The following is a 72,089-nucleotide window of genomic DNA, read 5'->3' as shown; positions in this document are numbered from 1 at the left end:
CAACGTTCCATCAGCTTCTGAGAGATTTGAGAACCATTATTCACAATCTGTCCGCCCACTTTATAAAGTAAATATCCAAAGGATCCAGTCATTTCCCGCTGGTCATTAATGGAATGTTTGTCTCAGTCCCTCACTTTGTTCCGGATCATTTCCCCTTAATAGTGAGAGGGATGGAGATTGGAGAATGTGAGCTCATTTGGAAATTGCAATCCCTCCCCAGAACTGGCAAACTCTGGAGAAGCCGCTCTGTAACCCACTCCCATCAGCTCCTTCACACTGCTCACTGAGCCCTGGTGAAACCATAGCCGGGAATCACAGCGAGTCCTTTAACCCCACACTGGTGTCCCACATCAAGCCAGAAGACCGCCCGAGGACTTGGGGAAGGAAGAGGGAGGGTGTGTGTGTGTGTGGTTACAAACCATCTTGCTGCCACCCCTCCTCCACCCCCCCTCAACCCAGCCTTTTCCAGTGGCCAGAACTGGCTGAAGCCATCGCCTCCCCCCTACCGGAAGACCAACAATCCCCCACCCACCTTCCATCTTACAACCAGAGACACCCACCTGGACTTTCCCCCTTTCCCTCCTGTGCCTCCCTGTCCTCTACCCCTCTCCCTCCTCTCCTCTCCTGCATTAAAGGGGGAGGAGGTTACTTCAACCTTTCTCCCCCTCTCACCTCTCCAGGGAGGAATTTATTTTTAAAAAAAAGAACTAATAGATATCATTAAAAAAAAATCAACTCTACAGAATGGATGTCAGTCACCATTAATGATTCATCAAAGAGCACGTGTGTTTAAATATTGACAGAACCACAACAAATTGATGTGTCATTTAAAACCAGTGCCTCTCCTCCCCCAGTCACAACTTATTCCTTTTGTCCACCAACAGTTGTGAGAATATCCATCAGATATTGTCCATGTAAACTGGGACTGACCTTTAACTTTACTGACCGACATGTCTGACTGTCACAGGCAACACGGCCATCATTCTCTTCACTCCTGTGAGGTGAATATTGAGTGCAGCCTGTAATATATAACCATCAGTGACTGTTTGTAATAGCAGATTCTCAATCAATGCTGAGCTCATCAGGATGACAGGACCATGGCTTTCAACCTTAACACATTTTCAACATAAATATTCAAATTACCATCAAATCACTCAGCTGAGGTTTTATCTTTTGTTTATTTTACTAGCTTGCTCTAAAATTGGTGTTATCTGTTATATAACAAGGTATGCAATGAAATACTCATTGAGATCATGTAAATGAGAGGTTATAACCATCAGGAAAAGCTGAAGAGGCTGGGGATCTTGTCTCTAGAAAAGAGGAGACTGAGGGGTGACCAGGTGAAGCTCTTTAAAATTGTGAAAGGGTTTGATCAGATAAACGTGGAGAAGATGTTTCCGCTGCTGGGGAGACCCGAGCTTGGGGACATAAATATCAGATACTCACTAATCAATCCCATCGGGAATTCAGGAGAAATTTCTTTATTCGGGACTGGATCGTATGGAACAGTATGAACCAGTTGGGCTGAATGGCCTGGTTGTGGGCTGTACACACTGTAACTCGATACGTTGGAAGCTCAGGTCCCTGTTTTGGGTCTGAAAACCGGGTGTGTGACCATCGAATGTGTGGAGTGTGTAGTGAGGATGGAGAGGAGCAGAAACAGGGGAATGAGGGAACAGTCTGAGACAGGAGGTTTCCAACATTCACCTCACGCTGCACGAAGACAAATTACATTCCAAACCTGGAATCTGTCAGAGTGAATTATCCCCACCTCACTTCACACCCCAGTTTAAACAAAGATTTCTCCAGCTGACTATTCCCACATTCTGATCATTTCCGGCAAATCACTGAATTGCAATAAGAAAAAGACACATTTTACAGCAGCAAATCAGATTATTCTGTCACTTAAAACATCCCAAATTGCCCTGGAGGCATTCTTCAAACGGTAGATTCAATGTTTGGATATGAGCGGGAGTGAGTTTAACACAGACTCCAGCGCTTTCTCCCACACATTGCTGTCATTTACAGCAGCAACAACTTCACTGACAATTTCCTACATTACTGGAGAAATGGGAATTGACAGATTTGATCCATTCATCTGGTTGGTCAATAAAAAAGTAGAAGAATGAAAAAAGGGAAAACGTCGAGGGGAAGATGAGGAGGAATAAAAGACAGGAAAATGAGAGAAAAGGAATGAAAAGAATGAGAAAGAGAAATAAAGGAATTTAAAAAGGAAACAATCAGTACTGACCCTCTGACAGCACAGCACACCCTCAGCACTGACCCTCTGACAGTGCAGCACTCCCTCAGTACTGACCCTCTGACAGTGCAGCACTCCCTCAGGACTGACCCTCTGACAGTGCAGCACTCCCTCAGGACTGACCCTCTGACAGTGCAGCACTCCCTCAGTACTGACCCGCTGACAGTGCAGCACTCCCTCAGTACTGACCCTCTGACAGTGCAGCACTCCCTCAGTGCTGACCATCTGACAGTGCAGTACTCCCTCAGTACTGACCCTCTGATAGTCATATCCTCAGTGCTCAGCACTGGGATTACTGCTGTTTTTCAGATACATTAATGACTTCGATTTGCAGGTAGGTGGGTCACCATTTTAATATTTGCAGAAGATGGAACACCTATAAGCTCAGTAAACAGTGAGGTCGAGTATAATGGACTTCAAAAGGCTGGTGGAATGGATGGTCACACGGTCAATTTAATTTAAAGCAGAAAAGTGCCTAGTGATACATTTTGGTAGGAATGATGAGAAACATTACAAGCAAATTCCTTCAATTTTAATGAGGGTGCAAGAGCATAGATGAGTGGGTGTTTTTGGATAAATCATTGAAAATTGCAGGACAGTTTTTAAAAATTTTATCATGGGATGTGGGCGTCGCTGGCTGGGCCAGCATTTATTGCCCATCCCTGATTGCCCTTGAGAAGGTGGTGGTGAGCTGCCTTCTTGAACTGCTGCAGTCCAATTGGTGTAGGTACACCCGCAGTGCTGTTAGGGAGGGGGTTCCAGGGTTTTGACCCAGTGACAATGAAGGAACTGAGATATATTTCCAAGTCAGGATGGTGAGTGACTTGGAGGGGAACTTTCAGGTGGTGGTGTTCCCATCTATCTTTGTCTTTCTAGATGGTAGTGGTTGTGGTTTTGGAAGGTTTAAGGAGCCTGGTGAGTTCCTGCAGTGCATCTTGTAGATGGTACACACTGATGCTACTGTGTGTCGGTGGTGGAGGGAGTGAATGTTTGTGGATGGGGTGTCAGTCAAGTGCGCTGCTTTGTTCTGGATGGTGTTGAGTTTCTTGAGTGTTGTGGGAGCTGCACTCATCCAGGCAAGTGGGGAGTTTTCCATCACACTCCTGACTTGTGCCTTGTCGATGGTGGACAGGCTTTGGGGAGTCAGGAGGTGAGTTACTCATCACAGGATTCCTAGCCTCTGATCTGCTCTTGGATCCACAGTATTTATATGGCTAGTCCAGTTCAGTTTCTGGTCAATGGTAGACCCCAGGATGTTGATAGAGGGGGGATTCAGCGATGGCAATGCCATTGAATTTCAAGGAGTGATGTTTGAATTCTGCCTTTTTTGAGATTGTCATTTCCTGGCACTTGTGTGGTGTGAACGTAACTTGTTACTTAACAGCCCAAGCCTGGATGTTTCTAGGTCTTTCTGCGTATTTACATGGGCTGCTTCAGGACTCCCAGGACAACTCCTGGCGATGTAGACTGTCACCATTGTGTGAATCAATATTCATTGAATTTATGAGCTCAGCAATTTGTGCAGTTGAGTCCAGTTTTAATGACACCATGTATGCCCAAACAGATGGTGTTGCCATGGGATCCCCTCTAGGCCCAGCTCTCACAAACATCTTTGTTGGGTTCCATGAGAAATGTGTCTTCGACGGAATGATACCTAACCTCCTACCCCACACATCTTTCCGATATGTGGATGATACGTTAAATAAATGATATTTAACTCTTCAGCTGCATGTAACAATTTCCTTACATGTGGGGCTCCATCCTGAGCTCAAATTCACCTTTGAAATGGAGAAGTCAAATGAACTCCCTTTCTTTGACATATTAGTTGAGAAATCTGCCAGGTGGGTCCTCTACCACGGTCCACCACAAGCCTATCTTCACTGGTCAATACCAGCATTTGGATTCTTACAGTTCCACACACTATAAGGTTGGTCTTATCGGAAACATTGTAAATAGGGCCTGAGCCATTTGCTCACCATGCAAGTTTGATGCTGAAATAGGGACATCAAAGGCATCCTGCAGGGTAATGGCCACCCTGATCAGATCATTTCACACTGTATATCACACAAACTCATGAACGGGTCTAAAGCCATCAATCTGAGCACTGAAAAGTGCCCAGTCTACCTCAGATGATGCAGGAAGGACAAGGTATCTCAAAACTTTGAGTAACAGGTGAAGCTAGCTGTTTCATGCTGCTACTATGCAGTAGTAACACGAGTGGTATTCGCCACTAACAGGAAGCTGCCATCAAGCCAAGAAGTCATCCTGTCTATCACACAAATGAGATGTGGTATATGAATTTCAGTGCCAGTGTGATGCTGGGTATGTAGGCCATACATCCCAAAGACTGGCGCATCGGATCAAACAGCCACTGTTCACAACGGGCAGGGTACAGACCCTACCCAACCAGCCCGGGCTTCGCAAAACTCAAAACACAGTGTCCAACGTTAGATGTGATTCTGTGATTGGACGGCATTTGCTAAATAATCCTCAATGTGCTAAGAATCACACTGACAACCAATTTAAGATTGTTAGTCGAGCACTCAGTGTGGCACATTTGTGTGTACTGGAAGCTACATATATTAATACACGGGGCCCTGTTCTTGCAGACAGAAAGAACATGTACACACATTGCGCCTGTTTCAACTAAACAAAATAAGTGACAGCCATTCACTGGCTCATTCCTCAGGACAAAACCTTCACCAAACAGAATCAAGCTGCATGGTTTAAATTTCAAACAACGCTTGGCAGTTAACTTTCAGTCACCATCATTGAGCATTCTCCATGGCAACACCTCCACCAATCAGAGTCCACTTGCCAACCAATTATCACTTTCTTCTTATAAAGTATAAGTTGATTTCCCCATTTTTTTGGTATTATTCAGAAGTGTCCTGATGAGTACAAGACAAAAACTTTGATATGTCTCTTTTTTCAGCAATACTCATTCCATTGTGTTATTTTGAACTAGAGTCGGGGAGTTACCCTTGGTGTCCTGGTCAATATTCATCCCTCAATCAACATCACTGAAAACGGGTTATCTGGTCATTATCACATTGCTGTGTGTGGGAGCTTGCTGTGCACAAGTTGGCTGCTCTGTGTCCTACATTACAACAGTAACTACACATCATTGGCTGGAAGGCACTATGAGACAGCCAGGGGTCGTGAAAGGCGCCACATGAATGCAAGTGTTTTTTCATTCTCCTTACAGGAGAGAAGCCAATAGAGGTGTTTATAATCAGGAAGAGTTCAGATTGAATAAAAAAAGAGTAACTGTTTCCATTGACTGAAGGGTTGATTATTAGAGGACACAGTTTTAAGCTGATTGGTGTGACAGCCGGAGACAACATAACAAAAACTTTCTCACCCAATAAGTGGTTAGGATCTGGAATGCACTGTCTGATAGGACGATGGATTCAGATTCAATAGTAACCTTCATAAGGGAATTGGAGAAATACTTCAAGGGGTGAAAATAACAGGGAATTGGGGGAATGAAACTAACTGGATTGCTCTTTGAAAGGGATAGCACAGACTCGATGGGCTGAGTGGCCTCCGCTGTGCTGGACTATTGTATAATTCAATAATTCTATGAACCAAAGGATAATCTTTCCTCACAGGCACCAACTTGTTTCTCTTTTCCAATCGGCCGGGTTTGATTCCCTCGGGAAGCGGGGGAGGGGAGGTCACAGAACAGAAAGTGTTCAGTGACAGGTGAAGAGGTTCAATGGAGATTCCGCTGGTGCAAATCGAATCTCATTGAGATTTAATAGAAACACAACGACTGGGGCCAACTGGACTTTGTGAAAATGATTCCTGAGGACTCTCACACTCGGTGATAACTAATAACCGGGAGGGTCACAGAGACAGACATTAGGCATTCGATAGGGACACTGACTGTCAGTCAAGGACACCCCAGATATCACAGAAACACTGGTCGGTGTCATCCTATCATCTTCAGGCTTTGGAATCTCAAACAGAGAATCACCCCCTTCCTGATTTATCTCATCTTCTCTTTTCAAACTCACTCTTTTCAGACACGATGGGCCTTGGAATCTCCACACCAGACACTCCGTGTACCACAGCTCTGTGGTGACACAGTGAGCTTAACAACACGTTAAACAACACACGGAGAAAGCTTTGTCGCAGCCTTTCATTTAAACAAAGTAAATGAATACCAGAATCTTACAGCACAGAAAGAGGCCATTCAGCCCATCGAGCCTCTCTCTACCTCTCTCTCCTCCTTTAAGATGCTCCTTAAAACCTACCTCTTCAATCAAGCTTTCACCATCTGTTCTAACATCTCCTTATGTAGCTCAGTGTCAGATTTTACCCAATAGCGCTCCTGCAAAGCACCTTGGGACGTTAAAGGTGCTACATAAATGCAAGTTGTTGTTGTTGATATTCTACATGAAACAAAAACATTTGTTGAAAAGCGGGAATCTTGAGGGTGAAAGTCCTCAGATTCCTCTTTGAAACAACGAGTTTTTGAGGCTTTTGATTGGAGGGTTTGTACAGGGAGACAAATAGAAAGAATGTCATCATTAGGATGTGAGAGTTTGACAAGAGCTGGAGATTTGAGGAGTGAATTGTAATTACACCGAGGGAGAGAGTTCAGTCCATCGATCGCACTGTCAGATGGAATATGGAGTCAAGGTTCCACTTGACATTTTCCAGATATCTCCAGCAATATCACTTCATCACAACCTCGATAGCTGGAGAATTAACAACTGTTAAATCCCCATCCAATCAGTCCACTTCCTGGGGGAGTCTCTCTGAGTGAGAAACAATTCAGAGGGAGCAGGGGAGGGAGAAGAGAAGGGGGGCAGGGAAGTGAGAGGGATGGGGGAGGGGAAAGGAGCGGGAGGGGAGGGGGAAATGGGGGGGGTGGAGGGGGAGAGGGGGTGAATGGGAAGGTTTGAGGGGGTAAAGCAAGGACAAGGGAGAGGTGGGACAGTAGGGGATGGGAGGTGGTGAGGGGAGGTTTGGATTGAGAGGGTGTTAGGGGAGGAGTGGAGATGAGGGAGAGGGGAGGGGGTGTTAGGGAGGAGGGAGTGTAGCAGGGTAAGTTATTACTGAGGGGCAGTGATGTTACTGTGGTGCTTTAGGGGATAACATTCTAGATTATCATGTTAAACAGCAGCTTAATTATATCTCTGAGGAATTAAGTACAGAGTGTGATCAACTATAAAACTCAACACAAAAATAATCCTACACCAAGGGGAGAAGAGAGCATGTTTTCTGTTTTTTATTCATTCAGGAGATGTGGCCACCACTGGCTAGGCCAGCATTTACTGCCCGCCCCTAATCGTCCTTGATCAGAGGCCAGTTAAGTATCAACCACATTGCTGTGGGTCTGGAGTTACATGTAGGCCAGACCAGGGAAGGACAGCAGACTTCCTCAGACTTTTAATTCCCGATATTTTATTGAATTCAAATGTCACTGTCTGCTGTGTGGGGATTGGAATGCAGGCCCCCAAAGAATTACACTGGAATATAAGTCCAGTGACAATACCACTACTCCACCACCTCCCCTTAAATGTATTTATTCTACAATCCCATGGGTTGTAAGAAATTCAATATTAAAAAAATATATACATAATTTTTATGAACCCACCACGGCAGATGATGGAATTTGAACTCAATAAAAATCTGGAATTAAAAGTCTAATGATGACCATGAAACCATTGTCCATTGTTGTAAAAACCCATCTGGTTCACTAATGCCCTTTAGGGAAGGAAATCTGCTGTCCTTATCTGGTCTGGCCTACATGTGACTCCAGACCCACAGTAATGTGGTTGACTCTGAAATGGCCGAGCAAACTGTTCAGTTGTAACAACTCATTACAAAGACACAAAAAAGGAATGAAACCGGACGGGCCACCCACCATCGACCGGGGCATTAGTAACAACAACGGAATTCTTTACTAACATCTGGGGGCTTGTGCCAAAATTGGGGGTGCTATCTCACAGACTAGTTAAGCAACAGCCTGACAGAGTCATTGCCATGGAATCATACCTTAGTGTAGTGATATTATCACTGGACTTGTATCCAAGGGTAATTCTTTGGGGACTTGTGTTCGAATCCCCCCACAGCAGATGGTGAAATTTGAATTCAATAATGTCACAGATTCTTCCATCACCATCTCTGGGAATGTCCTGTCTCACCAGCAGGACAGGCCCAGCAGAGGTGGCACAGTGCTATACAGTCGGGAGGGAGTTGCCCGGGGAGTCCTCAACACTGACTCTGGACCCCATGAAGCCTCATGGCATCAGGTCAAACATAGGCAAGGAAACCTCCTGATGATTACCACATACCGCCCTCCCTCAGCTGATGAATCAGTGCTCCTCCATGTTGAACACCACTTGGAGCAAGTGCTGAGGGTGGCAAGGGAAGAGAATGTACTCTGGGTGGGGGACTTCAATGCCCATCACCAAGAGTGGCTCAACACCATTACAGACTGAGCTGGCTGAATCCCAAAGGACATAGATACTTGACTGGGTCTGCAGCATGTGGTGAGAGAACCAAGAGGGCAAAGCGTAGTTGACCTCATCCTCACCAACCTGCCTGCTGCAGATGTATCTGCCCATGACAGTATCGGTAGGAGTGACCACTGCACAGTCATTGTGGAGACGAAGTCCCACCTTCACATTGAGGATACCCTCCATTGTGTTGTGTGGCACTACCACCCTGCTAAATGATATATCAAACAGATCTAGCAACACAAGACTGGGCATCCATGAGGTGCTGTGGGCCATCAGCAGCAGCAGAATTGTACTCAAACACAATCTGTAACCTCATCGCCCGGCATATCCCCCACTCTACCATCACCATCAAGCTGGGGGATCAACCCTGGTTCAATGAAGAGTGCAGGAGGGCATGCCAGGAGCAGCACCAGCAACACCTAAAAATGAGGTGTCAACTTGGTGAAGCTATAACACAGGATTACTTGCATGCCAAACAGCATAAGCAGCAAGTGATAGACAGAGCTAAGCAATCCCACAAACAACCATTCAGATCTAAGCTCTGCAGTCCTGCCACATCCAGTCGTGAATGGTGGTGGACAATTAAAACAACTCACTGGAGGAGGAGGATCTACAAATATCCCTATCTTCAATGATGGGGGAGCCCAGCACATCAGTGCAAAAGGTAAGGCTGAAGCATTCGCTACAAGCTTCAGCCTGAGCTGCCAAGTGGATGATCCATCTCAGCCTCCTCCGGAGGTCCACAGCATCACAAATGCCAGTCTTCAGCCAATTCAGTTTCCTCCACATGAAATCAAGAAATGGCTGAAGGCACTGGATACTGCAAAGATTATGGGGTCTGACAATATTCCAGCAATAGTACTGAAGACTTGTGCTCCAGGACTTGCCCCACCCCTAGCCAAGCTGTTCCAGTACAGCTACAACACTGGCATCTACCCAGCTATGTGGAAAATTGCCCAGTTATCTCCTGTACACAAAATGCAGGACAAATCCATCCCAGCCAATTACCGCCCCATCAGTCTACTCTCCATCATCAGTAAAGTAATGGAAGGGGTCATCAACAGTGCTATCAAGTGGCACTTGCTTAGCAATAACCTGCTCACTGATGCCCAGTTTGGGTTCCGCCAGGGTCAATCAGCTCCTGATCTCATTACAGCCTTGGTTCAAACATGGACAAAAGAGCTGAACTCCCGAGGTGAGGTGAGAGTGACTGCCCTTGACATCAAGGCAGCATTTGAACGAGTGTGGCATCAAGGAGCCCTGGCAAAACTGGAATCATGGGAATCAGGGGAAAAACTCTCCGCTGGTTGGAGTCATACCTAGCACAAAGGAAGATGATTGTGGTTGTTGGAGGTCAATCATCTCAGCTCCAGGACATCACTGCAGGAGTTCCTCAGGGCAGTGTCCTCGGCCCAACCATCTTCAGCTGCTTCAACCGTGACCTTCCTTCCAACATAAGGTCAGAAGTGGGGATGTTCGCTGATGATTGCACAATGTTCAGCACCATTCACAACTCCTCAGATATTGAAGCAGTCCATGTCCAAATGCAGCAAGACCTGGACAATATCCAGGTTTGGGCTGACAAGTGGCAAGTAACATTCATACCACACAAGTGTTAGGCAATGACCGTCTCTACAAGAAAGAATCCAACCATTGCCTCTTGATGTCCTCTGGCATTACCATCACTGAATCCCCCACTATCAACATCCTGGGGGGTTACTATTGACCAGAAACTGAACTGGACTAGCCATATAAATACTGTGGCTACAAGAGCAGGTCAGAGGCTGGGAATCTTGTGACGAGAAACTCACCTCCTGACTCCCCAAAGCCTGTCCATCAACTACAAGGCACAAGTCAGGAGTGTGTTGGAATAGTCCCACTTGCCTGGATGAGTGCAGTTCCCACAACACTCAAGAAGCTCGACACCATCCAGGACAAAGCAGCCCCGCTTGATTGGCACCACATCAACAAACATTCACTCCCTCCACCACCGATGCACAGTAGCAGCAGTGTGTACCATCTACAAGATGCACTTCAGGAATTCACCAAGGCTCCTTAGACAGCACCTTCCAAACCCACGACCACTACCATCTAGAAGGGAGCAGATAGATGGGAACACCACCACCTGGAAGTTCCCCTCAAAGCCACACACCATCCTGATTTGGAAATATATCGCCGTTCCTTCAATGTCGCTGGGTCAAAGCCCTGGAACTCCCTCCCTAACAGCACTGTGGGTGTACCTACACCACATGGACTGCAGCGGTTCAAGAAGGCAGCTCACCACAATTTTCTCAAGGGCAACTAGGGATGGGCAATAAATACTGGCCCAACCAGCGAAGCCCACATCCTGTGAAGGATAAAAAATATACACCTTTTCACTCCGAGAGGAGGGGAGCAGACTCTGAGCTGATGAAATTGTCGGCCACACAGGATTTCCTGGAGATGGAGATATGAATCCACAGTCCCTTCAACCCTTAGGGAATGTTCCCAATTCACCCACATTCCCCTCACATCTTGCCTGGGAATTATTCCAGGGTGACTTTCCCCTCCTCGCATCCCGGGATCATTTTTATTTCCTCGTTGCCTTCAGCTGAGAAACAAACTGTCGAGTGAGACACAAAGCCCAGGGGGTGATGTTTAATCTCCTCACTGTTTGAAGAATGGTCAGAACATGAATTTTCCATGAACTGCCTCAGAAATAACCTTGAAAACAGCCGTCATTGAAGAGAGAGATTTCCTGATGGAACCCGATCAGAACAGAAATGAAGAGGGGGGAATAAACAGGCTGATAAAAAGCAGCAAAAAGCCCCAAGTTTAGACATTGTGGTCAGATTGTGAAAAAGGAATCTTAAATCACTACAACTTCAACAGATAAACAGAGTTTCAGAATGGAACAAACACGAGGGCACTCTTTCAGTGTTTGTAATCACTGGGAGTAATATTGACTCCTGAGGAGATGCTGCCCCTCAACACGGATGTTGGGGAGAGATTTGGTGTCAGTTCAGTGGTTCTGTTACTGTGTTAATAATCCACAGAACGTGGTTGACCATTAACTGCCCCCTGAGGGATCCAGTGAAACACTCAGTTGTATCAAACCTTGTACCAGTGGGGTCCAGAAAGCAGCTCAGCAGCACCTTCACGGGGTAATTAGGGATGGGCAATAAATGCCGGCCTTGTCAGTAATACCCTCACCCTGAGAATGAATTTTTATAAACTGTCTCGGGGGATGTTTTATTGTGGATTGTGTTACATCTTCATCAGTCTTTGTGTCTGTGAAACTGTTGAACAAATGAGACAAAGAGAAAGAGAGAAAGGCTTCAGTCAAGAAGCTTCAGAAATAGATATTGTCCCAAACTTCTGATTGGTGTTTCTGATTGAGGGAAAGGAGTGAGACAGGAAATAAAATCTGTGAGTTAAAGATGCCTTAGGAATTCAAACAATAGCTTTTGTTCTGTCCGGTCCCTGGACAAGATACCCCAAATTGTTAACTTCCCGGACAGGACCCCATTTTTGTTAAGCTCCCGGATGAGAAGGAATGAGCTGGCTCCCCTTCTTTATTCAACCCCCTCAGTTGGTTGCAACAAGGTTTTCTTTAAAATGGATCTCTTCCCCCGTGGATCCCTATTCCTAACGCAAATGTACATTTTTTCGAAGCAGCCAATTTAACCAGGCTTTCGCAAGTCAAGGAAAGAGTAATTTTACCAGTTACTAAAAAAACCCGAGTCAAAATAATAAAAATGCAAAACACATACACACAGATCAGAAATGAGGAGTTGAGTCCAAAAGTAAAAGTTAAAAAAGATATACGAATCAGCCTTTGGCTTATCCATGAGGAGTAGATGGTGAAACGTTGCAGCCGTTAAGTTGGGTGAGTCATGCAGAGCTGGCTTTGACAGTTGGTTTGGAGACACTTGGTTCTGCAGGTTAGCTGAGGGAGTTGTCCTGCTTTCTTTTTGACTGTGGCTTTCCTGACTTGCTTCCAGCCAGAGGGAGAGAGGAGAGAGAATTTTGCCTGCAAGCAGCAGGGATGTCTAATGGATGTGCTCCTGCTATGAACTGCATGGCACACACGACACACCAGAACTAGAACACGCAGATCAGGATTGCAGCTGGCTTTTTAACCCATTTCCTTGTGTATTCCTGGAAGGGGAAAAAAAAAAACAAACATGGCCAGGATTTTACAGCCCCGCCATGGAGTGTCTCTCCCTGGCAGATGCATTGAGCCATTTAAATCTCCGCTCAGTTCAGTGGGATCATAGTATTGTGTCGGGCAGGAAGGGTCATAAAACCCTGGTCATGTCTATCGCACAGAATCTGCATTCTTTCAACTCAGAACATTTCTATATTCTGAGATATAAACCAGCAGGAGATGGTTTCTGCTGAGATGTGGTGACCAGTCTCCATTGTCACCGCAACCACAGGAGATTAAAGTTCAGTCTTTTGCTTTGCATCTCACTTTTTCAAACGCCTCTGCCTGAAGTAAGCCTTGACACCTTTATCGGTGCGACATTCCTTGTTCTCTCTGGACGAGTTGTTCAGGTATAATCAGCATAGGAATTTTCCAGAAAGTGGTTAATTAACATTCTCAGTTTTTGCTTGTAGGTCTTTTTTAAAATACACATGTCATACTTGAAAATTTAATATGTCCTTAAATATTATGGGGCTGTGATCTGCTGTCATCACACTTTTCCCTGTATGACACATTACCCAGAATGTCCAGCACAGAAACAGGACATTCGGCCCAACTAGTCCGTGCTGGTGTTCATGCTCCACACAAACCTCCTGCCACCTCCTCTTCATCTCACCCTATCCCCATATCCCTCTATTCCTTCCTCCCTCATGTATTTCTCGAGTTTCTCCAACACCCATTGCCTTCAGTCAGTAGGGATTCTGATGGATTTCAGTCTCTGTGTTGTCTCAGTCATCGACTCACCGACTGCTGAGTTTAATCCATTCTGACAGGTTCTCTCAAAGCTCAGTGCTCTGTTCCTGTCTCAGGAAACTCGAATATTCCCGCTGCACACTGAGGCCTTTCTGCCCTCCAGATTGCAGCTAGCCCTCTCTTTAGAAACACTCTGTGAAACAGTGACTGAGTTAAATATTCCCCATCTGTGTGGAGCTGCTGGACTGGATTTAATACCATTCAGTGTCCAGTTTAGGGGATAATGTAGCCCAGTATCAGTTGTGCCAGCCTGTCCTCCCAGGTGTTATAAAAGATCCCAGGACACTATCCCAAAGAGGATCAGGGAATTCTCCCCACTGTCCTGGAAAATATTTATCCCTCAATCAACGACATCAAATACGATTATCTGCTCATGATCACATTGCTGTTTGTGGGATCTTGCTGTGTGCAAACTGGCTGCTGTGTTTCCTACATTACAGCAGTGAGTACACTTCACAAATACTTCATTGGCTGGAATGTACTTTGGGACATCCTGAGGTGGTGAAAGGTGCTATTGAAATGCAAGGTCTTTCTTTCTTTAGAACAATAATGGAATTAAACTCCTGAACACACATAAATTCCTGTGATGGTCACAACACCGCTCCCCAAATCCTGAGCTCAATCCCAATTATTCCAATCGATTCTGGCACTGATGTCTCAGCAGCTCCATTATAGAATCACAGTACAGAAGGAGGCCATTCAGCCCATTCTTCCTGCCCCGGTGCTAGCCCTTCCACTGGAGGTGTCTACTGGAAATCCTATTTCCAGCCCTGTTCCATTTTCCCTCCCCAACAGAATCTAAGAGCTGGAAAATCTCTCCACAGTTGACAATCTTAACCCTGTTTTCACTCTCAGGCCTTTTCCCCTGACAATGATCCTGAAAGAACAGACACAGAGCTTTAGGGGCTGGGATCTCCCTGTGCTGGAGTGTGAGACCTCACAGAATGGACGACAGTAATTGAGAGGTCGGGTACTCACCCTTCCTGGAATAAAACAATCGCATCCTCCCACATCCCAGACACTCGCAGCACTTTCCAAACTCATCCTTTGAAGCCTCTCCCTTCACTCTATCTTTGATCACCCTCCATTTCTCTTTCATTCACACCTTCTTACTCTCTCTGAGAAACTCTACCAGCTGCTTGTCCTCGCTGAATAAGGAGACACTTGTGAATGAAATGGATCATTAACCATTTTCTCTGAGGGACACTTGACATTTCTGAGACTCGTTCAGTTAATAGATCTCGACTTCAATTTCTGCACATGTCCCTCCCTCATGGAGCCTCCGAGAGTCACAATTCAACCATAGTTTATGTTTCTTAATCATAATCTGATTAGGCAGAGACAGCATGGTTTTATGAAATGAAAATTATATTTGTGAAATCTATTTGAGATTTTTGAGGATGTAACAAGCGAGATGGAGAAAGGGGAACCGGTGGATTTGGTGGATTTGGATTCTCAAAAAGCCTTCGATAAGGTCACAGACGGAAAGGTTGTTGTTCCAGATAAGGGCTCAGGGAGTTGGGAGTAATCTATTAGCCCAGTTACAGGATTGTTTTATAATAATTATAATTATATTATTGATAAAGTAATTATAATGATAATGAAAACGGTTCATGATTTTGAACACCTCTATTAACTCTCTGTTTAAACTTCTCTGCTCTCAGGAGAACAATCCCGGCTTCTCCAGTCTCTCCACAAAATTAAATCATGAAGAGTTTGGATAGAGTAAATAAGGAGAAACTGTTTCCAGTGGCAGGAGAGTCGGTAACCAGAGGGACACAGATTGAAGAGAATCAGTAAGAGAACCAGAGGGGGAGATGAGGAAAATTTATTTTTACACAGCGAGTTGTGATCTGGAAGGCGCTGCCTGAAAGGGCGGTGGAAGCAGATTCAATAATAACTTTCAAAAGGGAATTGGAGAAATATTTTAAATGGAAAAATTTACAGGGATATGGGGAAAGAGCAGTGGGGGTGGTGGGGGGAGTAGTTATAATTGACGAGTTCTTTCACAGAGCCCACAGAGACACGATGGGCTGAATGGCCTCGTTTTGTGCTGTAAGATTCGATATTTCTATGCCTTGTACAGAGCCATCTCATCTTCCTTAATGCTCTTCCTGTTCTGATTGATTCAGAGGCACATTACATCTTTACTGTATCTGTGTTGTTACCAGGGCGATCTTCCAGATTGTAATAAACCAATAAACAGCAGCTTGAGCCATTTATTCCTCTGGCCCCAGACATCACAACACTTCAATATTATATTAAACTCCCAGATTCCTGTAGCCAGCTGCTCTCCATGTAGCTCGAGGGTGCCAGATCGTTACAGATAAGCTGTTGTAATGAAGATAACAGCTTCAGTAAAGTGTGATTGAAGCAATCCTTATGTCTGTAACCTCCTCCAACCCCTATACTGCTCCCTAAATCTGTAAACTCCTCCAGCCCCTACACCCCTCCCTATCTCTGTAACCCCCTCCAGTCCCTACACACCTCCCTATCTCTGCAACCTCCTCCAACCCCTATACTGCTCCCTATCTCTGCAACCTCCTCCAACCCCTATACTGCTCCCTATCTCTGTAACCTCCTCCAACCCCTATACTGCTCCCTATCTCTGTAACCTCCTCCAGCCCCTACACCCCTCCCTATCTCTGTAACCTCCTCCAGCTCCTGCACCCCTCCCTATCTCTATAACCTCCTCCAGCCCCTACACCCCTCCCTATCTCTGTAACCTCCTCCAATTCTAGCCCATTGAGCATACCTGGTTTCCTTTACACAAATGATCATAGCCTCGTCCCTGAGCTCTGGAATTCCCTCCCTAAACCCCTCCGTCTCTCCATCTCTCTCTCCTCCTTGAAGTTGCTCCTTAAACCCTCCCTGTTGACTGAGCTTTCGCTCCCCTGTCCGAATGTCTGTCTCTGTGGCTCAGCGACAGTTTATTTATCTCATTACACTCCTGTCACTCAGCTTGGGACAAGGGAGGTGGTGACATAGGAGTCATGACACTGACCAGTAATTTAACACCCGGACTTACACTCTGGGTACATGGAATCAAATCTCACCAAGACAGCTGCTGGAGTTAAAATTCAATCACTAAAATCTGGATTTAAAAGTTAGTCTCAGTAATGGTGACCATGAAATTATCATCAATTGTTATAAAAACCCACCTGGTTCACTAATGTCCTTCAGGAAGGGAAATCTGCTGTCCTTCCCTGGTCTGGCCTACATGTAACTCCAGACCCACAGCAATGTGGTTAACTCTTAACTGCCTCTGAAATGGTCTAACAAGGCGCTCAGTTCAAGGACAAATAGGGATGGGCAACAGATGCTGACCTGGTCAGTGATGCCCACATCCCATGAAAGAATAAATTTAAAAAATCGTGTTTGAGAGAATTGGTCGAATTCTCCCTCGAATGTGAATAGTTTTAATTTCTGTTACTCATTGAATTGATACAGGACTGTAATGAGCTGACTGGATATTCACAGAGTCAGCAAGGTTATATTGGCAAATTGCAGGGCCAGGCAGCTAATGGAGCAATAACTCTGTGATGTGGGGCAGGAGGATCATCCTCAGCTGTAAATAGAACAGTAACAAGCCCCCAAGGGATGATAAAATCTGCCCACAGGATCTTCCAACCAGCAACCGGGCACTGGGTGTAATTCAGGGCACTGACTCCATATCACTGTCTAACCTCACTCACAGAGAAACTCCCACCTTCCTCTGCTCTCTAATCAATACTCTTTGCCTGCGAGATGTCATCCTGTTTTTATACTGTCAATATCAGGAGAATTGCATCTGCCTTTTAATGAGGGCTTCAACCTCACTGCTCTCTCTTAGTTCCAGAAAGTTCCCTGTGCATTGAGTGTGATCCCATTCCCCCTTTGCCATCTCTCTCTCCGAACAGGAGTGAAATAACAATCTGGTTAAACTCTGACTTTCCCATCTCTCAGAGACAGACTGAGCAGTTGAGATAATGGCCCCGATACAGTCAGTTTGTGTTCCAGACTGCTTTCCCTTTGTTGGTCAGTGAGAACTCATTCCCCAGCAGATAGTGTTCGATATCAATTAGTGAAGCTGATTGACAGATTACTGGCCCGAATTGTGTCATTAATGTTCCAGCCCGACCTGGGTTTAATCACATTGATTGATCTCCAATAATATCAGGCAGGGGAAGAAGGTCAGGAGGAGGCTGTAATAAAGGGTTAAATCTCGGTGCAGTTTAATGTTCTCTCAGATGTTTCTATTCACACACTGAGCTGTGTTTGAGGATCTGGCAAGTTATCAGTGAGTGTTGCACTAAATCTGGTGGTTTATGCGACCCGGGTTAACATAATTAGAAATTAATTATCCAAGGAACAGATCAGTCTTCGTCAGATGTAGTCTCGAAGCAGAACTGAGCATCAAAGGGAGAGTGTGGAGCCCACAAATTATGAGCTATTTGGGAGTTCAGGTTTTAATTAGCTGCCAGAGGCAGAAATCTTTGTGAAAGAAAATGTTAACATGTTCTGTGTTGTTCCATTTAACCACAAGCTTTAAACAGATTATTGAGGGTCAGCTGGTCTCAGATTAAAACAATATAATAACATTGAACTGTCTCTGGGCTGACATGTATCAGCTGGTCAACATCAGCCATTGAATAGAAATGGAGGGATGGATACAACAGGAACAGGAGATCAGATTGAGACCAGAAAGAGGTGTGAATGGATTTAATTCCTGATCTCTCTGTAGATGGCTCCACAGTGCTGCTGTTCTGTAGGTTAGTCGCTGTCAATCTACTCACCAAGGCTCCTTCAACAGCACCTTCCAAACCCATGACAATAACCATCTAGAAGGACAAGGGCAGCAGACACATGGGAACACCACAACCTGGAGGTTCCCCTCCAAGTCACTCACTATCCTGACTTTGAAATATATTGCCGTTCCTTCACTGTCGCTGGGTCAAAATCCTGGAACTCCCTCCCTAACAGCACTGGGGGTGTACCTACACCACATGGACTGCAGCGGCTCAAGAAGGCAGCTCACCACCACCTTCTCAAGGGCAATTAGGGATGGGTAACTGAGAACAGATGGGACCTGGTCCCCAGTAAACCCCTACGCTTTGAATGGGGACAAGGCTCCAATATTTCCACTCTGTGTCTGCACTGGGAGCCTGTGGCTGTGCCTCCTGTTTAGATCTGCATTTACTAACAGATTTACCTCCAGAATCTCAGGAACAGTCTCATTAAACCTGAACTGTTTCTCCGAGGAACCTCTGCACTTTATCACTTCATCTTCAAACTCTACACCCTGAGACACTTTAAAAACCAACATTGAGCCCTCGATTGGCTCCCCCGTCCCAAAGGTTTAAAGCTTCACCTGGTGAACCCCAGAGCCAAGACTCACAGGCTCAAAGTCTGATGGTGCCAGATTCGGTTAAACTTTCCTGGGCTAATCCATCCCCATTCCCTATGGATTCTATATCAACTCCTTCCAAATATAATCTCCCCACCAGAATCCCAAAGGAATTCTCTGGGCCCACTCCCTCTCCCTGTGTTACCGTAACCCTGAACAGGAGCAAGATTTTGAGAAGCGGGAACCAGCACTGAGAGCGATTCAAACCGTTCCCATTATTAATGAGCAGGTTTGTTATCAAAGAAGAAAGCTTTCATTCCCAGTGATCCTTCTGTTTCTTTCTGCTCCTCACATTTGTTCATTTCAGAGACAGGGTTGGGATTTATACAATTCCTTTTGATTATTCACAATGTGATAATTTGTGAGAATAGACTCAGAGCCCGGGGTCTGTCTGTCTCGGGAATTTCACTGTGAACAGTAAACGGGGGAAATCTCACTCTGAAATTGGCCAATTGCCAGGAATTATTCATGAAGCTTCTGAAGGTTAATTTCTGTTGAATGTCCATTGGGATTCTCCGCATTGATATTCCGTGTGAATGGTGAGTATCCCAGCACCAGCTCCTTTGTTATTGAACAGAATCTACACTGAAACTAACATTTCAATATTGGGAAGACAGAGACCATTGTCTGTGGTCCCATCACAAACTCTGTACCCGGCTCCCTCACTCCATCCCTCTTCCCGCTCACTCACTCACTCCATCCCTCGCCCAGCTCCCTCACTCCATCCCTCTCCCCACTCCCTCACTCCATCCCTCGCCCAGCTCCCTCGCTCCATCCCTCTCCCAACTCCCTCGCTCCATCCCTCTCCCAACTCCCTCACTCCATCCCACTCCCGGCTCCCTCACTCCATCCCTCTCCCAACTCCCTCACTCCATCCCACTCCCGGCTCCCTCACTCTATCCCTCTCCCGGCTCCCTCACTCCATCCCTCTCCCAACTCCCTAACTCCATCCCTCTCCCAACTCCCTCACTCCATCCCATTCCCAACTCCCTCACTCCATCCCCCTCCCAACTCCCTCACACCATCCCTCTCCCAACTCCCTCACTCCATCCCTCTCCCAACTCCCTCACTCCATCCCATTCCCAACTCCCTCACTCCATCCCATTCCCAACTCCCTCACTCCATCCCTCTCCCAACTCCCTCACTCCATCCCACGCTTCATCCCTCTCCCCGCTCCCTCACTCCATCCCTTGCCTGGGTCCCTCTCTCCATCCCTCGCCTGGCTCCCTCACTCCATCCCTCGCCCAGCTCCCTCACTCCATCCCTCATCCAGCTCCCTCACTCCATCCCTCGCCCAGCTCCCTCACTCCATCCCTCATCCAGCTCCCTCACTCCATCCCTCGCCCAGCTCCCTCACTCCATCCCTCATCCAGCTCCCTCACTCCATCCCTCGCCTGGCTCCCTCACTCCATCCCTCACCAAGGTCCCTCTCTCCCTCCCTCGTCCAACTCCCTCACTCCATTCCTCACCCAGGTCCCTCTCTCCGTCCCTCGTCCAACTCCCTCAATCCATCCCTTGCCCAGCTCCCTTACTACATTTCTCGCATGGCTCCCTCAACCATCCCTCTCCCTGCTCCCAGTCTCCATCCCCCTCTCCCTGCTCAATATCTCCATCCCCCTCTCCCTGCTCACTCTCTCCATCCCCCTCTCCCTTCTCACTGTCTGAGGCTGATCTAGAGTCTTTAGAGCTTAAGATCCTATTTGACCCTGAGCTGAGCTTCCAATCACATTCCCCCTCCATCAGCCAGATTGTTCACTCCAAGCTCTGTGACATTGCCTGATTTCACCCCTACATCAGCCTACCTGCTGCTCAAATCCTCATCCATATCTTGGTTAACTCCAGACTCGACTGTTCCATTGCTCTCCTGACTGCTCTCCCACCGTCCAATCTCTGTAAACTTGAGTTTATCCATAACTCTGCTGTCCTGTATCCTAACTCAGACCAAGTCCAGTTCACCCATCACCCCCTGTGCCCTCTGACCTCCAGTGGCTCCCCATCCGGCAATGCCTCAATTTTAAAATTCTCATCCTCCTTTTCAAATCCCTCCATGGCCTCACCCTCCCTCCCTCCACCAGCCCCACAGCCTCCCGAGATCTCTGTGCTTCTCTAATCCTGGTCTCTTGTCCATTGTCCCCCTTCCTTCCATCCATTATTGTCGACCGTTGCTTCAGCTGCCTGGACCCTAAACCCAGGAATTCTCTCCTAAAATCTCCATCTCTTTCCCCTTTTCAGACGCTTCTTAAAACCGACCTCTTTGACCAAGCTTCTGGTCACCTGCCTGAAGATCTCCCTGTCTGAAGATCTCATTATGTGATTCAAGGCGGGATTTTGTTCGTTAACCCTCCTGTGGAGCACCATGGGATGTTTTACTCTGTTAAAGCGACTATATAAATGCAAGTTGTTGTTGCTGTAAATACCGACTACATCACCCTGTGATACATCCCATGCTCCTGTGACCATAATTAAATGTGAGAAATTACTTTGAGATAGTGTTAATCAGACCCAATGTGAAGCCAAATCCAAGACACAGAGTTTCTGTTTATCAAGAGAGTTTATTAAGTTAGCAGGTCTGACAGCATCTGCGGAGAGGGATACAGTTGACGTTTCCAGTCCGTATGACTCTTCAACAGAACTAAGACATATCAAAATATATATTTCTACATGTCTTCGTTCTGATGAAGCGTCACAAGGACTCGAAACGTTAACTGTGTTCCTCTCCGCAGATGCTGTCAGACCTGCTGAGTTTTTCCAGATATTTTTGTTTTTGTTCTAGATTTCCAGCATCCACAGTATATTGTTTTTATCTTAGAGTTTATTAACTTGTTTAGCCTCACAGCTCTCCCCCTATTCCACTCAGTGTCTCACACTCTTTGAGCAACCAATAAACATAAACAAATGGACCAATTAACTCATTGCCAGCCCCTTAAAGGGGCATTGTTAAATAAAGACTAAACCTTTTAAGGAAGCTTACAAATCAAATTAAAATGTTGTTTCCGGTGTAGATGATATACTCCAGTCCCAGCAGTGAACACCAGTTGCAGAAGGTCTCAAGTGTATTAGTGGACATCGCGTGCTCCCTCTCCAGGAAGACACCCAGCGCAAAGGTAACTGCGGAAGAGAGATAGATAGTCGGGCCAGACAACCGCCTCAACTGCTCGCTGCCTGGACTTATTAAAGGTCACCTCGGCCGGGCCTAGGAGTGGACTAATGAGGAGGTCCTCCAACCTGCCCATCAGCTGGGTGGTCAAAGATCAGGAGCCTGGGTCTGAGTGCAAGCAAAATGGGAGGAGCAGCCCCTTCAAATAATCAAAGTGGGGCTGCAGCCTCACACAGCCCATACAGACAGGGAGAATGGGAACGCAGCCTCACACAGCCCATACAGACAGGGAGAATGGGAACGCAGCCTCACACAGCCCATACAGACAGGGAGAATGGGAACGCAGCCTCACACAGCCCATACAGACAGGGAGAATGGGGTCTCACACAGCCCATACAGACAGGGAGAATGGGAACGCAGCCTCACACAGTCCATACAGACAGGGAGAATGGGGTCTCACACAGCCCATACAGACAGGGGGAATGGGAACGCAGCCTCACACAGCCCATACAGACAGGGAGAATGGGAACGCAGCCTCACACAGTCCATACAGACAGGGAGAATGGGAACGCAGCCTCACACAGTCCATACAGACAGGGAGAATGGGGTCTCACACAGCCCATACAGACAGGGGGAATGGGGTCTCACACAGCCCATACAGACAGGGAGAATGGGGTCTCACACAGTCCATACAGACAGGGGGAATGGGGTCTCACACAGCCCATACAGACAGGGGGAATGGGGCTTCACACAGCCCATACAGACAGGGGGAATGGGGTCTCACACAGCCCATACAGACAGGGGGAATGGGGTCTCACACAGCCCATACAGACAGGGAGAATGGGGCCTCACACAGCCCATACAGACAGGGAGAATGGGGCTTCACACAGCCCATACAGACAGGGGGAATGGGGCCTCACACAGCCCATACAGACAGGGAGAATGGGGCCTCACACAGCCCATACAGACAGGGAGCACAGGCTCCTCAAGGCTGCAGAAAATACAGGGGGCCCGGGAGTCCGTGAACCAGCTTAATCTTTTGTTGAATGGGACAGCTGTATGGAACCCCCTCCACACCAAATCCCCGATGGTAAAGGGGGGTCTCCCACATAGAGAGCCACCCACTGTGGGCCCTGCCCCCACCAGCTCCGGACAGCAGGACAGAAGGCCCCGGCATGTGTGGAGAGCCGACAAGGGTGAGGAAGTGAAGGGTTTGCAGTAGCAGCCCCGACAGGAAAGTTCTCCGTGTGAAATGGGGAGGCACAGAGGCAATTTCCACAAGATGGATCAAATTGTGGAGCTGAGGTTCCCGATGGAGGTTTCAGGACCCAGGGCCAATGTGAAATTCTGTCCGATAGGGGGTCAGTTCAGACGGGAAATGCCCTCCGCACTGTGCTAAAGGACACGGAGGGCATTTCCGCGAGGTGACTCAGATTACGGAGCACCGGCTCCCGAGGGAGGGTTCGGAACTTGGTGCCAATGTGGAATTCCATTCGAGCAGGGGTACACTCAGACAGAAGACCACCACACACCTGACCATCCCCGAGACTCAGTGTGGCATCGGGGCCAAGCACGACCACCCTAAGTTCATGGGTGGTATTAGCCACGACTGGACATTCACCAATGAGCGATGCGCCAACTCCTGAGCAAGTATCCAGCCCACTCCACCGCCACCCAGCACGTCCCCGATCCTGGTCACCCCGGCAGCCACAGCCCTCCTCTCCGCCAGCCACCGAAATGGATGGAGGGGCAGATTCCTGAGCAGTGGCTCTCTGACGATAGTCGCTACCCCGACAGGGGAGAGCTGCGTCGCGAGGTGACCATGTTCCAGCCTTTGATCAGGTCCTGGTAAAAGGCGGACAACGCCTGCAAGGAGCCACCGAGGCCCCTCTGCTCTATAAACAGGAGCTGCACATCGTAATTCAGGCCATTCACCTGGCAGAAGAAATACGTCGCCAGGGCAACCATCTCGGAGGAGGCTCAGCGTAAAGATATCGCTGCAGGGTCTGAAGGTGGAAAGTCGCCATCTGGGTGCGTAGGCACAGCAGCACCTGACCGCCCTCCCTAAGCAAGAGACTCAGAACCTCAGCAGTAACCCAGTGCAGCCTTTTGTCCCAGAAGAAGTCGAGCATTCTCTGGATTTTTGTCCCGATGTCCGGGGGAGGGGTCAAAGTGACCAGCCGGTACCATAACATGGCAGCAATCAGCTGATTTATGACTAGAACTCGACCCCAGTAAGACAGCACTCGGAGCAGTCCTGTCCAGCGCCGCAGACGAGCGGTGACTTTGGTCTCCAGTTCCTGCCAGTTCAGCCAGGATTCCTCGGCAGGGCAGAGATAGACTCCCAGGGGAGGAGGCTGGTCCTGCTCCAGGTGAAAGGCCTGAGCTCCTCTGGTCGGGGGTGTAACTGCCACTGACCAACCAGTTGCTCCTGGAAGAGGATGCGGCAGAATAGACCTCCTGGCACTCGCGCATCCTCCGCAGGTCAGCGGGGTCGGTGAACATGAGGAACACGTCATCAGCGTAAGCGGAGAGGAACACCCCGATGTCCGGCCCGCGCAGAACCAATCCCAACAACCTCCTCCGCAAGAGGCTCAGGAAAGACTCCACACAGACAGAATACAACTGGCCAGACAGGGGGCAGCCCTGACTCACCCCTCTCCCCAAGCGAAGGGGCACGGTCAGGGACCCGTTAACCTTCACTAGACTCTCCGCGGCCGTGTACACAGAAATCGGATCCAGGCGGCAAAATGCATCCTGAACCCGAATACTCGCAGAATCCCGAATAAATATTCATGATCCACCCGGTCAAACACCTTCCCCTGGTCAAGAGACAGGAAGGCGCTCGACAGACCGGTCCTCTGGGAAAAGTGGATAATGTCCCGGACCAGATGGATATTATGGAAGATGGTCAGGCTGGGGACGGTGTAGGGCTGGTCAGGGTGGATCATGTGGTCCAGACGGTGCCAAGGCGAGAATCCATGGCCCTGGCAAAGATCTTGTAATCGGTGCTGAGGAGGGAGACCGGGCGCCAGTTTTTAAAGTGGTGGAGATCCCCCTTCTAGGGTAACAGGGCAATAACCGTCCTGCGCCACGAGAGGGGCATCTCCCCGGGAGCGATACTCTCCCCCAGGACCCCCGCGTAGTCGCTCCCCAGGACATTCCAGAACGCGCTGAGGAACTCCCCAGTCAGCCCGTCCAGTCCCGGGGATTTGCCCCTGGAGAGACTGTCAAGGGCGCCGGTCAGCTCCCACAGACTTACCGGGGAGTCGAACTTTCCGGCACCTTCCGGGCTGACCTGCGGCAGGTCCTCCCACAAAACTCTGCGAGCATCCTTGCTGGCCGGGTCCGGAGAGTACAGGGCAGTGTAATAGTCTCGGGCGATGGCCCTGATGCCCTCCGGATCTGAGACAAGGGATCCATCGTCGGCCCAGCAGCGTAAGGAGCTGCTGACGGACCCCGTGCCTTTTTCCCAGTGAGTAGAAGGAGGGGGAGCCACGGTCCAGGTCCTCGAGGAACCGGATCCGTGACCTCACAAACTCACCCCGGGCCCCGACAAGTTGCAGGTCCCGCAGCGCGTCCTTCCTCACATCGTACACTGACCGCAGGGCCAGGTCCACATCGTACACTGACCGCAGGGCCGGGTCCACATCGTAACACTGACCGCAGGGCCGGGTCCGCATCATACACTGACCGCAGGGCCGGGTCCGCATCGTACACTGACCGCAGGGCCGGGTCCGCATTGTACACTGACCGCCGGGCCGAGTCCGCATCGTACACTGACCGCAGGGCCGGGTCCACATCGTACACTGACCGCAGAGCCGGGTCCGCATCGTACACTGACCTCAGGGCCGGGCCCGCATCGCACACTGACCGCAGGGCCGGGTCCGCATCGCACACTGACCGCAGGGCCGGGTCCACATCGTACACTGACCGCAGGGCCGGGTCCGCATCGTACACTGACCGCAGGGCCGGGTCCGCATCGCACACTGACCGCAGGGCCGGGTCCACATCGTACACTGACCGCAGGGCCGGGTCCACATCGTACACTGACCGCAGGGCCGGGTCCGCATCGTACACTGACCGCAGGGCCTGGTCCACATCGTACACTGACCTTAGGGCCGGGTCCACATCGGGCTGACGGAGACGTGTCTCCAGGTTGAGCACCTCCTTCTCCAACTCCTCGACCCTGGATTTCCGCCTCTTTGTCGATCCCCTCGTGAACTCCTGACAGAAAACTCGGACGTGAGTCTTGCCCACGTTCCTCCAGAGCCTCAGGGAGGGGAAGCCTCCCCAGCTTCCTTCTCCAGCCGGCCCAGAAACGATGGAGCGAGTCCAGGAACCGCTAGTCCTCCAGCAGCAGCACAAAGTGAATTGTCACACTTCCCCCCACCCCCCAGGCGCACGGTCAGGTACAGCAACCGGCCCGGCACAGGCTCCCCCACCCCCAAGACCTCCGGCTGCAGAATGTGGGGCCAACGAGACAGCAGAATTCAGAATCCGCCCGAATTCGAGGCCGTGTAGACCCCCCCTCGCCACGTGTAGCTTTGTCTCCCGGAACGGTCTGGGTTTCCTGCAGGAATCACATCGCATCCTTCCCATCCCGGAGGAGCGAGGAGTCCTGGAGCCTGTGCTGGGCGTTTCTGTTGCCAGGGATGTTGACGTTGGCTCTGCTTATCTTCATTGTCAGAAGCAGCATGACCATCGCCAGCGACAAGTGTAAGTGCAGACGGGGAGGAGTTTCAGGATTTCCTCTCCTTCAGGATCCCGGCAAGAAACACGAGGAGCGGCTGCCTGCAGTTCCGGTCAGGCTGGGGTTTTTATTGCCTCTCGGAGGGTCTGAACACACGTGGAACAGGACGTCCCAGGTCCAGGCCCAACTCCAGCCTGTCCCAGCAGCCATGGTTACTCATTAAAAAACCCCGGAACTCCTTTGTGGGAACGAGGGGGGAAGACAACAGCAGACACCAGGACCCCACCACCTCAGCTGCCTCGAATGGCTCTGAGTCATCTCCGGCGCTCACTGTGGACACTCTGTCCGACCCCAGGTCATCACCCCCGACCCCTGACCACTGTCCCCTCCCCCACAGTGAGTGTGGGGTGGGGGGCTGGTTCAGAGTGGCCAGTCAGCTCCACCTCCAGCTCGATCCACTCCCCGGGATCCATGGCAGACGGGCTCCCCCACTGGCCTCCTATTCCAGGGAAGAGTCACCAGGCGCCTGGGACTCGGGGCCCTGCGCTGCTCTCAGTGTCGGGCGCCCGGTGTGTCAGGAAATACAAGCAAAATGCTGCGGATGCTGGAAACCGGAAACCAAAACAGAAAATGCTGGAAAAGCTCAGCAGGTCTGGCAGCCTCTGTGAAGAGAGATACAGAGTTAAGGTTTCGCATCCGTATGACTCTCCCTCAGAGTTCTGAATAGTGAGGCCTCCCTCCACTTCCTCCTCCCAAGCGAGGTTAATAAACACCGGGCGTCGGAGGGAGTAAACATGGCCGAGGTTGGGCTCTCTGAGGCTGACCGGGATCGGCACTACCCCTGGGCCTGACCTCCCCCAGGACGTGTAGGTCGGGGAGGAGGATTTCTCCGGGAATAAAGGGCAGGACATTCAATAAAGTGACCCCTCTGCACAGTAGCCTCGAGAGGGTCCACAGGCAGGAATGTCCCACCCGCAGTGAAGTCCCGAGGCCAGGGCCAGGATCTCCACCTGCTCGGTCCTCAGGAAGAATATGGCCTTGCTGTACAACTTAGACGGGCGACTACGGCTGAAGGGCCAACAGCTCTGGCCATAGCCTTGACGCAGGCCTCTATGGTCATGTTGGGCTAGGAGTAGCTCTTCACCCCTGACGGGGCTGTAGAAGCAGCCGCTCCTGCATGTGCCTTGGGGACCTCCAACACTGGAACAGATGTTGGCATTAGGTCTGAGCCACACCTGACCCAAGTTTGAGTTAAACAGTATTTTTAAAGGGAGAAAGGAAGGGTGGTAGGATCTCTCTCCCCTAGATATCACTGAGCAGAGAGGAGGGTTTAAAGTGATTTGCAAAAGAAGCAAATGTGACGTGAGGAAAAACCTTTTCACACAGCGAGTGGTTCGGGTCTGGAATGCGCTGCCTGGGAGTGTGGGGGAGGCAGGTTCAATTGAGGCATTCAAGAGGGCAATGGATGATTATTTGAATAGAAACAATGTGCAGGGGTACAGGGAAAAGGCAGGGCAATGGCACTAGGTCATAATGCTCATTTGGAGAGCTGGTGCAGACACGATGGGCCGAATGGCCTCCTCCTGTGCCATTAAAATTCTATGATTCTGTGATGGGAGAAAGAGGAACTGGGAGACACAGGAGGGGATGAAGGCACAGGGTGTCTGGGTGGGTGCCACTTGGTGGGAGGCAGGGGGGTACTTGTCTGAAGGTCTATCTCATTGTGGGGGGGGAGGGGGATGCCTTCTCCAGGCAGCTAGTGCTGCCAGGTAGACGTTTCTCTACACAGTACTCGGATCAGTTCACTTTTACATTTCTTCACCAGGTATCTCCAGCTACTTGGACTTTAACACAAAGAGGAGGGAGGGACAGGCAGGATCACATATCCACAGTTTCTCACACAGCCCCCCTTCCCAAGGTCTTTTTCAAATGTTTTCCTCTCCTCACCCTGTGCACAGACAGTTCTTAATAGATCTTCTCAAAAGATCTCCAAACACCCACCTCTTGATGTTGGGAATAATTATGTCCTTTCTTTTCCTTGTTTAGGATGGCTTAATCTCCCACCTGGCCGCCCTGTCCTCTGGCTCCTCTCTCTCTCTCTCTTCCCTCCAGCTCTGAGGCCTGTAGGTCCCAGGTCTCACAGACTGTTGAACCTGCAGTAAACAGCAGCAGCAGTCGGCTAGAATGCAGGCTTAAGGGCCCAGCAGCATGAGCTAGGCCTTGCAGGTGTTGAGCCTTGATCACAGGCAATTAATCAATCAGGGGATTTACATCGCAACTCAGGAGCTCCAAGTCCTTCTCCTGCCAATTTCTTTCAAGGGCAGCTAGGAAATAAGCCTTGTTTTCTTCCTCTAACAGTAGTGCTTGGGAGAGTGAGAGCCAGACTCACAGCTTGGCTCCGACACAACCCAGTGTCCCAGCTATCCCCCGTTTATACTCTTTTGAGAAACAAATTCAATAAATTAAAAATCAATAAATCAGAAGGGGTGATAGCCCCTAGTGGGGTGCTATAACTAAAATAAAAATGTGAAAGGGAACTAAAAAAATTAAATCAAAATGTCATTTTTTTAATTCATTCACGGGATGTGGGCTTCACTGGCTGGGCCAGCATTTATTTCCCCTCCCTAATTGCCCTTGAGAAGGTGGTGGTGAGCTGCCTTCTTGAACCGCTGCAGTCCATGTGGTGTAGATACACCCACAGTGCTGTTAGGGAGGGAGTTCCAGGATTTTGACCCAGTGAAAGTGAAGGAACGGCGATATATTTCCAAGTCAGGATGGTGAGTGACTTGGAGGGGAACTTCCAGGTGGTGGTGTTCCCATGTGTTTGCTGCCCTTTTCCTTCTAGCTAGTAGTAGTTGTGGGTTTGGAAGGTGCTGTCTAAGGAATGTGGGTGGGACATTCCTGCCAGTAGACCCCCGAGAAGCTACTGTGCAGAGAATCACCTTATCGAATGTCTTGTCCTTTATTCCCGGTGAATTCCTGCAGTGCATCTTGTAGATGGTACACACTGCTGCTACTGTGCATCGGTGGAGAGGGAGTGAATGTTTGTGGATGTGGTGCCAATCAAGTGGGCTGCTTTGTCCTGGACAGTGTCAAGCATCTTGAGGTTTGTGGGAGCTGCACTCATCCAGGCAAGTGGAGAGTATTCCATCACACTCCCGACTTGTGTCTTGTAGATGGTGAACAGGCTTTGGGGAGTCAGGAGGTGAGTTACTCGTCACACGATTCCCAGCCTCTGACCTGCTCTTGTAGCCACAGTATTTATATGGTTGGTCCAGTTCAGTTTCTGGTCAATGGTAACCTCCAAGTCAGGGGTTATGATGCACCCGGCCCCTGTGATGCCCGTTAATTGCCGAATCCCCCATTTATATGTGCTCAAAGACAAATAGTATACATCATCTTATTCTCTTAACCTGAACAATGTAATTGACGTTAACAAACTTTAAGAATGTAATTAACAAGATGTTAACATAAAGCACAGTAGTTCACAAATGATAGTCTGAAGTGACCTCAAACTCTCGCAATGATTTCCTCCAGGTCCTGTGGAGAGAGGTGTTGTGTTGGGGAAGGACGCTCTCTCTCTTTCTCTCTCTCTCTCTCTTTCTCTCTCTTCCTGTGAGCACGTTGATCAGTAGATCTCCTCATATCACTGCAGTGTTAATAGAATCAATAACCTGAGCCAGAACCCCGATATATTTCCAGGTCAGGATGGTGAGTGACTTGGAGGGGAACTTCCAGGTGGTGGTGTTCCCATCTATCTGCTGCCCTTGTCCTTCTAGATGGTAGTGGTCATGGATTTGAAAGATACTGTTGAAGGAGCCTTGGTGAATTCCTGCAGTGCATCTTGTAGATGGTACACACACTGCTGCTACTGTGCGTCGGTGGTGGAGGGAGTGAATGTTTGTGGATGGGGTGCCAATCAAGTGGCTGCTTTGTCCTAGATGATGTTGAGCTTCTTGAGTGTTGTGGGAGCTGCACTCTTCCAGGCAAGTGGAGAGTATTCCATCACACTCCTGATTACTGGAACAAGACAAGGTTGAGTTTGTTACAATGCTCTCACTGAACAGTCTAATCCCATCACTCACTGTCATGGTCTTGTAGAGATTGAGATATTCCAGCATTAACTTTAAGTGACGGAGTGTGGTGGCCACGATTTATTACAATCATTATCCATTGGATAATCCTCACTGTTTTCCAGATTCCATGATGAATGTTTCATTTATATGATTGTAAGTTCCAGACAATTATTCCCAGTGACAGTAGATTCCAAACACCATGCGACATAATGAGGGAGAGAAACAGAGCAATGCTCACTCAGTCACTGTGCTGTATAATGAGTGACATAAACTGAACAATGTTCATTCAGACACTGGGATGTTGGACTGGGACATTTTCAATGTCTTTATGTGAGGATTTAGATGAACAATAAAAATTGTTATGAGGTTGTAAAGATTTAGCAGATTTAAACAGTGAGTCTGAATGTTGTTAGTCTGAACAGAGGGAGAGATTGAACAGCCATGAAAGAAAGAAAGGACTTGCATTTCTATAGCACCTTTCACATCCTCAGGCTGTCCCAAAGTGTTTCACAATCAATAAAGTACTTTTAACATGTAGTCATTGCTGTAAGCCTGAGAGTGTGGCTGTGACAGGTTCGACTGAAGCATCTAAAAGGTAATTAGACTGTTTTTAAAAAAGGAACAATGTGCAGTGGTTAAAAGGAGAAGGCAGGGGAGTGGAGCTAAGGGAATTGCTCATTTGGAGAGCCAGTGCAGACATGATGGGCTGAATGGCCTCCTTCTGGGCCATTATAATTCAGTAATTCTGTGATTACATAGAAACATAGAAACTAGGAGCAGGAGGAGACCATTCGGCCCTTCGAGCCTGCTCCGCCATTCATTATGATCATGGCTGATCATCCAACTCAATAGCCTGCTCCCGCTTTCTCCCCATATCCTTTGATCCCTTTCACCCCAAGAGCTATATCTAACGCCTTCTTGAAAACATACAATGTTTTGGTCTTAACTACTTTCTGTGGTAGTGAATTCCACAGACTCACCACTCTCTGGGTGAAGAAATTTCTACTCATCTCAGTCCTAAATGGTCCACCCCGTATCCTCAGACTCTGAGCCCTGGTTCTGGACTCCCCCACCATCGGGAACATCCTTCCTGCATCTACCCTGTCTAGTCCTGTTAGAATTTTATAGGTTTCTATGAGATCCCCCCTCATTCTTCTGAACTCCAGCAAATATAATCCTAATCAACTCAATCCCTCCTCATATGTCAGTCCCGCCATCCCAGGAATCAGTCTGGTAAACCTTCGCTGCACTCCCTCTATAGCAAGAACATCCTTCCTCAGATAAGGAGATCAAAACTGCACACAATATTCCAGGTGTGGTCTCACCAAGGCCCTGTATAATTGCAGCAAGACATCCCTGCTCCTGTACTCGAATCCTCTGGCTATGAAGGCCAACATACCATTTGCCTTCTTTACCGCCTGCTGCACCTACATGCTTACCTTCAGCGACTGGTGTACGAGGACACCCAGGTCTCGTTGCACATTCCCCTCTCTCAATTTATAGCCATTCAGATAATAATTTGCCTTCCTGTTTTTGCTACCAAAATGGATAACCTCACATTTATCCACATTATACTGCATCTGCCATGCATTTACCCACTCACTCAGCTTGTCCAAATCACACTGAAGCATCTCTGCATCCTCCTCACAGCTCACCCTCCCACCCAGCTTTGTGTCATCTGCAAATTTGGAGATATTACATTTAGTTCCCTTTTCTAAATCATTAATATATATTGTGAATAACTGGGGTCCCAGCACCGATCATTGCGGTACCCCACTAGTCACTGCCTGCCATTCGGAAAAACTCCCGTTTATTCCTATTCTTTGTTTCCTGTCTGCCAACCAGTTTTCTATCCATCTCAATACACTAGCCCCCAATCCCATGCACTTTAATTTTACATGCCAATCTCTTATGTGGGACTTTGTCAAAAGCCTTCTGAAAGTGCAAATAAACCACATCCACTGGCTCCCCTCATCAACTCTACTAGTTACATCCTCGAAAAACTCCAGTAGATTTGTCAAGTATGATTTCCCTTTCGTAAATCCATGCTGACTCTGTCCGATTCTGCCACTGTTTTCCACGTGCTCAGCTATTAAATCTTTTATAATGGACTCTAGAATTTCCCCCACTACTGACGTCAGGCTGACTGGTCTATAATTCCCTGTTTTCTCTCTACCTCCCTTTTTAAATAGTGGGGTTACATTAGCTGCCCTCCAATCTGTAGGAACTGTTCCAGAGTCTATAGAATCTTGGAAGATGACCACCAATGCATCCACTACTTCTAGGGCCACTTCCTTAAGTACTCTGGGATGTAGATTTTCTGTATTATCTGTATTATTCTGTATTTAGGAAATGCAGCAGCTAATTTGTGCACAGCAGGTTCCTGCAATCAGCATTGTGAGAATGAGCAGCCAATCTGTTCTAGTACAGCCATAACCATGGGTAATTTTAGACAATCATATTGGCAAAGGTAGCCTGGAAGGAGAGTCCTTCAGTGTTTTTGGGACAATTTCTTAGAGCAGCATGCTCTAGAGCCAACCAGGTAGTTGGCTATTCTAGACCTGGTAATGTGCAGCAAGAGCTGGCTAAAGTGAACGGGGAAATTAGTTTAAGGGATCGGTCTGTAGAGATGTAGCGGTAGACATTTAAGGAGATATTTTATGACACTCAGCAAAGATACATTCCAGTGAGAAAGAAAAACTCTAGGGGAAGGATACACCATCTGTGGTTAATGAAGAAAGTTAAAGATAGTATAAAATTAAAAGAAAAGGCGTACAATACCGCAAAGATTAGTGGCAGATCAGAAGATTGGACAGAGAATAAAGAACAGGCAGTCAGCGGAACCTAGAGGAGAGTGTGAGAGGAGGACCCTGGGACAGGCAGTCAGCAGCACCTAGAGGAGAGAGTGAGAGGAGGACCCTGGGACAGGCAGTCAGCAGCATCTAGAGGAGAGTGTGAGAGGAGGACCCTGGGACAGGCAGTCAGCAGCACCTAGAGGAGAGTGTGAGAGGAGGACCCTGGGACAGGCAGTCAGCAGCATCTAGAGGAGAGTGTGAGAGGAGGACCCTGGGACAGGCAGTCAGCAGCACCTAGAGGAGAGTGTGAGAGGAGGACCCTGGGACAGGCAGTCAGCAGCACCTAGAGGAGAGTGTGAGAAGAGGACCCTGGGACAGGCAGTCAGCAGCTCCTAGAGGAGAGTGTGAGAGGAGGACCCTGGGACAGGCAGTCAGCAGCACCTAGAGGAGAGTGTGAGAGGAGGACCCTGGGACAGGCAGTCAGCAGCACCTAGAGGAGAGTGTGAGAGGAGGACCCTGGGACAGGCAGTCAGCAGCACCCAGAGGAGAGTGTGAGAGGAGGACCCTGGGACAGGCAGTCAGCAGCAACTAGCACCTAACATCACCGGAGAAACATAAGTTCATTGGTTGATGAGAAACTGCTGTTAAGGAGTGCCATCAAATAGCTGAGAATTAGAAAAATGCATTCTTTTTAAAAGAAAGGGCTACTTACATTTAAGCAAGAAACGCAAGCCACAGGGAAATGAAGTTAAGTTGAGGCCAGGTAAAATAAAGTTGTATAACTAAACCAAAGTAAAGTTAATGCAAGGGAGGTAAATTGAAGCCATGACAGGATAGCTTGGTCATGTGGAATGCGTGTCTTGTAATCTGTGGGAAGCTGTGGGCGCTACCAGTGTCCTAGATGACCACATGTTCAGTAAGTGTCACCAGCTGCTGAACCTTGAGCCCTGGGTTTCGGAGCTCGAGCGGTGGCTGGAGTCACTGTGGCACATCCATGAGGCTGAGAACCACGTGGATAGCACGTTCAGAGAGGTGATCACACCACAGCTTAGGAGCCTGGCTTAAGGAGGGGCAAAAATGGTAGCTCTACACAGAGTTTTCAGGCAGGATAGAAAGGAGGTAAAAAAGGTGGGGGTGTAGCATGACTGGTTAAAGAATCAATTACAGCTGTGAGGAGGGATGAGATACTAAATAAAGCATCAAATGAGGCCATTTGGGTTGAGCTCAGAAATAAAAAAGGGGCAGCCACACTGCTAGGGGTGTACTATAGACCCCCAAATAGTGGAAGGGAGTTAGGAGAGTAAATATGTGGACAGATTACTGAGCACAAAAACAATAGGGCAGTAATTGTTGGGGACTTCAACTACCCTAATATTTTTTTTAAGTTGTATTCTTTTATTTATTTGTTCATTTTAAAAATCCTTTTCCCCAACCCCACCCCCACCCCCCACCCACCCCTCCACCCCCAGCCCTACTCCCCACCCCCAACAGGGTCATCTGTTACTTGTTCTATGTTGTGATTTCACAGAGTGCTGACCCTTGTTCTGCTATTAACACATTCTGCTTTCTTACCTTTATGCCACTATCAGCACCTTCTTCAGTCTTTACCACTACCATTAACACTCCCTTTGTCTTGAGTCCATGACATTTTTATCAATATTTCCTGAGCTCCCACCTTTCCCTGACCTTCTATATTGCTCCAACTGCTCCATATAAATCCATCATATCACATTTCTACTTCTTTTCTGCTCTGAACAAGACTCATATGGACTTGAAACATTAACTCAGTTTCTCTCTCCACAGGTGCTGCAGGACCTGCTGGGTCTTTCTAACATTTCCTGTTTTTATTTCAATTAAAAGGTACCTGGATCTGCATCTGAAGTGCTGTAACCTGCAAGGCTATGGACCAGGGGCTGGAAAGTGGGATTATAATGAGTGGATAGCTTCATTTTCCTCTTTTTAGCCAGCACAGACAGGATGGGCTGAATGGCCTCTTTCTGCACTGTAACTTTTCTATGGTTCTAACAGCAAAGAATGGCTAAAAGATAAAAAGGGAGAGAGAAACTAGTGTTCAGGAGAAAGCTATCTAGAAATATAAGGATAGGTAGTAAGGGTTTCTACAGGTATTTAAAAAGGAAAAGAGCAAGTAAAGTGAGTGTTGGTCCTCTGGAGAGTGAGAGTGGGGAATTAATAATGGAAAGTAAGGAAATAGTTGATGAATTGAACAGATATTTTGCGTCTGCCTTCACTGTAGAGGATACAAATAACACCCCAGAAATAATTGTGAATCAGGGGGTGAAAGGGAGGGAAGCATTTAAAACAATTACAATCACCAGGGAAAGGGTTTTGAGAAAATTATTTGAACTAAAAGGTGACAAGTCCCCAGTGTTTCAATCTGTTACCATGTCTTGATGAGGTTTTGCTTATTCTATGAGCGGCTTGAGAAAGTCAGTATATAGTTTTTCTTGAAACTATTTATGAAGAACAATTTACAAAAAACAAAAACATGGGACAGGGGGCAGGTCCTGTTCTCCGAGGTGTAACATGAGGCGCGGTGATGTCGGGCGTGTGTCCCAACGTCACCGTGTGTCATTCCGATCTTCCATTCGGCGGGATAGCATCGGAGTCGGAGTCCCCCACCCGCCCAGGGAGTGCTCAGAGCTACCAGGCGCGTGTCACTCTAGGCGGGTCTTAATAGGCCCGCCCATGTAAAATGGCGGCGCGCAGCCGATCACGGGCGACGATCAGCTCCATGCCCAACCACGCCTGCTCCCAACCGGCCTGCCCGACGGGGAGAAAATTCTCCCCATGGTTTTCTGGACACAGCCTGTCCTGTGTCTAGTTCTCCCGGAGCCCCTTGGGTCATCTGACTCTTGATGTTATGCTTACATCATCCCTAACATCATTGTCTTATTATCATAACCATAAACTCTTTACTTGACATCTCTGCCCAAGTATAATCTCAAAACTGTTATTCTTTTGTTAAACATTCCATTCCCATCTCCTGTTAACCTCATGTACAGTTTCCATCCGACTTCTGCCTTCCCTACACACCCCTTCCCCACCCTCCCCTCCACCCAGCTCCAAGTCACTGTCACCAATCGCCTCTCTTGGAGGACGTGTCTGATGAATGTGTTCCATTATCTTCTCCTTGGAAAGCGGACAGGTTGGCGAAGTGGGATAGCAGCTTCTCAGGCCAGCTGCTCCTGGAGCCCTGACAGTGATCCGACTGTAAAGGCAGGTGAAAGACTGATTCAAGAGAGAAACCTTCAGAACGCGGATGATCATAACTCCGTGAAAAGGAAGACAAGGGACTGGAATTCTCCATCGTATTTTCCTGTGTGTTGCACACTGGGGAATGGCGAAAGCACCAGCCTGAGAAATGAAGCACTTTCAGCTCCTAGGAAGAACTTTGCAGCTGTATCATTCATCGCTGCTGTGACCACACGAGCTGTGATGATAAGAAGTATTCAACACCTGAGCGAGAAATTAATCTTGTAGATGAAAAGAAGAAATGAAATGAAATCACAGAGTTGTTACGATGTAGAAGGAGGCCATTCAGCCCATCGTGTCTGTGCTGGCTCTCTGAGCATCTTAACTTAGTGCCAATCTCCTGTCTTTTCCCCGTAACTCTGCGCATTGTTTCTATTTAAATCATCATCCAATACCCACTTGAATGCCTCAATTGAACCTGCCTCCACCACACTTCCAGGCAGCGCATTCCAAACCCTAAAACACTTCAGGATATGAGGAAAGGAAGACTTCCCTAGAACTCTTCAAGTAGGGATTTGACTCTCTGCAGGTAGTGGCATCATTTCCTCACTAGCTTCAGTGTGAGGCTGCTCCACTGCAGTGAATAGGATGATGGGGTCATTATGAGAAAGTAGGATTGCACCATCATCAGCAATGGAATAAACCCCCGGACAGGATCTAGAAGATGTTCCGGCGGAGTATCTTCACAGAATCACAGAATAACAGAATCACACAGCATAGAAGAGGCCCTTCGGCCCATCGAGTCTGCACCGACACGTGAGAAACACCTGACCTACCTACCCAATCCCATTTACCAGCACTTGACCCATAGCCTTGAATGTTATGACATGCCAAGTGCTCATCCAGGTATTTTTAAAGGATGTGAGGCAACCCACCTCCACCACCCTCCCAGGCAGTGCATTCCAGACCGTCACCACCCTCTGGGTAAAAAGGTTTTTTATGTGAGGTTTTTCCTCACATCCCCCCTAAACCTCCTGCCCCTCACCTCCTGCCTCCTCTAGAACTCCCATCATTGTCCTTGCTGTGGACACTCGATGTGCTGGAAGGGCTGTGGAAGGGCAGAGTCTGTTCAATACTTGTCAATATCATGCACAGCTCACTGTCCCCTCCCAAGGTAGTTTTTTAAAATATTCTTCCTTTTGAAGTCAAGCTGTTCCTAAGTCTTCACCTGTGGGTTACCAACCTGTGGCCTTAGTTCCTTCAACTGCAGCCTCCAGCGCTGCCACCATGTTACACCCTGTTAGCATGTCTTGATGAGTTTTTTCTTATTCTATGAGTGACTTGAGATAGTAGGAATATAGTTTCTTTAAACTATTTACAAAGAACTATTTGCAAAGACCCCATGGTAAATATGTGGTTTTCTAGACACAGTCTATTCTGTCTTGCTCTCTTGGAGCCCCTTGGCCATTTGACTCTGGACATCATGTTTACATTATTATTAGCATCATTGTCTCATTAACATGAACTCTATTTAAGAAAGGAAGGAGACAGAAAGCAGGAAACTACAGGCCAGTTAGCTTAACATCTGTTATAGGGAAATTGCTGGAATCGATTATTAAGGAGGTTATAGCGGGGAACTTAGAAAATATCAATGCAATCAGGCAGAGTCAATATGGTTTGTGAAAGTGAAAGCACGCTTGACAAAATTATTAGAGTTCATTGAGAACGTAACAAACCAGGTGATAAAAAGGAACCTGTAGATGTGGTGTACTTAGATTTCCAGAAGACATTTGGCAAGGTGTTATATCAAAGGTTATTACACAAAATAAGAGCTCGTGGTGTAGGGGTAACATATTAGCATGGATAGAGAATAGGTTAGCTAACAAGAAACAGAGAGTAGTCATAAATGAATCATTTTTCAGTTTCAAGGTATAACAAGCGGAATGCCACGGGGATCAGTTAGGAACATAGAAGCAGGAGTAGGCCATTTGCCCCATTGAACCTGCTCTGCTATCCAATTAGATCATGGCTGATCATGTACCTCAACGGCACTTTCCTGTGCTATCCCCATATCCCTTGATGTCACTAGCATTGAACGTGCTCAGTGATTGAGCTTCCACAGTACTCTGAGGTAGAGAATTCCAAAGATTCACCACCCTCTGAGTGAAGAAATTCCTCTTCATCTCAGTTCTAAATGGCCTACCCCCTATTCTGAGACTGTGCCCCCTGGTTTTAGACTCACCAGCCGGGAGAAACATCCAATCCACACCTACCCTGTCACCCCCTGTAAGAATTTTGTAAATTTCAGTGAGATCACCTCTCATTCTTCTGAACGCTAGAGAATATAGGCCCAGTCTCCTCAATCTCTCCCCACAGGACAATCCCCGCCATCCCAGGAATCAGTCTGGTGAACCTCCACTGCATTCCCTCCATGGCAATTATATCCTCCCTTAGATAAGAAGACCAAAACTGTACACAAAACTCCAGGTACGGCCTCCTCTATACAGCTGCAGCAAAACTTCTTTACTCCTGAACTCAAATCCCCTCGTGATGAAGGCCAATATATTATTTGCCTTCCTAATTGTTTGCTCCAGCTGTACGCTAGCTTTTAGTGACTGATGAACAAGGAAACCCAGGTGCCTTTGGACATCGACACTTCCCAACCTCTCAACTTTCAACAAATAATCTGCATTTCTGTTTTTTCTACTAAAGTAGATAAGTTCACATTTATTCTGGGGCCTTAACTATTCACAATCTATATCAATGGCTTAGATGGAGGGACAGAATGTATGGTTGTTAAACTTGCTGATGAAACAAAGTTAGGTGGGAAAGTAAGGTGTTTTTAATTCTTTGATGGGATGTGGGTATTGCTGGCAAGGCAAGCATTTATTGCCCTTGACCTGAGTGGCTTGCAACCATTTCAGAGGGCAGTTAGGAGTCAACCACATTGCTGTGGGTCTGGAGTCACATATAGGCCAGACCGGGTAAGGACGCAGATTTCCTTCCCTAAAGGACATTAGTGAACCAGATGGGTTTTTAACAACAGACAACAATTATTTCATGGTTATCATTAGACTTTTAATTCCAGGTTTTTTATTGAATTCAAATTTCACCATCTGCCATGGTGGGATTCAAACCCTTGTCCCCAGAGCATTACCCTGGGTCTCTGGGTTACTGGCCCAGTGACAATACCATGACTCCACCAGGACATTAGGAATCTAAAAAGGGACATAGATAGGTTAAGCGAGTGGGCAAAAATTTGGAAGATGGAGTATTATGTGGGAAAATGTGAACTTTGGCAGGAAGAATAGAAAAGCAGCAAATTATTTAATCGGAGAGAGATTGCAGAACTTTGTGGTACAGAGGGATCTGGGTGTCCTGGTACATGAATCATAAAATGTTAGTATGCAGATACAGCAAGTGATGAGGAAGGCAAATGGAATGTTGATGTTTATTGCAAGGGGAATGGGAGATAAAAGTGGGGCTATTTTCCTTTTTTAAAATTCATTCATGGGATGTAGGGCGTTGCTGGCTGGGCCAGCATCTATTGCCCAGCCCTAGTTGCCCTGGAGAAGGTGGTGGTGAGCTGCCTTCTTGAACCGCTGCAGTCCATGTGGTGTAGGTATACCTACAGTGCTGTTAGGAAGGGAGTTCCAGGATTTTGACCCAGTGACAGTGAAGGAACAGCAATATATTTCCAAGTCAGGATGGTGAGTGATTTGGAGGGGAACTTCCAGGTGGTGGTGTTCCCATCTATCTGCTGCCCTTGTCCTTCTAGATGGTAGTGGTCGTGGGTTTAGAAGATGCTGTCGAAGGAGCCTTGGTGAATACCTACAGTGCGTCTTGTAGATGGTGCACACTGCTGCTACTGTGCGTCGGTGGTAGAGGGAGTGAATATTTGTGGATGTGGTGCCAATCAAGCTGCTTTGTCCTGGATGGTGTCAAGCTTCTTGAGTGTTGCTGGAGCTGTACTCATCCAGGCAAGTGGGGAATATTCCATCACACTCCTGACTTGTGCCTTGTAGATGGTGGACAGGCTTTGGGGAGTCAGGAGGTGAGTTACTCGTCGCAGGATTCCCAGCCTCTGACCTGCTCTTGTACCAACATTATTTATATGGCAAGTCCAGTTCAGTTTCTAGTCAATGGTAACCCCCAGGATGTTGATAGTGGGGGATTCAGTGATGGTAATGCCATTGAATGTCAAGGGGTGATGTTTAGATTCTCTCTTGTTAGAGACGGTCATTGCCTGGCACTTGTGTGGTGCGAATGTTACTTGCCACTTGTCAGCCCAAGCCTGGATATTGTCTAGGTCTTGCTGCATTTGGACATGGACTGCTTCAGTATCTGAGGAGCCACGAATGGTGCTGAACATTGTGCAATCATCAGCAAACATCCCCACTTCTGACCTTATGATGGAAGGAAGGTCATTGATGAGGCAGCTGAAGATGTTTTGGCTGAGGACACTTCCCTGAGGAATTCTGAGAAGCTACAGCTGTACAGGGCGCTGGTGAGACCACATCTAGAGTACTGTGTACTGTTTCGGTCTCCTTATTTACGAAAGGACATAATTGCATTAGGAGCAGTTCAGAGAAGGTTCACTCGACTGGGGTAAGGGGTTATCTTGTGCGGAAAGTACTGAACCCTGACGGTGCAGCATTGCCTCACTACCGACCCTCCCTCAGTGATGACCCTCTGACAATGCAGCGCTCCCTCAGTACTGACCCTCTGAAAGTATAGCACTTCCTCAGTACTGACCCCCTGACAGTGCAGCACTCCCTCAGTACTGACCATCTGACAGTGCAGCACTCCCTCAGTACTGACCCCCTGACAGTGCAGCACTCCCTGAATGCTGACCGTCAACTCAAATTCAGAACTGTAGGACCAAAGAAAGTCAGTTGTGCTAGGCTCCTGTGTTCATACCACTGAGTTCAAATATCATCGTCACCAGGACTGGTTAGATGATAACGATGCTGAAATACTTGACCTCCTGAAACAAAAGGACCCTTCATCACTTGGCAGAACAACTCAAGGTTGGAAGTGAAGAGGGCAGAATTCCAACAGCTCAAGGCTGATGCCCAAAGTCAAATCCAGATGATAAAGGAAATGTGTTGGGAAGAGAAAGCCCGACAGATCCAACAATATTTTGACCGTCATGATATGTGAAGCTTTTTTTGAAGCCACCAGAGCCATTTATAGACTGAGGTCAAATGGACAAAATCCATTCGCTCCCAGGATGGTGTTTCTCTTCTTAAGGATGACAATGCCATCGGTCAATGCTGGAAAGAACATTTTCAACAACATCTCAACCGTCAATCCACAGCTGATACTCTCCAGACTATCTGCCCAGTGCCTGTGGTAGGATCCATGGGTGAGCCACCATCGATGGGAGAGCTGCAACAAACAATCAAACAGATTAAAAACAACAAAGCCTGTGGCCCTCGATGCGATTCCAGCTGGGACCTTCAAAGCTGGAGGCCATTGCTCACATCAAGACTCCATGTGGTCATCCTACGGATTTGGGAGGGAAAAGAATTCCCCCTCCCCCCCACCCCAACTTCAAGAATGTGACAATTGTAACGATCTTCATGAAGGGAGATAAATGATGCTGAGAAATCTATCGAGGTGTTTCCCTCTTGTCTGTAGTGGGGGAAACCCTGACACAAACTCTCCTGAATCACCTACTTCCTGTGGCTGAGGAAATCCTCCCAGAGACACAATGTGGCTTTAGACCTTCCAGAGGAACCTCTGACCTGGTCTTTGCTGCCAAACAAACCCAAGAACAATGTCAAGAACAACATCAGGAAATCTTCATTCCATTCATCGACCTGACCAAAGCATTTGACTCAGTGAATCGTGAGGCCCTGTGGATTGTGCTTCAAACATTTGGATGTCCAAAAAACTTCTTCCCAATCCTCCAGCTGCTTCATGATGATCTGGCTGCAACTGTCTGGAGTGGGAGATCTGAAACAGATGCCTTCAAAATCCACACCAGGGACAAGCAAAGCTGTATGATAGCCCCCATACTATATATAATCTACCTGACAGTGGCTATTCACCTCATCAAAGATCAACGGCCCTCTGGTGTCAGTATTAAATACTGCCTAGATGGAAAACTCTTTAACATCAGTTGCCTCTGTGTCAAAACTAAACTGACCACTATAGACATAGCGTGTACAGTGTGTGAAACCAGGAGGTTGGTGAGTGAGCATGTTTTAAGGGTTTCTTTTTCTCCAAAGTTGAGGTTTTTTTCTTTAATTTAGCAACTACCTCTTACCTTAAGCAGTAAATTTTAGTTAAGTTTCTTCCAGTCTTAAACAGAGATATACAAGCTCCTTGATCGTAGCTGTAGCTAGTTAATTAGGCAGCTGGCTGAAACTGGCTTCTGAGCTTTAGCAGTGCTTGACTCAGTTGTTTTTCATTAGGTATAAATGGAGGGAATTCTCAATGATGCTTGAGTGCAGTGTGTCAAGCTAGGAGTCTGCTGAGTGACGGAGTTACGTGAAGAGGGGAATTATAAATAAACTAAGACTAATAAATTTAATTAACATAATAAAGATGGTAGGGTGGGTGCTGTGTCACAGCTGCAGCATGTGGTAGCTCCTGGGTGCCACTGCAACCCATGGCAACCACATCTGTAGTGCCTGCAGCTTGAGGAGCTTCGGCTCAGAGTTAATGAGCTGGAGGCCGAGCTGCAGACATTGTGACACATAAGGGAGGGCGGAAGCTACCTGGGCACTTTGTTCCAAAAAGGCAGTCACATCCCTTAGGTTAGCTTCATCTGATTTGATTTGTGGCCAGGGACAGAAGGGTGTGACTGCGAGACACGCAGGTAAGGGGATCAAGAAGGTGGGAGTGGAGGAGCCTCAGCCCTTGTAATTGAACAACAAGTTTGAAGTTCTGAAACAAAAACAAAAATTGTTGGAAAAGCTCAGCAGGTCTGAGACCCTCTGTGGAGAGAAAGACAGAGTTCGAGTCCGTGTGACTCTTCTTCAGAACTTGAAGTTTTTGCAGCTTGGATGGATAAGAGTATGGGCTGTAGTATGGACAAGAGTATGGGCTGTAGTATGGACAAGAGTATGGGCTGTAGTATGGGCAAGAGTATGGGCTGTAGTATGGGCAAGAGTATGGGCTGTAGTATGGACAAGAGTATGGGCTGTAGTATGGGCAAGAGTATGGGCTGTAGTATGGACAAGAGTATGGGCTGTAGTATGGGCAAGAGTATGGGCTGTAGTATGGGCAAGAGTATGGGCTGTAGTATGGACAAGAGTATGGGCTGTAGTATGGACAAGAGTATGGGCTGTAGTATGGGCAAGAGTATGGGCTGTAGTATGGATGAGTAGGCTGACCATGGCATAATGGTACAGGAAGCCATTCAAGTGTCGGGAGCAGTTAAAAGAAATGTAGTGGTAGTGGGGGACAGTAGAGTGAGGGGGATTGACACTGTTCTCTGCGGCCGAGAGTGAGAATCCAGAAGCTGTGTTGCCTGCCCAGTTCCAGGTTTTGGGATATCTGCTCAGGGCTGGAGAGGAACTTGCAGTGGGAGGGGGAGGATCCAGCAGTCGTGGCCCATGTAGGTATCAATGTAGGTAGAACTAGGAAAGAGGGTCCACATAGAGATTATGAGAAGATAGGCACCAAATTAAAAAGCAGAACCTCAAAGGCAATTTCTGGATTATTACCTGAGTCACGTGCAAATAGGCTTAGGGCACATAAAATTAGTGAAATGAATGCGTGGCTCAAAGACTGGTATGGGAGAAGTGGGTTCCACTTCATGGGGCACTGGCACTAATATTGGGGAAAGTGGGGGCTGTACTGTTGGGATGGTCTACATCTGAACCATGCTGGGACCAGTGTTCCAAAGAACCATATAACTAGGGAAGTAGAGAAGACTTTAAACTAAATAGAAAGAGGGGAAGCGACCATGTAGGGGAAGATTGAGTAAAGGGAAATCACAAGGCAATAGATGAAGGTTGCTAATCAGAATATGGCAGGAAGTGACAGTGATCACAAACTTAAGAGTGTGTCAGCAGATAAAGTCAGAGTTTACAAAAACAGTAAAAAAAAACTGAGTTAAAGGCTCTGTATCTAAAATAAAACAGATGAACTGTCAGCTCAAATAGAAATTCATATGCATGACCTGCTAGCCATCACTGAGGCATGGCCACAAGTAAACCAAAGCTGGGACCTGAATATCCAATGGCATGTGACATTCAGGAAGGATAGAAAGCTGGGAAAAGGTGGTGGGGCAGCTCTGTTAATTAAAGGGGGGATCAGTACTGTCATGAGAGATGACCTTAGTTCTAACCATCAAAATGTAGAATCAGTTTGGGTGGAACTAAGAAAGAGCAAAGGGTAGAAAACATTGGTCTGCCTCAATTTCTGGTGATAGACTGTCCACTAATATTCATTACAAGCCTACTGACTCCCACAGCTACCTTGACTACAGCTCCTCACACCCCACTTCCTCTAAGGACTCCATCCCATTCTCTCAGTTCCTTCGCCTCCGTCGCATCTGTTCTGATGATGCCACTTTCAAAAACAACTCCTCTGACATGTCCTCCTTCTTCCTTAACCGAGGTTTTCCACCCACGGTGGTTGACAGGGCCCTCAACCTTGTCCAGCCCATCTCCTGCGCATCCGCCCTCACACCTTCTCCTCCCTCCCAGAAACATGATAGGGTCCCCCTTGTCCTCACTTATCACCCCACCAGCCTCCGCATTCAAAGGATCATCCTCTGTCATTTCCGCCAACTCCAGAATGATGCCACCACCAAACATATCTTCTCTTCACTCCCCCTGTCGAAATTCCACAGGGATCGTTCCCTCCGAGACACACTAGTCCACTCCTCCATCACCCCCTACACCTCAACCCCCACCCACGGCACCTTCCCATGTAACCGCAGAAGGTGCAACACCTGTCCCTTTACTTCCCCTCTCCTCACTGTCCAAGTGCCCAAACACTCCTTTCAAATGAAGCAGCATTTCACTTGCACTTCCCTCAATTTAGTCTACTGCATTCGTTGCTCCCAATGCGGTTTCCTCTACATTGGAGAGACCAAACACAGACTGGGTGACCGCTTTGCAGAACACCTTCAGTCTGTCCGCAAACATGACCCAGACCTCCCTGTCGCTTGCCATTTCAGCACCCCACCCTGCTCTCATGCCCACATGTCCGTCCTTGGCCTGCTGCATTGTTCCAGTGAAGCTCAACACAAACTGGAGGAACAGCGCCTCATCTTCCGACTAGGTACTTTACAGCCTTTTGGACTGAATATTGAGTTCAACAATTTTAGATCATGAACTCTCTCCTCCATCCCCACCCCCTTTCCGCTCCCCCTCTTTTCCAATAATTTATATAGATTTTTCTTTTCCCACCTATTTCCATTTTTAAAAAATGTATTTCCATCCATTGTTTTATCTCTACCTTTTAGCCTATTTCGATCCCTTCCCCCACCCTACCCCCACTAGAGCTATCTGTACCTTGCTTGTCCAGCTTTCTACCCTTAATGTCACCTATTAGCACATTCCTTAGATAATATCACCACCGTCAACACATCTTTGTCCTTTTGTCTATGACATCATTTGGTTATCTCCACCTATCACTGGCCCTCTATCCAGCTCTACCTGTCCCACCCCCCCTTAAACCAGCTTATATTTCACCTCTCTTCTATTTTTCCTTAGTTCTGTTGAAGAGTCATACGGACTCGAAATGTTAACTGTGTTCCTCTCCGCAGATGCTGTCAGACCTGCTGAGTTTTTCCAGGTATTTTTATTTTTGTTTTTGTTTTAAACATTGGTCATAGTTGTTTTTAGGCACCAAACAACAATGGTCATGTAAATGACAGTTAAAATCAGGAAATGAGAGGTGTGTGTAACAAGGGTAATACAGGAATCATGGGGGATTTCAATCTACATAAAGACTGGGTAAACATGATTGGTACTAATGTTGTGGAGGATCAATTCTTGGAATGTATGCGAGTTGGTTTTCTAGAACAGTACATTGAGCAGCCAACTGGGGAATGGGCTATTTTACACCTAGTTTTGTGCAATGAAAAAGGGCTAACTATAATCTTGTTCTAAAGGACCTTTAGGAAAGAGTGACCATAATATGATAGGATTTTAGATAGTTCAAAAGTGATGTAGTTCAATCAGAGACTCGGCTCTTAAATCTAAAAAATGGAAACTACGAAGGTATGAGAGGAAAATTGGCTATGGTGGATTGGAAAACAATGCTAAAAGGTATGAGGATCGATTAAATAGACTGAGCATTTATTCTCTGGAGTTTAGAAGAATGAGAGGTGATCTCATTGAAACTTACAAAATTCTCACAGGGCTTGACAGTGTAGATGCAGGAAGGATGTTCCCCCTGGCTGGGGGGTCTATAACCAGGGGGCACAGTCTCACAATAAGGGGCAGGACATTTAGGATTGTGATGAGGAGGAATTTGTTCACTCAGAGGGTGGTGAATCTTTGGAATTCTCTACTCAGAAAGCTATAGGGGCTCTGTCATTGAGTATGTTCAAGACAGAGACCGATAGATTTCTACATATTAAACACATCAAGGGATATGGGGCTAGTGCAAGAAAATGATGCTGAAGTAGATGAACAGCCATGATCTCATTGAATGATAGAGTGGGCTCAAAGGGCTGAATGGCCTCCTCCTGCTCCTATTTCTTATGTTCCTATGTTCCTATGATCTACAGTTTGCCTGTGACTGTGCTGTTGTCCACTCTACACCAGATTTGCGATCTCTTCAATTCTTCATACGTGAAGCTCGGTCTGTCCCTGAATGTTGCCAAACCAAAACTCATCAGCCCAGACCTGGTCAGCCAAATATTCCACCTTCCATATATGTTGAAGGAGAGACTCTGGAATACTTTGAGCACTTCCCAAACCTCGACAGCCAACAGCCACCTCTCTCAAAAGACCCCCATTGACGAGGAGACCCAACAATGGATCAGCTGCGCCAGTTTAGCCGTCTACAAACTATGGCAGTGAGTGTTTGGCAACAAAGACCCCCGCAAGTCAACAGGAGTTCCAGGTGGCATCACCATGATCCTGTACTGCAGTAAGACCTGGACTATGTATCAGGGACACATAAGAATGCAAGAGAAACTCCATCAGCAATGTCTCTGCCACATTCTTCCTTTACGATAATTCCTATTTCAATTCATAAATAGAATAACCTGTACAGTTATCAAAATCCACACATATATCAGCAGAGAGAATTGAATCAAAATGCCACCCACTGTCAAATACAAATCATATCGTCTGATTATCCTGTGTCTGTGATGTCCTCTGTTTTATTAATGGGTTTGAAGTTGGGGTTGAGTTTGGTGTTGAGTTGAGTTTGGGATTGAGGCAAGGTTCAGGATTGGGGCTGGGGTCGGATTGGGATCGGGGTTGATTTTGAGATTGAGGCTGTATTTGGGATTGGGGCTGGGGTTGGGGTTGGAGCTGGGTTCAGTTTGGGATTGAGGCTGGATTTGGGGTTGGGGTTATGTTGGGGTTGAGTTTGGGATTGGGGTTCAGTTTGGGATTGAGGCTGGATTTGGGGTTGGGGTTATGTTGGGGTTGAGTTTGGGATTGGGGTTGAGTTTGGGATTGAGGCTGGATTTGGGGTTGGGGTTATGTTCGGGTTGAGTTTGGGATTGGGGTTGAGTTGGGATTGAGGATGGATTTGGGATTCAAGGTTGGAGTTGATTTTGAGGTTGGTTTCAGGGATTAAAGCTCCATATTACCCTGTGCCAGTGATGTTCTGATTTATATTCTGCTTGACCCTGGATACTGAACCCACGATTCAAATCTGATCTCTTTTCACATTTAAATCGAGGCAGAATCCTGAACTCTGATCCCTGCTATTGCTGAAATCAATCGGACCAATTTCTAATGATGGAGCGATTGGTCAGAAGGAGGATTCGAGCTGAAAAACCCAAGGGGTAAAGTGAGAAAGTGTGGGATCCGCTTTGATCCGGGGTTTCTATTGGGAAAATGTTGCTGGTTTGGAATGCTGGATCTGTCTGATCTCAGGTACATCATCAGTTTAGTGAGAGGGAGAAATCTCTCATTCCAAAATATCAGGAGAAATTCAACAGAAAACACATTTCAGCATCTGAATCCAAACAGGAGACAGAAGGAGCAAAGATTGGGGACTTTGAGACACAACTTATTACTGAGATTTAATATTAGAGGAAAGAGGATCAGCTTTTCATAATCGTGATATCAGAAAGGATTAGATATTGGAGGAGGGCTTAGATCAGGAATTTTGATAAGGAATCAAATTAATTTGCCAGAAATGATGGATATTTATTAAGAGGGAGGATGATTGAATTATTTTGAGAGGATTAATTTCTCGGTCTATGTCTCTTGTGTTGACGATCCACAGACAGTTTTAGATATCATTTCCTGTCCTGTTCATTGCTCTTTTACACTGTGATTGTGCTGTGATCTCGAATAAATTTATGTTATGTCGATGTAATGTAAAACTAGTGTGATTCTAACATTACAATCGAACTGAACAAGATCTTTTTGGAGACATTTGGAGAAAATATTCAGCAAAATGTTCCTATGCTGGAAAGTATTCAGTGATTTAAAAGTCCAATCTTCCACCATCACAATGAAAGATGAGATTAGAGATTCATATTTTGGAAAGCTTGTTTCTAAACTTTACCCCAGGATTAAATATGTCTGTGTGTGTGTGAAAGGAAATGGTTTCACCTCAAGGTGACCTTGTCTCTCTCCAAACCGGAGTCAGGGTTTATCTTTCAAACCTGTTCCCTGATTTTGCACTTGAGTTTTTGGAGTGAGATTTGAAGCCTCAGCCTTCCGGAATCAGCAAGTCAGTGATGTCCACCAGGCCATGGCTGGCAATTCACGTCAGTCTCTCTCTGAAGTGTCATCTAATGTTGAGTGTGAATGTGTCACTGGCCATTCTCAGAGAGCTCGGGACTTTCACAGGTCAAAGTTCTCTCATCCTGTCCCGTGAGACTCTGACACGGGGAGTCCGGTATAAAAAGACAATTTGTCTCTCAGGTTCCAAGTCCCAGACTCAAGGCTGTGATTGTCAGCGATGGAAATGTGTGAAGATCTTTCTTTGTTTTTAAAATAAATCCGCGACTCGTTAGATTCAGTCTTTGTACAAAACGAAACTTCATCATTGTTCAGGGTTCTGAGAGCTGCTCTGGGCTAGTGTGTGTAACCTGAGTTCCCTCTTCATTAAACCTCACTCCCAGAGAGTCCCAGGGACAGAGGGACTGAATCATAGAGCTGACCCAGACTGAGACTGAGACATAAAGTGAGGATCCAGGAGCTGATTATATCACTCCATGTGGAATGATATAATGTCTGAATTTAAAGTGACACGATGGTCCACATACAATAGAAACCATTCACAAGGCCAGGCTCTGTCTCCTGGGAGGAGCTCTGAGCTTCCCCCTCATCATCTCCTCAATTATCATAGGACATAGAATCTTTCAGAACAGAAAGAGACCATTTGGCCCATCGTGGCTGTGCTGGCTCTTTGAAAGATCTCTCCAATTAATCCCACTCTCCCTGCTCTTTCCCCACAGTCCTGCAAATTTTCCCCTTCAAGTATTTATCCAATTCCCTTTTGGAAGTTATTATTGAATCTGCTTCCACCGCCCTTTCAGGCAGCGCGTTCCAGATCACAACAACTCATTGTGTAAAAATAAATTCTCCTCATCTCCCCCTCTGGTTATTTCACTGATTCTCTTCAATCTGTGTCCCTCTGGTTACCGACCCTCCTGTCACTGGAAACAGTTTCAAATTAAAAGGCACCTTTTTTCCATTAACTGGATTGTTTCTAGAAATTGGATTTTTATCCTCCAGGGACTCCTGGATTTTAATTTGTTTTTGTCACATCCGGAGATTGACAGAACAGGGAGTGAGTGGTTAGTGTTGGGAGCTGTGTAGATTCTGGTCTGACACTGTCCGTGAGAACAGGAATCCCAGGAATTACTATCCATAAACACACCCTCCTCACTGCTGTAACCTCTCAATCCCATCTTTACAGATAACATCCTCCTCCTCTTCACATCCACCTCCCGTCAGTTACAGGAATGTCAGCTCCGGGATTCCTGTCAATCCCGGGAATAAAGGATATCGGAGCTGGAATTGTTTCCTCACAATTATTGAATTAAAAGACAGAATGAATACTCAGAGTAACAGTGAGAGTGGGAGTGGCAGGGCAGGAGTGATTATAGTCAGGTTAGGAGAGGCAGTAGTCAGGGTGTGAATGGTAATAGTCAGGTTAGGGGAGGCAGTAGTCAGGGTGTGAATGGTAATAGTCAGGTTAGGAGGGGCAGTAGTCAGGGTGTGAATGGTAATAGTCAGGTTAGGAGAGGCAGTAGTCAGGGTGTGAATGGTAATAGTCAGGTTAGGGGAGGCAGTAGTCAGGGTGTGAATGGTAATAGTCAGGTTAGGAGAGGCATAGTCAGGGTACAGATGGTAATAATCTGGGTGTCACCAGTTCTAATGGAACAAAGTTGCTAAAATTAAGGAATAACTGTCTGTGGTTTTATTGCCAATTAAGAGATGTGGATCTAATTCTCCAGCATTAATAATTCAGCTGCTAGTTCCAATCGATGCTAATCACATCAGCTCATTACTGGACATTATTTGATGCAATGTTAATTTATTGGAATTGAAGCTCTAATTCTTTCCTCTCCTGTAAATTATGGGCTGGATTTGTTCTCCAAGACCCCGAATTGTGCAGAGTAAATCTTTACTGGGATTGACATCGTAAGAAAGAGTCTCTTAATATCCCAACATTAAAAAGGGAATACGTGTTTGAGACAATCCTGGGCTCCAGAATCCAGCTTCACTTTCTAGACTGAGACCTTTTGGGCTGATCGCCTGCAGTGGGCTTCACTCACAGATGGTGGATACTGTTCCAGAAACAGCGTGAGAGCAGGGTCATTATGGGATGTCAATAAAATGTACTTCACTGTTTAGTGGGAGGTTGGTTTGGATTAGCATTCAGCCTGTGTTCATCGAGGTGATTTGTATTCACACAAAATAACTCGACTGAATCTGTTCTTAATGTGTCGGCACTGAGACAATTATGAGGCACTAATTGGAGATTATTTAACTCAAATCTGCTTAATCAGGACTGATATATTACTGGACATGGCAGAGATAAGATTACCCAGGACTGATATATCACTGGACACAACAGGGATAAGATTTCCCAGGACTGATATATCACTGGACACAACAGGGATAAGATTCCCCAGGACTGATATATCACTGGGCATGTCTGAGACCCCTCCCTCTTCCATTAACGACATTGCCAAGGTATCGACCCTGGCTCACCCTGCAGTGCAGCAATGTTTACTTGGAGCGGCACCAGGCAGGTTAAACATGAGGTTCCAACCCGGTGAAGCTATAACTCTGGACTAAATGCACCCTAAACATCGGAAGCAACTTGCCATAGACAGAGCTAAGTGATCCCAAAACCAACAGACCAGATTAAAGCTCTGCAGTCCTGTCACATCCAGTCTAACTGGGGGAAGAAGACTCCATGAACATCCCTGTCCTCAATGATAGGGGGAACACTGTGCCTGAGTGTAAAAGACAATATTGAAGCATTCACAACAATCGTGAGTCAGAAATGCCAAGTGGGTGATCCATCTCGGCCTCCTCCGAAGCCAGCATTCAGCCAATTCGATTCACTCCACGTAATATCAAGAAACAGCTGTAGGCACTGGATACTTCAAAAGCTATGGGCCCTGACAACATTCTGGCAATGGCACTTAAGATGTGTTCCATAACTAATTCCTAGCCAAGCTGTTCTAGTACAGCTGCAGCACTGGCATCTACCTGGAAATGTGGCAAACGGCCCAGGCATGATGTGCCCCATTTTTAAACTGTTTTTGTGATGTTGATTGAAGGGTAAATATCAGAGAGAACTCCCATGCTCTGATATAGGACAATGTGATTTATTACGCCCAGCTGAGATCTCAGGAGGGTCTCTGTTTAACGTCTCATTTGAAAGATAGGATCTTTAACAGTGCAGCACTGTCCCAGTAGCCTCCTGCAGTGCGGCGCTACCTCAGTATTGAAACTCCAACAGTCAGCACTCCCTCAGTACTGAACCTCTGACAGTGCAGCACTCCCTCAGTACTGACCCTCTGACAGTGCAGCACTCCCTCAGTACAGACCCTCTGACAGTGCAGCACTCCCTCAGTACTGACCCTCTGACAGTGCAGCACTCCCTCAGTACTGAACCTCTGACAGTGCAGCACTCCCTCAGTACTGACCCTCTGACAGTGCAGCACTCCCTCAGTACAGACCCTCTGACAGTGCAGCACTCCCTCAGTACTGACCCTCTGACAGTGCAGCATTCCCTCAGTATTGACCCTCTGACAGTGCTGCACTCCCTCAGTACTGACCCTTTGACAGTGCAGCACTCCCTCAGTACTGACCATCTGACAGTGCAGCATTCCCATAGTATTGACCCTCTGACAGTGCTGCACTCCCTCAGTACTGACCCTTTGACAGTGCAGCACTCCCTCAGCGCTGACCCTCTGACAGTGCAGCATTCCCTCAGTACTGACCCACTGGCAGTGCAGCACTCCCTCAGTACTGACTCTCTGACAGGGCAGCGCTCCCTCAGTACTGACCCTCTGACAGTGCAGCACTCCCTCAGTACTGACCCACTGACAGTGAAGCATTCCCTCAGTACTGACCCTCTGACAGTGCGGCACTCCCTCAGTACTGACCCTCTGACAGTGCAGCACTCCCTCAGTACTGACCCTCTGACAGTGCAGCACTCCCTCAGTACTGACCCTCTGACAGTGCAGCACTCCCTCAGTACTGACCCTCTGACAGTGCAGCACTCCCTCAGTACTGACCCTCTGACAGTGCAGCACTCCCTCAGTACTGACCCTCTGACAGTGCAGCACTCCCTCAGTACTGACCCTCCGACAGTGCAGCATTCCCTCAGTATTGACCCTCTGACAGTGCTGCACTCCCTCAGTACTGACCCTTTGACAGTGCTGCACTCCCTCAGCGCTGACCCTCTGGCAGTGCAGCACTCCCTCAGTACTGACCCACTGGCAGTGCAGCACTCCCTCAGTACTGACTCTCTGACAGGGCAGCGCTCCCTCAGTACTGACCCTCTGACAGTGCAGCACTCCCTCAGTACTGACCCACTGACAGTGAAGCATTCCCTCAGTACTGACCCTCTGACAGTGCGGCACTCCCTCAGTACTGACCCTCTGACAGTGCAGCACTCCCTCAGTACTGACCCTCTGACAGTGCAGCACTCCCTCAGTACTGACCCTCTGACAGTGCAGCACTCCCTCAGTACTGACCCTCTGACAGTGCAGCACTCCCTCAGTACTGACCCTCTGACAGTGCAGCACTCCCTCAGTACTGACCCTCTGACAGTGCAGCACTCCCTCAGTACTGACCCTCCGACAGTGCAGCATTCCCTCAGTATTGACCCTCTGACAGTGCTGCACTCCCTCAGTACTGACCCTTTGACAGTGCTGCACTCCCTCAGCGCTGACCCTCTGGCAGTGCAGCACTCCCTCAGTACTGACCCACTGGCAGTGCAGCACTCCCTCAGTACTGACTCTCTGACAGGGCAGCGCTCCCTCAGTACTGACCCTCTGACAGTGCAGCACTCCCTCAGTACTGACCCACTGACAGTGAAGCATTCCCTCAGTACTGACCCTCTGACAGCGCAGCACTCCCTCAGTACTGACCCTCTGACAGTGCAGCACTCCCTCAGTACTGACCCTCTGACAGTGCAGCACTCCCTCAGTACTGACCCTCTGACAGTGCTGCATTCCTTCATTACTCCAGTTACAATGTCAGCCCAGATTTTGTGATCCAGTCTGTGGGGTGGGACTCAAACCCATGATTTTCCGATTCAGAAGTGAGTGTGTTACCCACTGAGCCACAGCTGACACTGAGGGCTAGAGCCTTTCTCAGATTAAATATTATTATTTCAAACATCCATGTGTCAGTTTGAACGAGCTGGAGTGAATCTAATTGTGTGGATCATGGACAGAAACATTCCGGTTTATCTGTAATTGGGATTGAATTTAATTGAAGCAGATTCCTCCCTGTCATCTCCCAAAGCTTGTTGTATTTACAGAACAGAACACTTTTATTAATCAGACTATTTCGTCCTGCCTCCACCAACCAATCAATCCGATTAATCTCCCCTCGGCTCACGACAAAAACAGTCATTAACATTTGTACATTATTCAAACTTTAGCAGACAGCATTGTTTTCAAAGAACTGGCAGATCTCCCATGGCATCACTCAGAGCAAGTCCCGAGACATTGTTTATTAAACTTAGGAGAGCGGGAGAGAAGGTTACAAATCTCACAGCTACTTCAACATTCCCTGATTTACTCAAATAGAACCAGGAATGTGGAATATCAGTTCCGTGGAGAGACTGGAGAAGCTGGGATTGTTCTCCTTAGAGCAGAGAAGGTTAAGGGGAGATTTAATAGAGGTGTTCACAATCAGGAAGAGTTTGGATAGAGTAAATAAGGAGAAACTGTTTCCAGTAACAGGAGGGTCGGTAACCAGAGGGACACAGATTGAAGAGAATCGGTGAAATAACCAGAGGGGGAGATGAGGAGAATTTATTTTTACACAGCGAGTTGTTGTGATCTGGAAGGTGCTGCCTGAAAGGGCGGTGGAAGCAGATTCAATAATAACTTTCAAAAGGGAATTCGAGAAAAATTTGGAAAGGAAATGTTTGCAGGACTATGGGGAAAGAGCAGGGGGAGAGCAACCAAACAAAAAGCTCTTTCAAAGAGCTGGCAAAGGCACATTGAACATAATTGGCATCTTTTTTTCTATTTGTTCACAGGATGTGGGCTTCGCTGTCTGGTCCAGCATTTATTGCCCATCCCTAATTGCCCTGGTGGTGGTGAGATGCCTCCTTGACCTTCTTGAACTTCTGCAGTTCATGTGGTGTAGGTACACCCTCAGTGCTGTTAGAAGCTCAGAATTGTTTCGGTACTGAAGGAGGCCATTCGGCCCATCGTGTCTGCACCAGCTCTCCAAATGAGCATTATGACCCAGTGCCATTGCCCTGCCTTTTCCTCGTACCCCTGCACATTGTTTCTGTTCAAATAATCATCCGATTCCCTCTTGAATGCCTCACTTGAACCTGCCTCCACCACACTTCCAGGCAGCACATTCCAGACTCGAACCACTCGCTGTGTGAAAAAGTTTTTTCTCACGTCACATTTCCTTATTTTGCAAATCACTTTAAATCTGTGCCCTCTCGTTCATGATCCCTTGATGAGCGGGAACAGATTCTCCCTATCTACTCTGTCCAGCCCCCTCATGATTTTGAACATCTCTATCAAATCTCCTCTTAGCCTCCTTCTCTCCAAAAAGAATAGTCTCAACCTCTCCAATCTTTCTTCATAGCTGTAGTTTCTCATCCCTGGAACCATTCTTGTAAACCTCTTCTGCACTCTCTCCAATGTGTTCACATCCTCCTTATAACATGGTGCCCAGAACTGTACACAATACTCCAGCTGAGATCTAAATAGTGTCTTATATAAATTCAGCATAACCTCCTTGCTCCTGTACTCTATGCCCCTATTAATAAAGCCCAGGATACTATATGGTTTATTAACTGCTCTCTCCACCTGTCCTGCCACCTTCAATGATCTATGCACATATACACCGAGGTCTTTCTGTTCCTGCACCCCTTTCAAAATTTCACCCCTTATTTTATATTGTCTGTCCATGTTCATCCTACCAAAATGCATCACCTCACATTTCTACACATTGAACTTCATCTGCCACCTATCTGCCCACTCCACCAACTTGTCCATGTCCTCTTGAAGTTCTACACTGTCCCCCTCACAGTTCACAACACTCCCAAGCTTCGTATCATCCACAAACTTTGAAATTGTCCCCTGTACAGCAAGGGTCCCAATACCAACCCCTGGGGAACTCCAATACAAACCTTCCTCCAGCCTGAAAAATATCCATTGACCATTACTCTCTGCTTCCTATTTTTCAGCCAATTTTATAGCCACGTTGCTACTGTCCCTTTTATTCCACGAGCAATAACTTTTCTCACAAGTCTGTTGTGTGGCACTGTGTCAAATGCCTTTTGAAAGTCCATGTACACCACATCAACAGCATTACCCTCATTGACCTTTTCTGTTACCTCTTCAAAAAACTCCAGCAAGTTAGTTGAACACAATTTCCCCTTTAGAAATCCATGCTGACTCTTCCTTATCAACCCATATTTTTCCATATAGCCACAAATTCTATCCCGAATAATTGTTTCTAGAATCTTGCCCACCACTGAAGTTAAACTGACTGGTCTGTAATTGCTGGGCTTATCCTTACAACCATTTTTGAACAAGGGTGTAAGGTTTGCAATTCTCCAGTCCTCTGGCACCTCCCCTGACTCTAGGGAAAACTGAAAGATTCTGGCCAGTGCCCCTGCAATTCTTACTGTCACATCCTTCAATATCCTTGGATACATCTCATCTGCTCCCTGTGCCCTTGTTAACTTTAAGTACCAACAGTTTATTCAACACTTCCTCCTTATCAGCTTTGAACCCTCCTAGTGACAGAGTTTCCTCGTCTGTCACCATGGCCTGGGTAGCATCTACCTCCTTGGTAAAGACGGATGCAAAGTATTCACTTAATACCTCAGCCATGGCCCCTTCGTCCATGTGTAAATTCACTTTTAGATCCCTAATTGGCCCTACTCCTCCTTTTACCACCCTTTTACTATTTATATGTCTATAGAAGACTTTAGGATTCCCCTTTATGTTGGCTGCCAGTCTTTTCTCATAATCCCTCTTTGTTTCTCTAATATGCTTCATCTCCTCCGCACTGAACCTTCTGTATTCCTCTCCGTTCTCAATTGTATTTTCTACCTGACACCTGTAATAAGTGCACTTTTTCTTCTTTATCTTAATTTCTATCCCCTTTTTCATCCAGGGAGCTCTGGATTTGTTTGCCCTACCTTCCCCTTTCGATGGAATATACCTTGACTGTGCCCAAACCAATTCTTTTTTGAAGGTAGCCCATTGTCCAGCTACAGTTTTTCCTTTCAACCTTTCATTCCAGTCTATCTGGCCCAGCTCCGTTCTTGCCCCATTGAAGTCGGTTCTCGTCCAGTTAATTATTTTTACTCTGGTTTACCGATCATACTTTTCTATCATCATCCTAAAATGTACAATACAATGATTACTGTCTCCTAAATGTTCCCCCACTGACACTTGATCTACTTGGCCCACCTAATTTCCAAGAACCAGGTCCAACAGTGCGTCTTTTCTTGTTGGATTGGACACATACTGCTGTAGAACATTCTCCTGAACACAATCTGGGAACTTTAGCCCCTCTCCACCCTTTACACTACCACTGTCCCAGTCTACATTTGGGTAATTAAAGTCCCCCATTATAACTACTCTATAATGCTGCATCTCTCTGTAATTCCCCAATAAATCTGTTCTTCTACGTCCTTCTCACTAGTTGCTGGTCTATAGACTACATCGAGCAATGTAATTACACCCTTTTTGTTCCTTAGCTCTGGCCAAATTGATTCTGTCCTTGAACCCTCTGGGACATCCTCTTTCTCCAGCACTGCAATGCTCTCCTTAACCAATACCCCCATCCCTCCTACTTTCCTTCCTTTCCTATCTTTTCTGAACACCTTGTACCCGGGAATATTTAACACTCAGTTCTGCCCTTCCTTGAGCCAGGTCTCTGTTATCGCCACAACATCATATTTCCACATGGCAATCTGCGCCTGTAACTCCCCAATCTTATTTACTATACTCCGTGCAGGATTTTGACCCAGCGACAGTGAAGGAACAGCGATATATTTCCAAGTCAGGACAGTGAATGACTTGGAGGGGAACTTCCAGGTGGTGGTGTTCCCATCTATCTGCTGCCCTTGTCCTTCTAGATAGTAGTGGTCGTGGGTTTGGAAGGTGCTATCGAAGGAGCCTTGGTGAATTCCTGCAGTGCATCTTGTAGATGGTACACACACTGCTGCTACTGTGTGTCAATGGTGGAGGGAGTGAATGTTTGTGGATGTGGAGCCAATCAAATGGGCTACTTTGTCCTGGATGGTTCAAAGCTTCTTGAGTGTTGTAAGAGCTGCACTCATCCAGGCACACGTGGAGTATTCCATCACACTCCTGACTTGTGCCTTGACAGGCTTTGGGGACTCAGGAGGTGAGTTACACACTGCAGAATTCCCAGCTTCTGACCTGCCCTTGTAGCCACTTTATTTATATGGATAGTCCAGTTTCTAGTCAACGGTAACCCCCGGATGTTAATAGTGGGGGTTTCAGCAATGGTAATACCATTGAATGCCAAGGGGAGATGATTAGATTCTCTGTTGTTGGAGATGGTCATTGCCTGGCACTTGTGTGGTGTGAATGTTACTTGTCACTTAGAGTCATAGAGTCATAGGGGTCTACGGCACAGAAAAAGGCCCTTCATCCCATCGAGTCTACGCCGGTCAAACAAGTACCTAACTATTCTAATTCCATTTTCCAGCACTAGGCCCATAGCCATGGCTTCGCAAGTGCACATCCAAATACTTCTTAAATGTTATGAGGGTTTCTGCCTCTACCACCCTTTCAGGCAGTGAGTTCCAGATTCCCACCACCCTCTGGGAGAAAAAAATTCTTCCTCACATCCCCTCTAAACTTCCTGCCCCTTACCTTAAATCTATGCCCCCTGGTTATTGATCCCTCCACCAAGGGGAAAAGTTCCTTCCTGTCTACCCAATCTATGCCCCTCATAATTTTATACACCTCAATCATGACCCCCCTCAATCTCCTCTGCTCCAGGAAAAATAACCCCAGTCTATCCAATCTCTTCTCACAACTAAAACTCTCCAGCCCAGGCAACATCCTGGTAAATCTCCTCTGCACTCTCTCTAGTGCAATCATATCCTTCCTTTAATGCGGATTCCAGAACTGTACGTAATACCCTAGCTGTGGCCTAACCAGTGTTTTAAACAGTTCCAGCATAACCTCCCTGCCCTTCTATTCTATGCCTCGGCTAATAAAGGCAAGTATCCCATAAGCCTTCTTAACCACCTTATCTACCTGTCCCGCTACCTTAAGGGACCGGTGGACATGCACACCAAGGTCCCTCTGATCCTTGGTACTTCCCAGGGTCCTACCATTCATCGTGTATTCCCATGCCTTGTTTGTCTTGCCCAAGTGCATCACCTCACACTTACCCAGATTAAATTCCATTTGCCACTGATCAGTCTATCTGACCAGCCCGTCTATATCCTCCTGTAATCTAAGGCTATCCTCCTCACTATTCACCACCCCACCAATTTCGTGTCATCCGCGAACTTACTGATCAACCCTCCTACATTCAAGTCTAAATCGTTTATATATACGACAAACAGCAAGGGACCCAACACCGATCCCTGTGGAAGCCCACTGGACACAGGCATCCAGTCACAAAAACACCCCTCGACCATCACCCTCTGCTTCCTGCCATTCAGCCAATTCTGGATCCAATTTGCCAAATTGCCTTGGATCCCATGGGTTCTTACCTTCGTTATCAGTCTCCCATGCGGGACCTTATCAAAAGCCTTGCTGAAGTCCAAGTAGATAACGTCAAATGCATTGCCCTCATCTACACACCTGGTCACCTCTTTGAAAAATTCAATCAAATTGGTCAGACTTGGCCTCCCCTTAACAAAACCATGCTGACTGTCCTTGATTAATCCCTGCCTCTCCAAGTGTAGATTCATTCTGTCCCTCAGAATTACTTCCAATAGTTTCCCCACCACTGAGGTTAGACTCTAAGATAAAAGCAAAAAACTAGGATACTGGGAATCCAAAACAAAAACAAAAATACCTGGAAAAACTCAGTAGGTCTGGCAGCATCTGCGGAGAGGAACACAGTTAACGTTTCGAGTCCGTATGACTCTTCAACAGAACTAAGGAAAAATAGAAAAGGGGTGAAATATAAGCTGGTTTAAGGGTGGGAGGTGGGACAAGAAGAGCTGGATAGAGGGCCAGTGATAGGTGGAGATAAACAAAAGAAGTCATAGACAAAAGGACAAAGAGGTGTTGAAGGTGGTGATATTATCTAAGGGATGTGCTAATTAAGGGTAGAAAGCAGGACAAGCAAGGTACAGATAACCCTAGTGGGGGTGGGGTGGGGTGAAGGAATCGAAAAAGGCTAAAAGGTAGAGATACAACAATGAATAGAAATACATTTAAAAATAATGGAAATGTTTTCCTCTCCACAGATGCTGCCAGACCTGCTGAGTTTTTCTAGGTATTTTTGTTTTTATTGAGGTTAGACTGACTGGCCTGGAGTTCCCTGGTTTATCCCTTCCTCCCTTCTTGAATAACAGTACCACATTGGCTGTCCTCCAGTCCTCTGACACCTCTCCTGTGGCCAGAGGTGTCTGATTATTGCCACTGCCCCTGCCATCTTCTCCCTTGCCTCACTCAACAGCTTGAGATACATTTCATTCGGGCCTGGAAATTTATCTACTTTTAAGCCTGGCAGACCACTTAGAAGCTCCTCCCTTTCTATGCTAATTTCTTTAATTATATCACAATCCTTCTGCCTGATTTCCATACCCACATCGTCCCTCTCACTGGTGAACTCCGACACAAAGTGTTAACTTAGAACCCTACCTACGTCTTCCGGCTCCACACACAAATTACCACTATGGTCCTTAATGGGGCCTACTCTTTCCCAAGTTATCCTCTTACTCTTAATGTACTTGTAAAATAACTTTGGATTTTCCTTTATTTTACCTGCCAATGCTTTTTCATACCCCTTTTTTGCTCTCCTAATTTCATTTTTAAGTTGCACAATACACATTCTATATTCCTCTAGGGCTTCCACTGTTTTGAGCCCTCATTATCTGCCCATAAGCCTCCCTTTTTCTCTTGATCCAATCCTGCATATCCCTCGACATCCAGGGTTCCCTGGATTTATTGGTCCCACCCTTTGCCTTTACTGGAATATGTTGACCCTGTACTCTCTCTATTTCCTTCTTGAATGCGTCCCACTGCTCTGACGCAGATTTACCTAAAAGTAGCTGCTCCCAGTCCACTCTGGCCAAATCATATCTGACCTTATTAAAATCGGCCTTCCGCCAATTTAGAACTCTGATTTTTGGCCCATCCTTGTCCTTTTCCATAACAGCCTTGAATCTAACGGAGTTATGATCACTATCTGCAAAATGCTCCCCCACTGATACCTCTACCACTTGCCCGGCTTCATTCCCTAAAATTAAGTCCAGGACCTTGTCTCTTGTGGGGCCTTCTACGTACTGGCTTAAAAAGCTCTCCTGGACGCATTTTAAGAATTCCGCTCCCTCTAGACCTATCACACTATGACTAACCCAGTTAATGTTGGGGAAGTTGAAATCCCCCACTATTATTACACTATTATTTTCAAACTTCTCTGAAATTTGTCTACATATCTGCTCTTCTATTTCTCTGTGACTGTTTGGGGGCCTATAGTATAGTCACAGCAATGTGATTGTTCCTTTTTTGTTTTTCAGTTCTACCCATGTGGATTCATTTGAGGAGCCTCCTAAGATGTCATCCCTCCTTACTGCTGTAATCAATTCCTTGATCAATACTGCGATACCCCCTCCTCTTTTACCACCTTCCCTGTCTTGCCTGAAGACCCTATATCCTGGAATATTGAGCTGCCAATCCTGCCCCTCTCTCAACCATGTCTCTGTGACAGCAATGACATCATACTTCCATGTGTTAATTTGTGCCCTGAACTCATCTGCCTTATTTGTCAGACTCCTTGCATTAAAATAAATACCATCCAACCTTGCCAAACTCCCTTGTGCCTTAACTAGCCTTTAATTTCTATGCCTTCCAGACGCACTTGCAGTGAAGTAAGGTATAAATGAAAAGATTTCTGAATAACTTACAGCAACAAGGTCAAGTCCCTATTAATGAACCGTAGAATTAGAGATGGTTCCAGCAAACTCAGAGTCCATTCGGCCCTTCAACACATGCTGTTTCTGTGAAAACTCTATTTAGCTAGACCCACTCCCGCGGCCATAGCATTTAAAACTAATGAAGACCGACAGGAACCCTCAGCTCCTTGATCCTCTGTCTCCCCTGGGCCCAATTTCACCTCCTGCAGAGCAAGATCCCACAAGCCTCACTCCTGAGAAAGCTAAATACAGGAAACTCAGAGATCAATCTCACTCAAACAGGAGGAGGGAGAAGGATATCCCTCTGACTTTTCACTGCTGAGTTTATTCCAACAAACCCCTCGTTTGTTTATTAATGTTTGGGTTAATGATCCTCCCTCCACCCCGGGGAGAAGCTCTTCAATCACAGCCCATCCCCCGGTGTTTGAAACTGATTGTTCCATTTTCACAATGAGAGCGAGACTGGTTTTCAATATTCGAAGACTTTCTATCACCTGACGGCCATATTTATAAATGTAAACTCATTCTCTAAAGGAGGTTCTTGTTGGAATCTCAGCTCCTTCCCCAGATGTTGCTGCAGCTGTGCCAGAGCCCTGGGAGGGAGTCACAAACCCATCCCCAAACCCAGTGAATGTCGGACAGTGAGAGAGGGGGAAGGGGAAAATGAAATGATTGTCACAGTGAAGGAGGAGGAAGAGAGAAATTCACAAAGAAACCTCGACAGTGATAAAAAGTGAACTCGAGAGTTAACCCACACAATCCCACACACTCTCCCCGTGTGCCCAGGACTGAGATTTATATTTGAACCGACTTCAGTCAGAAATAAAAAACACATCTTTGAATTATTGATCTTTCTGACCTGTTTATTTCAAGATGTTTTAACTCTCCCTCGACAGCCTGTCAACAGACGTTGTGAATATTTCAGACTCAGCTGACATCATCGTTTCTCGGGTTTCTGTCTCAGGGTCGATGAACAAACACGTTCGGAGAAATATGAAAGAGTCTTTGATAGGAAAGTTGAACTTTAGGTGTTAGCTGTGACTCAGTGAGTAACCCTCTCACCTCTGACTCAAAAGGTTATGGGTTTAAGTCCCACTTCAGGCACTGATTGCTTAAACCAGGATGGCACTACAATGCAGTGCTGAGGGAGTGCTGCACTGTCAGAGGGTCAGTACTGAGGGAGTGCAGCACTGCCGGAGGGTCAGGACTGAGTGAGTGCTGTGCTGTCAGAGTCAGTACTGAGGGAGTGCTGCACTGTCAGAGGGTCAGTACTGAGGGAGTGCTGCACTGTCGGAGGGTCAGTACTGAGGAAGTGCTGCATTGTCAGAGGGTCAGTACTGAGGGAATGCTGCCCTGTCAGAGGGTCAGTACTGAGGGGGTGCTGCCCTGTCAGAGGGTCAGTACTGAGGGAGTGCTGCACTGTCTGGGGGTCAGTCCTGTGGTAGTGCTGCACATTCAGAGTGTCAGTACCGAGGGAGTGCTGCACTGTCAGAGATTCAGTACTGAGGTAGTGCTGCACTGTCAGAGATTCAGTACTGAGGGAGTGCTGTGCTGTCAGGGGGTCACTACTGAGGGAGTGCAGCACTGTCAGAGGGTCAGTACTGAGAGAGTGCTGCGCTGTCAGAGGGTCAGTACTGAGCAAGTGCTGTGCTGTCAGAGGGTCAGTACTGAGGGAGTGCTGACCTGTCAGAGGGTCAGTACTGAGGGAGTGCTGCACTGTCAGAGGGTCAGTACTGAGGGAGTGCTGCACTGTCAGAGGGTCAGTACTGCGGAAGTACTGAATTGTCTGAATGTCAGTACTGCGGGAGTACTGAATTGTCTGAATGTCAGTACTGCGGGAGTACTGAATTGTCTGAATGTCAGTAATGCGGGAGTGCTGCACTGTTGGAGAGTCATTACTGAGCGCACGCTGCACTGTTGGTGGTTCAGCTCTTCAGTGCAGTGCTCCCGCAGTAGTACAGTGGGAATTGTCAGCCTGGATTATATGCTCAAGTCTGTGGAGTGTAATTGAACCCGGAATCCTTTGGCTTTGAGACGATTAAACTGCCCCATGGTCCATGTTCTAAATCTTCCCAGCTCCATTGTAAACAGTCTCAGCATCAGAGGGATCTCCTGATTCCTGTAGCTCCCCATCCCTGACCATCCTGGCAAAGTGACACTGTCGACTCTGTGTAAAATCCTAAACCACATTATCCTACATTCCCCAGAGTGCCTCAGGCTATGTTTTGGATTGGGGGAGAGGGGATTTTAGTAAAATAAGGCAGGATCTGGCCAAGGTAGACTAGGAATAGCTACTTGTGGGGAAATCTACAGAGGAACAGTGGGGGGTGTTCAAAAAGGAAATGGGGAGGGTATAGGCTCAACATGTTCCCTCTAGGGTGATAGGAAGGAGAAACAAGCCCAGAGAACCATGGATGACCAGAGATATTCAGGATACGATGAGAAGGAAAAGAGAGGCTTTTAGCAGGTACAAGGGAAGCAAATCAGCAGAGGCATTAGTGGAGTACAGACAGTGCAGGGTGGAGCTTAAGAAAGCAATTAGGAGAGCAAAGAGGGAATATGAGAAAGCTCTGGCTGGGAAAAGTAGGGACAATCCCAAGATATTCTATAAGTATATCAATGGGAAGAGGATAACTAGGGAAAGAGTAGGGCCCATAAGGGACGAAGGGGGCAATCTATGGGTGGAGCCAGAGGACATCGCTAGAGTGTTGAATGAATACTTCACTTCCGTCTTCACCCAAGAGAATGAGGATGAAGGTATCGAACTCAGGGAGAGAGACTGTGAGGTTCTTAAGCAAATTGATACAGGGAATGACAAGGTATTGGAGGTGTTGGCAGGCTTAAAAGTGGACAAATCTCCAGGTCTGGATGATTTGTGTCCCAGACTGCTGAGGGAGGCAAGGGAGGAGATCGCAGGGGCTCTGACCCAAATTTATAATTCCTCTCTGGCCACGGGGAAGGTGCCAGAGGACTGGAGAACAGCTAATGTGGTTCCGCTATTAAGAAGGGTTGTAGAGATAATCCAGGGAACTACAGACCAGTGAGTCTCACATCAGTGGTAGGGAAACTATTGGAGAAAGTTCTGAAGGAGAGAATCTAATCTCCACTTGAAGAGGCAAAGTTTGATCAGGGATAGTCAGCATGGCTTTGTCAGAGGGAGGTCATGCCTAACAAATTTGATTGAATTTTTTGAGGAGGTGACCAGGTGTGTAGATGAGGGTAGTGCAGTTGATGTAGTTTATATGGATTTCAGCAAAGCTTTTGACAAGTTCCCACATGAGAGACTTATAAAGAAGGCAAATGCACATGGGATACAGGGTAATTTGATTAGGTGGATTCAAAATTGGCTTAGTTGTAGGAGACAGAGGGTGATGACAGAAGGATTGACAGGAGTTTTGGAGACATGGTCACACCCAAGGTACAGACAGATAGATGGGTGACCGCTAGAAGGGGCAGGCAGTCAGTGCAGAAATCCCCTGTGGTTGTCCCCCTCTCTAACAGCTATACCGTTTTGGATACTGTTGGGGGGGATGGCCTATCAGGGGAAAACTACAGCAGTAGCCAGAGCAGTGGCACCATGGCTGTCTCTGTTGTTCAGCAGTGGGTGTCAAAGCACAGAAGAGCAATTGTCATAGGGGGGACTCTATAGTCAGGGGCTCAGATAGGCGCTTCTGTGGTCGTGAAAGAGACACCAGGATGGTATGTTGCCTCCCTGGTGCCAGAGTCCAGGATGTCTCTGATCGGGTACGGGACATTCTGAAGGGGGAGGGAGAACAGCCAGAGGTCGTGGTACACATTGGTACTAACGACATAGGCAGGAAGAGTGACAAGGTCCTGCAGCGGGAGTTCAGGGAGTTAGAAAGTTAAAAAACAGGACCTCTCGGGTTGTACTCTCAGGATTATTCCCTGTGCCACGTGCCAGTGAGGCTAGAAATAGGAAGATAGTGCAGCTGAACACGTGGCTGAACAGATGGTGTAGGAGGGAGGGTTTCCGATATCTGGATCAGTGGGATCTCTTCCGGGGCAGGTGGGACCTGTACAAGAAGGACGGGTTGCATCTAAACTGGAGGGGAACCAATATCCTGGCTGCGAGGTTTGCTAGTGTCACTCGGGAGGGTTTAAACTAGTATGGCAGGGGGGTGGGAACCGGAGCAATAGGTCGGCAGGGGAAATAAAGGACTGGGAACCAGTGAATATGGCCAGTAGGACTAAGAGGAAGAGCAGGCAGGGAGAAATTACTGAACATAGTGGGACTGGGGGTCTGAAATGCATTTGTTTCAATGCGAGGAGTATAACAGGCAAGGCAGATGAGCTTAGAGCTTGGATTAGTACTTGGGACTATGATGTTATTGCTATTACAGAGACTTGGTTGAAGGATGGACAGGATTGGCAGATAAACGTTCCAGGATTTAGATGTTTCAGGCAGGATAGAGAGGGATGTAGAAGAGGTGGGGGAGTTGCACTGCTGGTTAAGGGGAATATCACAGCTGTACGACAGGAGGACACCTCGGTGGGCTCATGCAGCGAGGCAATATGGGTAGAGCTCCGGAATAGGAAGGATGCAGTCACAATGTTGAGGGTTTACTATAGGCCTCCCAATTGTCGGCGGGAGATTGAGGAGTTATATAGGCAAATTTTGGAAAGATGTAAAAGCAATAGGGTTGTTGTGGTGAGTGATTTTAACTTTCCCTATATTGACTGGGAATCACTTAGTGCTAGGGGTTTGGGTGGTGCAGAATGTGTAAAGTGCATCCAGGAGGGCTTCCTGAGACAATATGTAGATAGTCCAACTAGGGAAGGGGCAATACTGGACCTGGTATTAGGGAATGAACCCGGCCAGGTGGTCGAAGTTTCAGTAGGGGAGCATTTCGGGAAAAGTGACCATAATTCAGTAAGTTTCAAGGTACTGGTGGATAAGGATAACAGGAGTCCTCGGGTTAAGGTGCTTAATTGGGGGAAGGCTAATTATAACAATATTAGGCAGGAACTGAGGAATCTAGACTGGAGGCGGATGTTTGAGGGCAAATCAACAACTGACATGTGGGGGGCTTTCAAACATCAGTTGATAAGAATTCAGGACCGGCATGTTCCTGCTAGGATGAAGGATAAGCATGGCAAGTTTCAGGAACCTTGGATAACGAAGGATATTGCGAGATTAGTCAAAAAGAAAAGGGAAGCATTCGTAAGGGCTAGAAGGCTGGGAACAGATGAAGCCCGTGGAAGATACAAAGAAAGTAGGAAGAAACTTAAGCAAGGAGTCAGGAGGGCTGAAAGGGGACATGAAAAGTCACTGGCAACCAGGATTAAGGAAAATCCCAAGGCCTTTTATACATATGTAAAAAGCAAGAGGGTAGCCAGGGAAAGGGTAGGCCCACTCAGGGACAGAGGTGGGAATCTGTGTGTGGAGCCAGAAGAAATGGGAGAGATACTAAATGAATACTTCTCATCAGTATTCATCAAAGAGAAGGACTTAGCGGTCGATTTGTCTAGGGAAGAGTGTGTAGATCACCTGGATCATGTTGAGATCAAAAAAGAAGAGGTGTTAGGCGTCTTGAAGAATATTAAGGTGGATAAGTCCCCAGGGCCAGATGGGATCTACCCCAGAGTACTGAGAGAGGCAAGGGAGGAGATTGCTGGGGCCTTGACAGAAATCTTTGTATCCTCACTGGCTACGGGTGAGGTCCCAGAGGACTGGAGAATGGCCAATGTTGTTCCATTGTTTAAGAAGGGTAGCAGGGATAATCCAGGAAATTACAGGCCAGTGAGCCTGACATCAGTGGTAGGGAAATTATTGGAGAAGATTCTTCGTGACAGGATTTACTACCATTTGGAAGCAAATGGGCGTATTAGTGAAAGGCAGCATGGTTTTGTGAAGGGGAGGTCGTGTCTCACTAACTTGATCGAGTTTTTCGAGGAAGTGACAAAGATGATCGACGATGGAAGGGCAGTGGATGTTACATACATGGATTTCAGTAAGGCCTTTGACAAGGTCCCTCATGGCAGACTGGTACAGAAGGTAAAGTCGCACGGGTTCAGAGGTGAGCTGGCAAGATGGATACATAATTGGCTTGGTCATAGGAGACAGAAGGTAGCAGTGGAAGGGTGCTTTTCTGAATGGAGAGTTGTGACTAGTGGAGTTCCGCAGGGATCAGTGCTGGGACCTTTGCTGTTTGTGGTATACATAAATGATTTGGAGGAAAATGTAACTGGGCTAATTAGTAAGTTTGCAGATGACACTAAGGTTGGAGGAGTTGCAGATAGTGAAGAGGATTGTCAAAGGATACAACTGGATATAGATTGGTTGGAGACTTGGGCGGAGAAATGGCAGATGGAGTTTAATCCGGACAAATGCGAGGTAATGCATTTTGGAAGGTCTAATACAGGCAGGCATTATACAGTAAATGGCAGAACCCTTAAGTGCATTGACGGGCAGAGGGACCTGGGTGTACAGGTCCACAGGTCACTGAAATTTGCAACACAGGTGGATAAGGTAGTCAGGAAGGCATGTGGCATGCTTGCCTTCATTGGCAGAGGTATTGAGTATAAAAGCTGGGAAGTCATGTTGCAGCTTTATAGAACCTTGTTTAGGCCACACTTGGAATATTGCGTGCAATTCTGGTCGCCACATTACCAGAAGGATATGGAGGCGTTGGAGAGGGTGCAGAGGAGGTTTACCAGGATGCTGCCTGGTCTGGAGGTTATTAGCTATGAGGAGAGGTTGGAGAAACTCGGATTATTTTCAATAGAGCGATGGAGATTGAGGGGCGACTTGATAGAAGTTTACAAATTTATGAGTGGCATGGACAGAGTAGATAGTCAGAAGCTTTTTCCCAGGGTGGAAGAGCAAATTACTAGGGGACATAGATTTAAGGTGAGAGGAGAAAACTATAGAGTAGATGTGTGGGGAAAGTTTTTTACGCAGAGGGTAGTGAGTGCCTGGAATTCGCTGCCAGAGGAGGTGGTGGAAGCAGATACGATAGTGGTGTTTAAGAGGCAGCTTGACAAATACATGAATAGGATGGGAATAGAGGGATACGGACCCTGGAAGTGCAAAATGTTTTAGTTGACGAGCAATATGATCGGCGCAGGCTTGGAGGGCCAAAGGGCCTGTTCCTGTGCTGTACTTTTCTTTGTTCTTTGTTCGTTTGATTCTTTAGTGACTGGAAGCCAGTGTCCAGTGGCGTACCACAGGGATCTGTGCTCGATCCTCTATTATTTGTCATTTATATAAACGACATAGATGACTATGTGGGGGGTCGGATTAGTAATTTTGCGGATGACACAAAGATTGGCCGGGTGGTTAACAGTGAGGTTGAGTGTCTTGGGCTACAGGAAGATATAGACGGGATGGTCAAATGAGCAGATAAGTGGCAGATGGAACTTAACCCTGTAAAGCGTGAGGTGATACACTTTGGAAGGAGTCATTTGACAAGGAAGTATTCAATGAATGGCATGACACTAGGAAGTTCTGAGGAACAAAGGGACCTTGGCGTGCGTGTCCATAGATCTCTGAAGGCAGAGGGGCATGTTAATGGGGTGGTGAAAAAGGCATATGGGACACTTGCCTTTATCAATTGAGGCATAGATTACAGAAGTAGGAAGGTCATGTTGGAGTTATATAGAACCTTGGTGAGGCCACAGCTGGAGTACTGTGTGCAATTCTGGTCGCCACATTATAGGAAGGATGTGATTGCACTGGAGGGGGTGCAGAGGAGATTCACCAGGATGTTGCCTGGGATGAAACATTTAAGTTTTGAAGAAAGGTTGGATAGACTTGCGTTGTTTTCATTGGAGCAGAGAAGACTGAGGTGCGACCTGATCGAGGTGTACAAGATTATGAGGGGCATGGACAGGGTGGATAGGGAGCAGCTGTTCCCCTTAGTTGAAGGGTCAGTTACAAGGGGACATAAGTTCAAGGTGAGGGGCAGGAGGTTTAGGGGGGGATGTGAGGAAAAACTTTTTTTACTCATAAGGTGGTGATGGTCTGGAATGCGCTGCCTGGGAGGGTGGTGGAGGTGGGTTGCCTCACATCCTTTAAAAAATACCTGGATGAGCACTTGGCACGTCATAACATTCAAGGCTATGTGCCAGGTGCTGTTAAATGGGATTAGGTAGGTAGGTCAGGTGTTTCTCACATGCCGGTGCAGACCCGATGGGCCGAAGGGCCTCTTCTGCACTGTGATTCTGTGATTCATTGATTCTGTGACTGACAACCTCATTATGCATTTATCAGAGCTGATGTCCCCTGCTATCTGGGAAAGCTTCTGTCTTTGCCCCTCTCTCTACTGCTCAGAAGAAAGGAAGTTCCTGAACACAAGCACAGCGTCAAGATTCAGGCTAGACCTGAAATCTATAAGACATGGGTTTACCGACTTTATTCCCATCACCTGAAATAAATTATTATTTTATACTGGACGGTCCCACATCATTTGGTTTCATGGTTTAATGTGGGACTGCCCAGAGTCTCATTGTGATCAATCACTAACCTTAATCCTAATTTTAACACAGGAATTTCTATGGGATTGATGGAACAACAGTTCACTGTTGTTTTTCTAGAAATGAAGTCATTGCTATTGGACATGCAGAGACAAACTGATTGGGAGGGAGACAGGAGGCAGTGATAGAACTTTGTAGTGATGAACTGTCAGAAGAGTTAACTAATTTATAAATAGTGTAAAAAATTCAAACCAACTGTCAGATACAGAATTCATTGAAATCTTTTGCATTTGTTGAGTGAACCAGACAGAGAACCATAGAATTTTATAACCTCACAACAGCTTTGCTTCAAACATGGACAAAAGATCTGAACTCCCGAGGTGAAGTGAGAGTGACTGCCCTTGTCATCAAGGCCAAGTTTGACCGAATGTGGGATCAAGGAGCAAAACTGGAGTCAATGGGAATCAGGGGGAAAACTCTCTGCTGGTTGGAGTCACATCTAGCATAAAGGAGGATGTTTGTGGTTGTTGGAAGTCAATCATCTCAGCTCCAGGGCATCACTGCAGGAGTTCCTCAGGGTAGTGTCCTCGGCCCAACCATCTTCAGCTGCTTCACCAATGACCTTCCTTCCATCATAAGGTCAGAAGTGGGGATGTTCGCTGATGATTGCACAATGTTCAGCACCATTCGCGACTCCTCAGGTACTGAAGCAGCCCATGTCCAAATGCAGCAAGACCTGGACAATATCCAGGCTTGGGCTGACAAGTGACAAGTAACATT

Source organism: Cetorhinus maximus, chromosome 17, assembly GCF_964194155.1.
Source record: "Cetorhinus maximus chromosome 17, sCetMax3.hap1.1, whole genome shotgun sequence".
Classification (NCBI taxonomy): domain Eukaryota; kingdom Metazoa; phylum Chordata; class Chondrichthyes; order Lamniformes; family Cetorhinidae; genus Cetorhinus; species Cetorhinus maximus.
This window is presented reverse-complemented; position numbering follows the sequence as displayed.